The sequence below is a fragment of the Xenopus laevis genome, chromosome 4S (assembly GCF_017654675.1).
Source record: "Xenopus laevis strain J_2021 chromosome 4S, Xenopus_laevis_v10.1, whole genome shotgun sequence".
NCBI classification, from domain to species: domain Eukaryota; kingdom Metazoa; phylum Chordata; class Amphibia; order Anura; family Pipidae; genus Xenopus; species Xenopus laevis.
Genome location: NC_054378.1, coordinates 7,068,979 through 7,141,067, shown reverse-complemented (window position 1 = coordinate 7,141,067; position 72,089 = coordinate 7,068,979). Strand labels below are relative to the sequence as shown.

Sequence of the window (72,089 nt, the reverse complement as noted above, 5' to 3'; positions counted from 1 at the left end):
ACTTTAGGTGATTAGGTAATTAGATAACTGTAAGCCAGCTTCCAATGCCATTCTTTAGTGGAGGAAATATTTATATTGGGAAAAGTCCAGAAAGCTGTTGAGAAATTCAATGGGATGGGTCAAGAGACTGAGGTGAACTGTAAAACATTCACAAATGAAAGAGTTTCCTAGAAGTGAGTTATTGAAATCGAATAACAAAGCAAGTAGGTTTTGCCAGGAACTTCACAGAGGTTAAAGTTATCATCATCACCATTGAGCATTAGAATGTCTAGATATCAGAGCCTACAGGCAGTGTCGGACTGGGATGCCAGGGGTCCACCAGAAAACCTCAGTCCATGGGCCCATTCTCTCACTTCACTCAACCTCTATTCTTCAAGTCTCTTTTCTTTATAATCTATTATTCATTATTCTATCTATTTAGCCTCTCTGTTCCCACACGGAAGTAGGTAATGAACATGAAATAGGCCTAATGATTAAAAGCAGGATTGCCCATTGACACTTGGGCCCACCGGGAATTTTCCTGGTATCCCAGTGGGCCAATCCGACACTGCCTACAGGCAAGATATTAGAGCATGAACAGGAGGACGGCACTCCCGTAAAAAAGCAGGTTTTTATTGCTAAGTACTATAGAAATACATAGGCCTTATGCGTTTCGGGAACACGTTCCCTTAACCATTTACCGGAGTGCCGTCCTCCTGTTCGTGTATTATATGATGGGGACTGAGCACCCGGCATTATAGTGGAGCAGCCAAGAGGTGGTGAGTTTGAAGCGGTCCTAATTGGTTTTGTTGTCAAGATATTAGGGCACCTCAAAGTTTTGGGTGCAAGTGTAGGGGACAGTGTTAGACTGGGATAGAAAGTTGCCAGGAAAACTCCAGGTAAACCTCACTCAATCATCCAAGCTAGTATACCAATACCATGGCCATTCTCCATTTCTGTATGGGAGACAGAGGGAAGAATAGACAAGTGCCTATAAAATGGCCCACGTAGTGTCTGTTCATAAACCATGAATGCTGTCGTTAATGTCGTATCCAGTAGAGAAAGGCTGATTCAGCAAGATATCGTTGAGTAACCCAGTATATGCCTGACCCTATTAAATCACTAAACACTTGTGGTTTATTTGTCCCTCTCTTGGCACCTGCCTGTGTCTGTGCTTGGCCCATATTCCTTACATCTTATAGTGACATCTTACCTTCTCATGGCTTTCCATTATTCTTCTTCGTTTATTATGCTCTTGCCTTAGTCTTGTCTTGCCTTATAGGTTTGCCCATCCTGTTCTAGGATCCCTGCCTTTTCCAGTTTTCCTGTATCTGTCAGCCCTGCATACACCTCTCTAGCCGGCTACTTCATTCATTCCACACCCTTTGCAGTTGCCTTGTTCAAATCTCTCTGTGTCTGATTGTCCAGGCTTCCTCCTTGCCAAGTTTTTGTTTAAAAGCAAGAGACTGCCTGTTCGGTGTCTGTCAATCTTGCCAAAATATGCTGCTCAGTGTATTTTCCCCTGCCTGGATCCTGTTCTCAAGTGATAATGGCACCATAGTACAGAACAGTTCCATTACCATTCAACAAAATTTCACCTAAATGGTCTATAGTTTTCTGAAAATCCTTGCAGGTTATGTCTTGTAACTGGCTAAAAATAAATTTTGTTTCCCCATATGTAATATAAGACACAACGTTTGGCCAGGAGCAATAACTTGTAGCAGCCAAAAAAAATTAGTTTTTAAAGGAAAACTAAACCTTAACTAAAAAAGTAGCTAGAAATGTTGCACATTATGTTTTGTGCTTCTGTACCAGCCCAAGGCAACCACAGCCCTTTAGCAGTAAAGATCTGTGTCTCCAAAGATGCCCCAGTAGCTCCCCATCTTCTTTTCTGCTGATTCACTGCACATGCTCTGTGCTGCTGTCACTTACTGATCTTAGGGACCCACTCACAATATACAGTACACATAGAATAGAAATGTCACAATATAATACACATAATTACTACATGGCAGCACAGAAACCAGTGCAATTAGCATCAGAATTGAATAATCAGCAAACCTGTAGCATCAGTTTATATTACAGCCAGGGAAGCTCATTTTCTGCTGGATAATTAGTGACGAGCCCTAAGCTTAGCTTCTCAACAGCCAATCAGAGCCCACTGAGCATGTGAGTGTCACAGACACTTTCCAAGATGGTGACCCCCTGTGACAAGTTTGAAGTCCTGGATCATTGCTGCTATTGACAAGCTCAAACTTTAGCCTCGTGCAATAAGTTCACTATTTAAAATATGGCATTTTTAGCCACATTCAGTTTTTAAAATGTAGTTCTTCTTAAAGCAGGTGACCAGTATTAACCTGTCGACCCATTGAATCTGTAGCATTTTTTTCCTACATAGGCCCTCCTAGGATGCAAGTATCCTCAGTGTATTTTCTTGAGTTCTTACACTGGCAGGTGGTGTTTAGGATGCTAACCCTTCTTCTCTCCTGATTGGAGTCTCTACCATAAACTGGGACTCTAACGTCACACTAGCAAATCCTAGCACTTATGGAGATCATCCTTCTACTAAGGCTCTTCAACACCATCAAACTGGAATAGTGGGGTCCCAAGAGACAGAACTGTATAATGACTCCCCTTTAAAAGAGTAGGGACACCTGACACCCATGTCCAATAAGTAACTTCCAGGAAAGCAATAGCTCCCTCCCACAATCTCAAAGAGACCCAGCCTCATGCTACGCTAGCTTTATTGGGGACTTTCTAAATAGAGGTGGGCAAATACATGTGCCCTACTAAATATATAAAGCCTTGAGCCAGAAGACTAACTAGTCCAAGTTTTCTGAGTTCACACAATCTGGGGACGCCCTCGGTTGTATTGTGAATGAGGCGCCACTTACTTTCTCATCCTTGTTTTCCAAACTGGGCATGTGGAATCTTGTGGGTACTGGATCTGGTTCAAATTGTCTGGGAAGAACAACACCTTGGAGCCACCAGTTAAAATCACAGTGTTCAGAGAGGAGGGAAAGCCGTTCACCTGCAAAACCAGTGCTGTAAATCGGCCATATTCATTCATAGATAAAGAGATAACGAATAAATCTCACCTTTTACATAAAACTGTCTAGTTATTAATCTGTACCCCATAAAGTCTCTTCTAGAAGGGTGGCGGTTTCACTACATGCCCATCCTTTGTTATTAGGGATGCACCGAATACAGGATTCGGTTAGGGATTCAGTCTTTTTCAGCAGGATTCAGATTCGGCTGAATCATTCTGCCCGGCCGAACTGAATCTGAATCCTAATTTGCATATGCAAATTAGGGTTCGGTATTCGGCCGAATCTTTCGCGAAGGATTCAGGGGTTCAGCCGAATCCAAAATAGTGGATTCGGTGCATCCCTATTTGTTATAATCTTTTATTCTGCTGAATATGTAAAGATGTAAAGCCAATGTAGAGGGGTGAAGTCATTCCCAGCACTTAAGTTATTAGACCTACATAAGTATCACTCCTACTCAACCTCTGTGTGCAGCAACTATTTCTTAGTTCTTGTCTGTAATTAGAAAACAGGAGGCATGTGAATTCCTGGTTTTAGTGACTTTAAGTTGAAGGAAACCTCTCTGTAACCTGACTGATTGTTCTGTTTGGTTGCACCCAAAGACCTACACCCAAGAAGCCTATAACTTACTCTCATCTAAAAAGACTGCTCTGCAAGTTGGGTGTATGTATTTGAATTCATGGCTGCAGATGTGCAGATGTTCTCAAACTGGGGTGGGGAGGCAAAGCAGTCCTTCACAGGGCTTTTGACATTTTGGATATTGCTGGAACAATAGCACAGAGACATCAAACGGCTCAATTATTTTTGCTCATGGCCAGAGCTTTGCCAAAAGATAGTGGCACCTAAGGCAATCCCCTGCTTGCCACCAACAAAGCCCAGGTAGTTTGCTTGCTTGTTCATTGCCACTTCTGAGTCGGACTTAGAGAATACAGAGGTGCAAGCCTCCTGACTAGGGTATATCAGAGGGGGAGACATTATATCCCTAGACTCATGCCTCTTCTGTCTAATAGTTCCAACCCCTGCTCTTTTGTGCCAGCCCCTCTCAAGGAAAATTATTTGTGCCCCAAAATGAAGTAGACAAACCGAAAAACCTTTTGGAGCAGGCACTCAATGAAGGCAAACTTCCACCAGGCAAATGGTTCACAGTGAAGAAAATTGATTGGGTCCACAGCCTTAAGGTGGCCATACACGGGACGATAAAAGCTGCCGACAGACCAAGTCGGCAGCTTATTGGCCCGTGTATGTGGTCCTCCGACGGGCTTCCCCGATCGATATCTGTCCGAAATTCGGAAAGATATCGATCGGACGGGACTAAAAATCCCGTCGGATCACGGCCGCATCTGTTCGTTGGTACGGTCCCCCGATCCGACCGCCCATTACCCATCGTTAGGATCTGATTGGATCAGCCCGATATTGCCCACCTCAAGGTGGGCATATCGGGGAGAGATCCGCTCATTTGGCGACATCGCCAAACGAGCGGATCTCTCCGTGTATGGCCACCTTTATGCGTTTTGTGTCATAAACACTCAATTATTCAACCTATGATTAAATGTTTATAACATGAAACGCATAAGGCTGTGGACACAATTAACTTTATTCACTTTGAACTAGGGATGCACTGAATCCAGGATTCGGTTCGGCATTCGCCCTTTTTCAGCAGGATTCGGATTCGGCCGAATCCTTCTGTCTGGCCGAACCGAATCCTAATTTGCATATGCAAATTAGGGGTGGGGAGGGAAATCGCATGACTTTTTGTCACAAAACAAGGAAGTAAAATATGTTTTCCCCTTCCCACCGCTAATTAGCATATGCAAATTAGGATTCAGTTCGGTATTCGGCCGAATCTTTAGCGAAGGATTCAGGGGTTCGGCCGAATCCAAAATAGTGAATTCGGTGCATCCCTACTTTGAACCATTTGCCTGGTGGAAGTTTGCCTTCATTAAGTACCTGCTCCAAAATGTTTTTTTCCGGTTTTTCTGCTCCCCGTACTGAGGGCTCAGGGCGGTGCACCTGGGCCACTTCCTTTTCGTGGTGAGTAATCACTTTACATTTGGAGACCCCAATATCTCAGACGTACCAAAATGCAATACACAGATTATAAAAAATTGTGGCTCAATCACACCCATAAATTAATGAGTTACAAAGTGTGGCTCACCCAGCGCGAAATTGGACTCGGGTGTAAAAATCCCAAGTCTATCACATCCAGGTTCAGCTTCTACACATCAATGGTATATATATTGATTAACGCGATAAATCGACCACACTCACCGATGGCATCTGATGGCTCGGGTGCACTGCCCGGAACCCATAGCTTGGGGAGTAATACCAATGATAATTAGAATGGAAAACGCACTCCAGGAGCCAAGCGGTTCCCTTTAAAACTTGATTTTATTCCAAAATTGCTAAAACAAGGTCCTAACACGTTTCCCATCTAGAGATACGTAATCACAGGCACCTATCTCTAGATGTGAATTACGCATCTCTAGATACGAAACGCGTTAGGACCTTGTTTTAGCAATATTGGAGTAAAATCAAGTTTTATTGGCACCGCTTGGCTTCTGGAGTGCGTGTTCCATTGCAACCCCAAAATAAAGTGTTGCCAATTGCACACGGACAGCTGCTCATGGGCACCAAGGGGATTTGGAGTGCTAAGTACAGGGATCACATGGACTGCAGCCTTCACCAAAAAAGTTGCAACTTGCTCAGGATACAAAACACATTTTGAACGTCACGTCAAATTGAAGCAGTTGTATAAAATTAGCCCCTCCCCCAGCGTTTCAATTTGCACTGGTCTGATAGCAAACGAGCCCTTCTTATTAGGGACTTTATTGGCCCCTAGAGGAAAGCACTGATGTGTAATTCAATTATGTCTGACACCCTCAGACTCAGAGTACAATATCAATGTCTCCACCCACAGTTCCCCCCAGGGGTGAGTACGGGCATATTAATATTGCCCAATATCCACCATGGCACAGTATCCTATAGAATCCTGCGTAGTTACAAAGTTGTGTAAGGTGTGTATGAGTAGCAGCGTGAATAAATCTGGACTAAATGAGGTGTTAGCTTGGGAAAAGCTGCATAAAAAAAACAGTAGTGGAAATCTTTCCTAACTAATATGATTTTACTTGAAGGAATTACTCCAAGTCCGAGCCATTGTCAAATAATGACATTAAATGAGGCGTTAATCTGCCATTAAATTGCTCCTTTATAAATACTGCAATAGGCTCTTTGCAATGAATGATTTACAGGATTATGATGCTCGCTGTACATTCCTGCCTAATGAGCACAACACCACTTTATAAATATGTCATTTAAAGGGGTGGTTCACCTTTAAGTTAATTAACTTTTAGTATGTTATAGAATAGAATTCTATTAAATTCTTCTTCAATATTTAGTTTGAGCTTGGGATCTGGGCAGGGGGGGCGAACTTGGGATCTGGGCAGGGGGAGCGAGCTGCAGGAACCCACATTGGTTCAGAAACACTGGGGATGTGCAGGAGATACGATAGTTTTTTAAATTTCCTGTGTGCAAATCCCCATTTCTCTGGTCCCGATGATGAAAATTTGAGAAAGGGGAGAAAACAGGGGTGATGAATGGCAGTGGGCCTAGGGGTGCATGCTATGCAAATACAGCCCTGGCAGGCAGGGCCCATCTGGTTTTTTCCTGGTGTCCCGCCGGCCCAGTCTAAAACTACTTGTGGTTGAATTACTTAATGTTCCAAGATTTTATACTGAATCAACTAGTGGCCACATGAGGAGAGTTTCAATAGTACTGCCCCCCCCCAAAAAAATCACCTGGATTAAAATTACAGATCAGCTGAGCCCCAGTCATGGCTACATTAAGACTTGTTACTGTCATAGGCCTCATCCCCACCCCGTCATCCTCCAATTGGCAAATGCGTAAGCAACAAAGTACCCAACACACCTCACCAGATTTAGCTAAGTATCCAGTGGCAAGCTTGATAGGGTTTTTTAATTTACAATATAGTCACCCAAGAGCCGCCCCACCCTAAATGGGGGGGGGTCTTCCATCTCTGGGGAGGTGGGTTTTCTTCCTCCATTATGGCTGTGTAGAGACACAGAGTCACCTCTATACGTCACTACACAACCAGCTCTAGAAAACAAGACACATTTAAAGGAGAAACAAACCCTTAAAGTATAAGTAAAAATGAGTCAATGTAAAATTGATGAGGGGGGCTATTCTAAGCACTTTTGTCATTTACATTCATTATTTGTTTTATTTTTCATTCCAAGATATTAAAGGATACATGTGCTGTTAATATGAATGAATTTTGTTACAACAGCGCCACCTGCTGGTCAGTTTTCCACCAGTCTGACCACCAAGTAGTCAAGGAAGTTGTCAGGAGAAAGAAAGAGGCGGCTCTGATGTTCTTCTGCTTAGGGATAAAATAGAAATCTTTCTCACATCTTTCCTAAGCAGAAGAACATCAGAGCAGCCTCTTTCTTTCTCCTGACAACTTCCTTGACTACTTGCTGGTCAGACTGGTGGGAAAATGACGAGCAGGTGGCGCTGTTGTAACAGAATTCATTCATATTAACAGTACATGTATCCCTTAATATCTTGGAATAAAACCAAAATAAATAATGAATGTACATTGCAAACGTTCTTAGAACAGCCCCCTCATCAATTTTACATTCACTTGTTTTAAAGGTTTACTTATCCTTCAATAAAAAAACCCTACCCTACATAGATCCCCCCTCCCCCCCGGGCAAATGCCGCTAACTCTTTATTTACCCATTGGTGCAGATTCTGTCCAGCACAGTTCACGGGCGCCATCTTCAGCAATCTTCTAAATGAGTCCGGCACATGTGCGGAAACTCACGAAACTTGCCGAGGCACCGGTCTCATTTCGAAGATTACTGAAGCGGCTAGATGGCGCCCGTGAACTCCGCTGGACAGAATATGCACCGAGGGGTATAGTCCTGCAGCGAGTTTGGTACCCGCAAAAACCTACGGTACCCTGTGGGTTGCAGATAGAAGTTTCAGGAGCGGGTATAGATGCGGGTCAGTGGTTCTCCAGGTTTGCAGATGGCGGGTCTTCTCAATAGCAAATTTTACTCCTTTTTTTCTGACCTAGCCAACTTCTAATGATGTCACTTCCGGTTAACAATGACAGCACTTCCTGTTTCTTGATGGTCAGCAGGTCGTGGATCGGGTTGCAGATAAGGTACTTGTGGTAGGGTAGCAGGTAAGTATGCGGGTTGTGGGTCACGGGTCGGGTTTAACAAATAGGTTCTGCGCATGACTCTACCTAGGGGTAAGTGAAGACTTAGGGGCATTTGCCTGGAGGGGGGCAGCTAGGGGGGAGGGGGGTCTATGTAGGGTAGGGGGGTAGGGTTTTTTTTTATTAAGGGTTTGTTTCTCCTTTAAGGATGGTTTGGTTTCCCTTGAAACATTCAGAATCCATTTCTTTCAGATAAATAAAAAAAAAAAGAACCCAGCAAACAAATTCAAACTGAAAACCGTTTATTTTAGTTTAAAAAGAAATTTTTGTTTGAAAACTTCTAAAAACCTCTTTGCTACAATGTAATTTCACAGAAATTAGTGTAAACGCTGAGCGGGGCTGGACCTCGGCTCAGGAGATGAGTTTTTGGAGCCAAAGGGAATTCAGTCGTATAAGTCAATATTCTTCCTGATTTGTCGTGGCCGTGCCGAGACCCAATTAAAGGCTGAAATAAATCCCTACAATAAGTGCATTGTTTTCTTTGCAGTGGAAATATTTCATGCTTTCTGCCTTCAGACACGTCGAATGTCTTGTAAAACAAGTCCCCGCCAATCCTGAGCCGTGACACATCCGTGGTGCCGCAGCCCATATAAAGGGAAAGTCGTGCCTTCGAGAAATGATTTCATCTTTCCAAAACTGCAGAGCCTTGTGAGTAGGGTTGCCACCTGCCTGGTATTTTCCTAGCCCTGGGCAATAAAGACTCCAATGTTATTAATAGGGAATAAATATAATAGGCAGGAGAATCTTCCCAGACAGGGTCACAACCTTATTCGAGTAAATGGATACGCGGCAATATCGTGTGTTGGTGTTATAACTAGGGATGCACCAAATCCACTATTTGGGATCCTTCATGAAAGATTCAGCTGAATATCTAAACAAATCCAAATCCTAATTTGCACATGGGAAGGGAAAAAGTGGAAAAAAAAGATTTTTTACTTCCTTGTTTTGTGATAAAAATGCATATGCAAATTAGGATTCGGTTCGGCCGGGCAAGAGGATTAGGCCGAATCTGAATCATGCTGAAAAAGGCTGAATCCCAAACCAAATCCTGGATTCGGCGCATCCCTAGTTATAACTCACTAATCCACTTTGCTTGGGTCTGTTGGGATTCCTAATACATTGCGCCCCCGTGTGGCCATTGCACTTTCTGCAAGTAATAATTCCTGTGGTTCTGTTCATTCCATTCCTGCAATACTTGCCTGCCTTCTGCATGTTGGACAGTGTATTCCTGTAGACAGCTGCATGTACTCGTTGCATTAGAAGGGCATGTTATTGTTATTGCACTGGGTGCAGAATAGTGTTGTGCGGGCCGGCCCGATACCCGCGGGTCAGTCCTCGCACCCCCTATGCCACTTTCAACTGCCGGCTTTATATGCTCGCCCCACCCCTTTTGTGACATCATCGGCAGGGCGGTGCGGGTCTACAAAGGGAAGTTGGAAGTCATGCTCGGGCGCTAGTGATGTAAGGGTCGGGATTTCCCCGATCCGAACCCTCCCTTGGCCCACACAGACTGGTCCGGCGGGACACCAGGAAAAAACCCTGTAGGCCCTGGCCCTTATGGGCCCCTGCCGACCCACACCCGCTCTCCCGATCTGCTGGCCCCCCAAAAAAAATTTGCGCCGCACGCCAGCGTTCTCATTTGCACACAGAGGGCCCTGGAAGGGTCTTATTTCATGTTACTTCCTTCCTGCCGCGGCTGGCGTTAAACTGTGCAGTAGCGCACACGCTCATCAGAGCTGCGGTGCATCGGGGGGGGCGGTGCGTCGGGGGGCATGCGGGCTCTGCAGCAGTGGGGGTTTCGCGGGGTTCAGACCGTCAAATGCAGACTTCCTGCGCCCGCATCCGACTTCCAGGTTCCTTTTATAGATCCGTGCCGACCCACCCCGGCGATGACATCACAAAAGGGGCGGGGCGTCTATGAAAGAAGAACCGGAAGTCTTCATTTGACGGTGGCAGGCGGGGAGAGCAGGAGAAGAGCTCAACCCGCCACCCATGAAGAAGTTTGTGAGGTTGGCCCGAACCCACCCGACCCATGGGTATTGGGCCGGCCCGCACATCACTATCGGACGGGCGTAGGTGGAGGGAGGGCGGATTAGGGTCGGGAAAAAACCGACCCGCACATCACTAGTGCTGAACAATTCATTCCTATGCTCACTATAGTTTGAAAAATTAAAATGCGAAAATGAAAATTTTAAATAAGCTTGATCATACTGAAATGAGAAAATCAATTAAATATACTGCATTCTTCCTGAAATAATCAAGTTTATCTTCACTATTCCTCCCTCAGCATCTGTTTCTCTTCATTCTCTCTTCATGCAGCAGTTGGGTGTCAGATATTCACTGACAGTTAGATCCAATATATCTTATAGGGGGGCTCCTTTCCTAGCAGATGTATTAGAGCTCACTCAAATAACTGATTCCAGTACAAACAAAATCTAACAAAATAACTGCCTTTTGCACAAATTCTGCATGTAGAGAGACATGATGTCTGGTGAGTTTAATAGAGTGAGCTCTAATACATCTTCTAGGCAAAAGGAGCCCCCCTACCCCACCATTGGACCAGTAGGTCATCTCAAAGGCAAAGCAATCAGATATTCTGAAATGTAACTACAGAGGTAGATGCCCAATAGGCTCTGAAGTGAAGCTTCTGTTGACCAATGTTTGCCCACATAGGAGACATTGACCAAATGGCCCAGATTAAGGAGCAGATTTATCAAGAGTCGAATTTCGTTATTTAAAACTTCCATGAACTCGAAAATTCGACCGATTGAAATTTATTTTAAAAAAAATCTAAATTTCCTAAACTCGGGGGAATAGGATCGACCCAAAAGCTCGAATCGAATTCGATTCGAATTTTAAAAACTCGATTCGAGTTTTTTTTCTCCTGAAAAAACTCAAATGTCAGGAAGGCTGACTCCAAATTGATCCCAGGACGACTTCCATAGGCGAAAACAGCAGGTTTAAAGGAGAATTGAACCCTAAACTTAAAAAACCCTACCCCCTCCCTCATCCCCCCAGCCTAAGTGTTACCCCGGGCAAAATGCCCCTAACGTTTTACTTACTCCTCGGTGCAGATTCGGGCATCTGAGTTCACGGTCGCCATCTTCAGCCGCTTCGGTAATCTTCAGAATGAGACTGGCGCTGCGGAAATTTTTTGTGCGTTTTGGCGCATGCGAAACAGAGAATTGCTCTAACTGCGCATGCGCCGACATGGCGGTCTCATTCCAAAAATTTCCAAAGATCAGAACATGGCGCCGTAATCCGATGCCTGAATCTGTACCGAGGGGTAAGTAAAAGATTAGGGATATTTGCCCAGGGTAACACTTGAGGAGGAGGGGGTCTATGGGGGGGTAGGGTTTTTTTTAAGTTTAGGGTTGAATTCTCCTTTAAAGGATAAGTAAACCTTAAAAATAAGTGCATGTAAAATTGATGAGGGGGCTATTCTAAGCACTTTTGCAGTTTACATTCATTATTTTTTCTTTTTAAATTCCAAGATATTAAGGGATACATGTGCTGTTAATATGAATGAATTTTGTTCCAACAGCGCCACCTGCTGGTCATTTTCCCACCAGTCTGACCACCAAGTAGTCAAGGAAGTTGTCAGGAGAAAGAAAGAGGCTGCTCTGATGTTCTTCTGCTTAGGAAAGATGTGAGAAAAAGGTTGGTAATATTGTTCCTAAGCAGAAGAATATCAGAGCAGCCTCTTTCTTTCTCCTGACAACTTCCTTGACTACTTGGTGGTCAGACTGGTGGGAAAATGACCAGCAGGTGGCGCTGTTGTAACAAAATTCATTCATATTAATAGCACATGTAACGTTTAATATTTTGGAATAAAAAGAAAAAAAATAATGAATGTAAATTGCAAAAGTGCTTAGAATAGCCCCCTCTCATCAATTTTACATTCACTTATTTTTAAGGTTTACTTATCCTTTAAGGCGGCGAAAAGTCAAATTTGAGTTCTTAAAGGGCCAGTGTATAATAAATTTCGAAAATTCGAATCGAATTGTAATAATTCCCTAGTCAAATTAGACCCCTTTGGCCATAAAAAAAAAAAAACTCGAAAATTCTAATTTTCACCTTGATAAATCTGCCCCTAATTGGTTGACTGTGTGATGGCCACACCAATGGGCTGAGTGAACGGTCCATACAGAGGGATGGTCGGGATAAAATCTGTAACTTATGACGCTGTATCTTTGTGTCTCACCCTAAAGGCGGAGGATACATTTCTTAATTCTATTCTTGCTTCCCACCCGTAGGCCAACTGAAATCTGATTGGATTTAATCCAGTGCTCAGCAGCAAGTTACTTCCCAAGAAGAATTATCAGCCACCGACCACAACATGGAGGATTCATCTCCTTCGGAGCGTGACAGCCGTCTCAGAGCCCCGCCAGAGTAGTCCGTACCGTGAACTGAGCTCCGTTGTCGGTGGCTGCGTCAACATAATCCGCCTTCCCGTCGCAACAAACACAAACCAAGAGAAGAGTCCAAACTCTGCAAAACACTAGGTGAGTGTTAGTCCTTAACTGCGCTCTCCTGGCTTTGTGTGTTCCACATGCCTCGCTTGGAGTGGTAGTAGTGGAAGAAGTTCCGCAGACGCAAACGCTCCACTTCCAGACCGTTTTGGAGAACCCTGAGAAAAACACAAAATGCGTGAGAATTGGGACAGTCAGTGTAATTGTCATTATCAACAACCAGATGCACAGCAGATTATATTGTATTGCAGGAAAAACATACCATTATAAAGGTAGACACCCAACCTAAACTTAATTTTGGTTCCCCAACTCACAGGTTAAAGATTTCCTTTTGTAGTGGACTGGTAAATTAGTCTCCCAGTGTTATTTAGCAGGCAGCCCCCTGGTGTTATAGACGCCTCACTGGGTCCTAAAATACTGTTATTAGGAGGACCTGTTTCCTTATCCTGCTTAGAGGAGAACTAAACCCTAAAAATGTATATGGCTAAAAATGGCATATTTTATATAGTGAACTTATTGCACGAGGCTAAAGTTTGAGCTTGTCAATAGCAGCAATGATCCAGGACTTCAGACTTGTCACAGGGGGTCACCATCTTGGAAAGTGTCTGTGACACTCACATGCTCAGTGGGCTCTGATTGGCTGTTGAGAAGCTAAGCTTAGGGCTCGTCACTAATTATCCAGCAGAAAATGACCTTCCCTGGCTGTAATATAAGCTGATGCTACAGGTTTGCTGATTATTAAATTCTGATGCTAATTGCACTGGTTTCTGTGCTGCCATGTAGTAATTATGTGTATTAATTACTAATCAGCCTTATATTGTGACATTTCTATTCTATGTGTACTGTATATTGTGAGTGGGTCCCTAAGCTCAGTAAGTGACAGCAGCACAGAGCATGTGCAGTGAATCAGCAGAAAAGAAGATGGGGAGCTACTGGGGCATCTTTGGAGACACAGATCTTTACTGCTAAAGCGCTGTGGTTGCATTGGGCTCATACAGAAGCCCAAAACATAATGTACAAAATTTCTAGCTACTTCTTTATTTAACATTTCCTTGTCCTTTAAAGCTATGCCCCCTGCGGTTCAACCAGTGTCCAGTAGATGACCCTGTGCTAAAGTATAAAGTCCTAGGCAGCCATGTGCTCAGGGTCCATTTTGTGTTAGTCCTGGCCTGAGCAGGCAGGAAGGGTGAAGTGGAACCTAGACAGGTCAGGTCTAGTAAGATAGGCTACTCTCCTTAAGAGGTCACTCTAGGAGTGACAAATAGTGAGGCTATTTAGCCAAGCAGCTTGAGGCTCCTCATAGGTGTTGAGTGGGATTATGATCCCGTGTACTATTTGCCCAGGAGTAGGGACTAAGTGTACAGACCGAGGGATGTAGCTGGGGTACCGCTTCGCTGCTGTACATGTTCTCTTTCCTGCGGGGACTGATACTGACTAGTGATGCGTATTCGCAGCGAATATCCACGTTGTGTCAAAAAATATTGGTCACACGTCTGAAAAGTTGGTTGCATTAAAATCGCCGCGCGTCAACACTATTCGGACGCCAATTAACTTTAATGCCAGCGTCAAAATTGACACAAGTGACTTTTCTGACGTGCGTCTAAAATTGACACGGGCGTCAATTTTCGAATTTCATGAAATTCGTATCCTTTGTTGCTGTATGATCCTGCTTGCTCTCTATGTACACTCCTGCATGGATTACTCCACAATAAATATATTCTCTGGTTAAAGGGGTTGTTCACCTTAGAGATAACTTTTAACAAGATGTAGAAAGTGATATTCTGAGACCATTTGCAATTATTTTTTTATTATTTAAGGTTTTTGAGTTATTTAGCTTTTTATTCAGCAGCTCTTCATTTTGCATCTAAGCAATCTGGTAGCTAGGGTCCAAATTACCCTAGCAACCATGCATTGATTTGTATAAGAGACTGGAATATAAATAAGAGAGGTTTGAATAGAAAGATGACTAATAAAAATTTGCCATAACAATACATTTGTAGCATTAGGGCAGAGACACATGTGGAGATTCAGGTAGATTAGTCGCCTCTTCTTCGGGCGACTAATCTCCCCGAAAAACGAAGTTCACCGAGTGCCATCCCGCCTGCGATTTACATTCTAGCTGGCGTGAAAGCAGTTTGGGGAGATTAGTTGCCCCAAAAAGAGGCGGTTTGTCGCCAACCGACTAAATCTCCCCAAATCTCCACGTGTGTCTCTGCCCTTAGAGAGCATTTGCTGTTTAGAAGGGGTCAGCGACGCCCATTTGAAAGCTGGAGAGAGTCAGAAAGAAAAGGCAAATAACTATAAAACTATAAAAATTAAATAATGAAGACCAACTGAAAAGTTGCTTAGAATTGACAATTCTATAACATTACCTTAAAGGTGAACTACCTTTTTAAATTATAAGAACCACTGGCGCCCAATTATTGTACCCTGCACCAAGTTACAGTTATACTACACCCTGCATCCATACTGAATAATTAAGGTCTCATCCGGAGCACGGCATTGGGGATGAAGCTCATAGTAGGGAACGGTGCACTCGATTTACTATAGCGCTACACACTGACAGATCCCAGTAGTAACATGATCAGTAAATGAATGTCCTGCTTTGTACAAAGATCCCCAATATGGACACAATGGGGCTTTATTTATTAACACTGGGCAAATTTGCCCATGGGTTATTACCTATAGCAACCAATCAGAATGCTGCATTCATTGTTCTTCTTGCAGTTGGCTTTAAAAAGCTAATCACTGATTGGTTGCTATAGGTAACAGCCCATGGGCAAATTTGCCCAGTGTTGATAAATGAGCTCCGGTTGTGAAAGGATGATCTGTAATTTGGTCCCTTACCTGTCAAGCAGCTCCCAGTCCTCTCCTCCCCAGCGATCTTTGAATTCCTCTGTATTCATACCTCCGATTCGATCAAAATCCGATTTGTAGATTCCAAAAAGACCAAATCCATTCACCTCCCAGTACCCTGCAGCGGCATGAAAGAAAGGAACAAAATAGCTGAGAGACAGACGGTAATAATCTGCGATTTATGGTTTACAGGTTGTAGACTTTTATTTATTTCAATGGTCTTTTTCTTCTCTCTGCTCAATTTAATAGGCAGTCTGGTTGCTAGAGCTTGCTTAACCTAGCAACCTATATTTGTAGATGAGGGTTATTGGTCCTAGCAAGCAGTTAACGCTTCAAATAGTGATGGGTGAAGAAATTCGCTGCGAATTTCCGTGTTTCACTGCCGGCAAATACATTTGCGAATCTCCTGTGAAAATTCGCCGGCGTCAATTTCCAATTTTTTCATGAAACTGTTCAAATTGCTTGATTTTTTCCTGAAAACGTTCAAATTGCACGATTTTGTTGTGAAAATGGTCGAATTTCTCGTTTTTTTTGTGAAAACGTTCGAATTGCTCTTTTTTAGGGAAAACGTTCGAATTGCTCGATTTTTTAGTGAAAACGTTGAATTGCTTGATTTTTTAGTGAAAATGTTCTAATTGCACTATTTTTTAGGGAAAACATTCGAATTGCTTGATTTTTTAGTGAAAACGTTGAATTGCTCGTTTTCTTAGTGAAAAGGTTTGAATTGCTTGATTTTAGTGAAAACGTTGGCATTGCTTGATTTTTTCGTGAACTTTCCGATTTCACTATTTTTTTCATCCATCACTAGTTTCAAATTAGAGGGACCCCTAAAAATAAAAATCGTCATAACTTCGAGGGAGCTCACACCTAGACAGGGTTCAGTAAGTACTAACACCACCCCCCAACCCTTAAAAGGGTGGTTCGACTTTACGTTAACTTTTAGTATGTCATAGAATGGCTAATTATAAGCAACTTTTCAATTGGTCTTTATTATTTATTTTCTATAGTGTTTTATTTATTTGCCTTCTTCTTCTGACTCTTTCCAGCTTTCCAATGGGGGTCACTGACCCCATCTATTAAAACAAATGCTCTGTAAGGCTACAAATGTATTATTATTGCTACTTTGATTACGCATCTTTCTATTCAGGCCTCTACTATTCATATTCCAGCGAAGGAAATCTGGCGTAAAAGGTAGCGTTCAGAATCATTTGCGCGTTAGTGAATTTGCGTAGTTACGTCCGCTGCGCAAATTGGCCAGGCGTAAGGGTGCGAAGTAACACTAGCGAATTTACGCCAGCGTTCGTTAGTGAATCGGCGAATTAACGAAAATGCGCTACGCTAGCGTTAGGCGCTTCGGCGTTTAGTGAATTTGCCCCTATGAGAATGATGATCTTACCTCGGGGGTTGTGAGGAGAGCTTCCACAACTCAGTCTCATTACTATAGGTGCAAAGGCCAGCCGTCCCTCTACACAATGTTTCCTCACACTGTCCAACACAGAGAGCGGGAAGTGTATGTGCAGGTCGCACAGGAATACGATGCTGTGATTGTCCTGATGAAAAAAAATATAAAAAGAAGGATATTCTCTTTTTCTCATGTAACACTTTCTATTCTCCTACTAGCAAACAACAGTTCTGTCTTGCTTTATGGCAGATATTCTATGCAGTTATAACCAGGCCTGCTAATGAAATATACAGACTGAGAATCAGCCCCAGCGCTAGCATTAGCCTCCTGTCCACTCCCACAGCTATTGGGCAGATTTCACCAAAGAAACACAAGAGCTTGCATTCTCAATACGAAATCAGCCTGCAGGCAGAACAGGAGGCTAATACCAGCGTAGAGGCTGGCTAAAGGAGAACTAAAGCCTAACTAAAGAAGTAGGTAGAAATGTTGTACATGATGTTTTGTGCTTCTGTACCAGCCCAAGGCAACCACAGCCCTTTAGCAGTAAAGATCTGTGTCTCCAAAGATGCCCCAGTAGCTCCCCATCTTCTTTTCTGCTGATTCACTGCACATGCTCTGTGCTGCTGTCACTTACTGAGCTAAGGGACCCACTCACAATATACAGTACACATAGAATAGAATTGTCACAATATAAGGCTGATTAGTAATTAATACAGATAATTACTACATGGCAGCACAGAAACCAGTGCAATTAGCATCAGAATTTAATAATCAGCAAACCTGTAGCATCAGCTTATATTACAGCCAGGGAAGCTCATTTTCTGCTGGATAATTAGTGACGAGCCCTAAGCTTAGCTTCTCAACAGCCAATCAGAGCCCACTGAGCATGTGAGTGTCACAGACACTTTCCAAGATGGTGACCCCCTGTGACAAGTTTGAAGTCCTGGATCATTGCTGCTATTGACAAGCTCAAACTTTAGCCTCGTGCAATAAGTTCACTATAGAAAATAAAGCATTTTTAGCCATGTTAATTTTTGGGGTCTAGTTCTCCTTTAAAGACATTTTTCCAATGGATGCCATGTAGACTGTTATGTGATAGACTTACCTGTATCGTATCAACACCTGCCTGCAGCCCAGCTGAACGCTCAAAGTTTCCGCTTCTCTTCAGATACTTGTAACTAGAAATCATAACATTTAAAAGGAAAAGGGTCAACAATCCACTCATTTAACCCCCTACAAAGTCCTAATCAATGAGATGAGTGGTCTCAGGCCTAACCAGGCCCGGATTTGTGGCGAGGCCACATAGGCCCGGGCCTAGGGCGGCAAAAAATAGGGGCGGCATGCCGCCCAGCCGCATTGTGGGGACGTGACTAATCTCCCCGAATCTGCCCATGTGCCCTGACCCTTCGAGACATTAGAAGTGGTTCTTCATGGCTGCATTTCCTTGCTGTGTATTGTGTCTCAGGCCGTGAGTAAGGTCCATTGACGTAAGCAGGTGGTACCTGGGGAATCAATTCAATTCATTATTGGACAGTTGTCCAAGGATGAACATTCCCTTTAAAGGAATTGTTCAGTATAGAAATAAAACTGGGTAAATAAATATACTGTGCAAAATAAAAAATGTTTCTTATATAGTTAGTTAGCCAAAAATATAATGTATAAAGGCTGGAGTGACTGGATGTGTAACATAATAGCCAGAACACTACTTCCTGCTTTGCAGCTCTTTTGCTTTCCACTGATTGGTTACCAGGCAGTAACCAATCAGTGAGTTGAAGGGAGGCACATGGGTTATAACCGTTGCTTTTGAATCTGAGCTGAATGCTGAGGATCAATTGTAAACTCACTGAACAGTTATGTCCAGGGTTGCCAGGTTGGTGGGTTTTCCAGCCAAATTGGGCTACTAATTTAAAGCCCAGGCTGGTTTTGAAAGTACAAATTAGCCAAGGTACAGATTTGGTTTGTACTTTGGAAATCAGCCAAAGTTTTTTCTCCCAATGCATGTTGGGTAATGTAGTTTTTGTTTAACAATTTGCCGACTGCCAAGTTGAAAGTAAGACTACAATACCCAGCATGCAATGGGACTGACTTGTGTAGAAGTCAGGAGTTACCAGATTCTGTACCCCAGTCTCCCGTCTCTCTTAAGCATTCTCACATTTTCCAGTGACTTACCTCAAATTCAGACAATTTTGGGGCTAAAATCTGCTGGCCACCAAAATATCTTGAAGTTGACCTGTTTTACCAATATTTATTGAAATTGTAAATGTATTAGGCCTTCTGGGGCCCCTATACCTCCTGGGCCCCCCTGGTGAAGGGCTTCATGGAAACATGAGCAAATCAGTGAATATTTGAAAAAGGCGTATTTTCACATTCATTTATTTTTTTAGACTTTTTTTTGAACTGCCTCTTGGCTAGTTTTGTGGCTGGTTTTAAAAATTAGACCTGGCAACCCTGGTTATGTCCCATGTGGCCCCCCTTATAGTCACTGACTAACTCCGAGTTAGAGAGCTGAAAAGCAGGAAGTAGTTTTCTGGCTATTATGTTACACATCCAGTCACTCCAGCCTTTATACATTACATTTTTGCCTAACTAACTATATTACATACATTTTTTATTTTGCACAGCCTATTTACCCGGTTTTTATTTTTTACACTGAACAATTCCTTTAAAACATACATTATGATTCTCTCTGCTCTCACCTACTGATTGCTTATTCATTGCCGGCTTTATACGGCGGGTCTCCATTTCCTAAATAACTCCCAGCATGCTTATGGCTTACCGGTTCTAGACTCTTTATTTAGAGAACAGGGAAGAAGCTGCTTTATTACTATAATGCAAAGGCTTTGGTGCCATTGAGAATTGCCTCACAAAACAGACTGAAAGGAGCAAATGGAATCAAAGGCGACTTCTCGAGCACAAAAGCAGTGTGATCATCAAAGCCTGAGCCATCCCATGCCATTTATCTATTCCTGTAGATATATTTATAATGTATTATTCACATAAAAAAATAAAAAAGGCACAATAAAGACTTCACTTCTTTCTCTGCAGGGAAAATGAACACTTTGTGTAAGTCATACAAAGACGGAGTGCCCTTGGGATCTGTTTTCTGTGCCTGGGGATCCAATCAGTGGTGCAACTAGAATACAGCAGACCCCATAACTGATAGTCTTGGGGTTTGCTTGTATGCTTCCAGTTCTGCAATGCAAGTGAGTAAACACAGAGGTGCTAGTGGGGGGATCACTACATGGGTGCAAAGTTGCTGCTGCTGCCCCTTCCCCAAAGTTGGGCCTGTAATTTTTTTCTGCCCAGGGGCCCGGCCTCCAAACATTATCCAATAAGTATATATATATAGGTCACTTTTCATTCCCCTAAATGCACTGTGTTATTGTGTGTGCGAAATGACGTTAACATAAGGGATAAGTAAAACTTAAAGGGATGCTGTCATTTTTTTTTTTTTTTTTCAAAACGCATCAGTTAATAGTGCTGCTCCAGCAGAATTCTGCACTGAAATCCATTTCTCAAAAGAGCAAACAGATTTTTTTATATTTAATTTTAAAATCTGTAGCTAGACTTATTGTGAGTTTCCGAGCTGCCCCCAGTCATGTGACTTGTGCTCTAATAAACTTCAGTCACTCTTTTCTGCTGTACTGCAAATTGGAGTGATTTCACCCCTCCCTTTCCCCTCCCCCCCAGCAGTCTAACAACAGAACAATGGGAAGGTAACCAGATAACAGCTCCCTAACACAAGATAACAACTGAGAACACAAGAGAACCGCAGTCAATAGTAAAATCCAGGCAGGTCCGGACTGAGAATTAAAATAGGCCCAGGCATTTCAGGTACACAGAGGCCTAATCAGCCCACATAGAGGCCCAAACAGCTCCCACCAGCCCACTAAATACTGACTTTCTATGGGACCTTATAGCAGCCCCTCTGGCATTTGCCAGAACCCACAGATTGCCAGTCCGGGCCTGAATCCAGGTCCCACTGAGACACATTCAGTTACATTGAGTAGGAGAAACAACAGCCTGCCAGAAAGCAGTTCCACCCTAAAGTGCTGGCTCTTTCTGAAATCACATGACCAGGCAAAATGACCTGAGATGCACCTACACACCAATATTACAACTTAAAAAAAATACACTTGCTGGTTCAGGAATGACATTTTATATTGTAGAGTGAATTATTTGCAGTGTCATTTAGAAATAAAAAATACATCATAAAAATCATGACAGAATCCCTTTAAAGAAAAGGTGAATTTAAAATTGATGAGTGGGCTATTCTAAGCATTTTTGTAATTATTATTTTTTTTTTAATTCCAAAATATTAAAGGATACGTGTGCTGTTAATATGAACTCATTATGTTACAACAGCGCCACCTGCTGGTCAGTTTCCCACCAGTCTGACCAGCAAGTAGTCAAGGAAGTTGTCAGGAGAAAGAAAGAGGCTGCTCTGATGTTCTTCTGCTTAGGAAAAGTTTGAGAAAGGTTTTCTATTTTTTTTCCTAAGCAGAAGAACATCAGAGCAGCCTCTTTTTTGCTGCTATAGGTTACTACGCCTGAGCCTTATATTACATGACCCCATGGCCATTAAATTCTACTTTGACTGCTTTTAATCATGTAGGGCTATAACAACCCCTATAACGGCACAGGTTATGGTTTCTTCTTTTCCACCACTTATTTATACACAGGGTGAAGGCTGTCACACAAATATACAGCCTATTTACCTTGGTAGCTTAGCAATGCGCAGAGCCCTCTCTACATCCATATCTTCGCTGTCATAATCCACCAGAATGAGATTGAATTGATCATCCTGAGTGTTTGTGTACAAGAACTCCAGGTCTGAGATGAGTTGCTGGACCCAACGGGCCTGATTCTTTACTGAACAAAAGGACAAAAAAAAAAAAATGAAAAGGGTAAGAGAAGGGCAGAATGAAAGGGAAAACAGCGGGACAAAAATACACTGAAATAGGAAGCAGAAACGAAAGAGAAGGAAAACAACTATCCCTGTTCTAATCAGCATCGCTCTACATGGAAACTCCCGCTGAGTTAAATTGGTCCTTCCATTTGGTGGCACCGAGGCTGAACTTTCAGGCTTTCAAACAAAATGTCCTTAGAGGACAGATTGCAAAATAGAGCTGCACTCACAACAAATACCTTTTTAATGTTCTTTCTTCTGGTTTCTTTTTACTGGGTGTAGAATAGACCTCCGACTGCCAGTATAAGCCTACGTTTACACACTGGGCCTCCCAGGACCCACCAGAACAAAAGGGCCGACTCTCAAAACAATTAGAAGCAGACACGAATAAATGTAACGGGCGTCAGAAGACCCAATAGGGACAAGTTTGAAGTCCTGGATCATTGCTGCTATTGACAAGCTGAAACTTTAGGCTGGTGCAATAAATTCACTATATAAAATATGGTATTTTTAGCCATATTAATATTTAGGCTTTAGTTCTCCTTTAAGACAATAGTTAAAGCTGGCTTTACTAAGCTATATGGCTGTACACTTTGGTTAATATAGGCCAGGGGTCCCCAACCTTTTTTTCCCCATGAACTAGATTTAAATATAAAAAAAGTTGAGGAGCAACACAAGCATGAAAAAAAAGTTCCTAGGGGGTGCCCAATAAGGGCTGTAATTGGTTATTTGGTAGCCCCTATGTGGACTGGTAGACTACAGGTGGGTCTGTTTGGCAGTATACATGGTCTTTACACAACTAAAACTTGCCTCCAAGTCAGAAATCCAAAAAACAACACTTGCTTTGAGGCCACTGGGAGCAAAGGGCTTGGTGAGCAACATGTTGGGGATCACTGATAAAGGCTTTTCTGCCCAAGGATGACACATATTTGGGCTTAGTCTTGACAAAATAGCATTTGCTCATGTTGGATCTCTGTTTTTTTCATAACTTTCGATCAGGGTGGATATCACCTGTGCCCGGTACTACTACATGAGCCCAACCTAAAAGCTCCAATTTCACCTTCAGTGTCTTTTTCATCCACTGGCCTGACTTACCTGGCACTACGAAATGCACAGTTGCCCGAGGATCCCAGTTGAGACTCACAGGCCGGCACAGGATTGGTTTACTGTATAAGGGAAGCTGAGGGCTGGGAGAGATTTCTGGGGTCTCTGCTGGTGGGCTTTCATCGCTGTCTCCTCCAGTTCCACGATGCAGTAGCAGGTACACATACTCCGCCAATCTCACTTTCCTGCTGCTGCGCTCCAGAAGCTCCAGCTCGATAAAGTAACGGTTTCCTCTGGCAGAGTCCCTCCTCTTCTCCACATTGATTATACGCAGTAAAGTGTATATACTGGCAAGATAAGAGACTCAGTTATCAGAGTGGGGCAGAATTCAAGGGTTAAAGACATTAAAGAAAAATATATTAATGCTGGATAGATAGATAGATAGATAGATAGATAGATAGATAGATAGATAGATAGATAGATAGATAGATTGATAGATTGATAGATTGATAGATAGATAGAAAGATGATAGATAGATAGATAGATAGATAGAAAGATGATAGATGATGGATGATGGATGATAGATAGATAGATAGATGATAGATAGATAGATAGATAGATAGATAGATAGATAGATAGATAGATAGATAGATAGATGATAGATGATAGAAAGAAATAGATAGATTAGATAGATAGATGATAGATAGACTAAAAGATGATAGAGAGAGAGAGACAGACAGACAGAGATAGATATAAGATAGATAGATGATAGATAGATAGATAGATAGATGATAGAAAGAAATAGATAGATTAGATAGATAGATGATAGATAGACTAAAAGATGATAGAGAGAGAGAGACAGACAGACAGACAGATAGATATAAGATAGATAGATATAGATAGATTAGATAGATAGATGATAGATAGACTAAAAGATGATAGAGAGAGAGAGAGAGACAGACAGACAGATAGATATATGATAGATAGATAGATAGAGAGAGAGAGAGAGAGAGAGAGAGAGAGAGAGAGAGAGAGAGAGAGAGAGAGAGAGAGAGATATAAAGAGATAGATAGACAGACAGACAGACATATATTGCTTTCAAGGACCAATACTTTGTACTTGTTACACAAGCAACTCTGATATCTATTTTCCATGTGTGGTTTCCATTATTTTACATGATATCAGTTCATGTAATGAAAGAAGTCCACTTACCCACCATTCTTCTCATTGAGTTTCTCCATATACTGTGCCACCAAGTCAACAGTTTCTGCCTCTGACAGCTGTAAGTTCCCGCTCACGTTGCAGCGAAGGTCATTCCAGTCTGACCGCAGCATCTCAAAGTCGACAGTGCCCACGCTGAACGTGCGTTGCCAGTTGATCGCATCCTCTGGCCAGCGTTGCCGAGGCTCCTCTTCCTCATAGCTGTAATCCTGCTCCTGAACTTCTGCAGGAGCTTCCGAAGACATACCAAGAGACGGAGGGCCATTAGGTAGACTAGAAGAGGTTGGAACTGGAACTCCAGGCCTTTCAGTCTGTCCCTCCCAGTTGAAAAGCCCTAGTTCTGAAGTATCAGGTAGACTCCAAGCCTTAGACCTTCTGCCCCCATGGGAAGTTTTGGAAGTATGGGGGGCATGCGGGTGGGCATTAGGACTAGGAGAGCGGCGGGGTTTAGGTTGATGCAGCAGCATACCAGGTAAGAGTCGGTTTTGGGACTTTCTTACTTTAGATAGCAGGCGTGTCACATACACCTTCTCTGGCTTGTGCTTATTTTTTACTCGTAAAGTGTCCTTCAAGTTTTGTTTAGGCATTGCCTCACTGGTAACAGATTCTAAGCGTCCTTCTTCAGTGGGCCTGACTTCTGACAGTTCTGGCTTTTCCGAGAACTCTGCTTTTGGACCAACCATTAGGGAATCTAACTTTCGAGTTCTGTTTCTAAACTCTGACTTTTTGCCTCTTTTTCTTACATCAGACATTCGTCCATTCTTTGACTTACCAGTTATCATGCTTTCTCTGGTTAAAACTTCTGGCTCTTTTATCCGTCTCAAGTCTAACGTCCCATCTGTGGGACTTTGCTGAGGTCTTTTAATTTGTCCCTCCACTGTGGGTATTAAAGTCCTCTTTTTGTGGACAATTTTAGGATTTTCCCTTGATGCCCACTTCAAGCTCCTACCATGTATTTGAACTGCTGTGCTGGCATTTATTCTATAGGCAAGTCCAGGAGGTTCACTAATGGGGATATGAGTGTCCTCCGTATGGTCAGTATTAGGTGGCATGGGGTCTCCAGGGAATTCTTCTTTTATCTTATGATTTATTTTACTCCCAGCAAACAGTGCTTCCTCCTCATCGTCATCTTCCTCCATGAAATCTAAAGGAGGAAGGAGGCAAAATGAAATTAAAAAGATAATTGTACGAAAGATAAATACGCTGTTGCTCAGAGAAAGGGGAGAAATGGAAAGAGAATTTTGGGATTAATATTCACACCAAACTGAAGAAACTCACCTGTCAGTTCCTATGACCAGGACACAAGGTTTACACACCTTTGTTTAAAATAGTTTTCAATGATAAAGGCATGGTGGTTAGGGGCCCGCATGTGGTCCGCTCCAGATTGCTTTTCTATCCTTCTCTGACTTTTAACTGCATGTGGTCCCAGCCTCTGAGAATATTTTATATCACCTGAATCCCAGACATGTGTCAATTTATATAGAATGGAAGGCAGTGGGAAAACGCTAATTGTGCCTGTTTGTTGCAGTTTGTGTTTTCCTGCAATTAAAGGACATGTAAAGCCTATATTTTCCTACCATGTATATAAGTTTGGCATATCTTTCCCACCCAAGCCATATCATTTGTACTGCATCTACCCCTTCCATTTGCTAGCGCCAAAACATTTTCCTAAAACAAATAGCAGCTTTCACCAGGCAGCCATTTTTTCTCTGACACATCATCAGTAACATTGACATGTGCAAACAGGACATGTATGCTGTAAAGTTCATGCAATGCAGAATGCAGGTTGCACAGGAACAACATTTGATAAAATGTTCTGCTGGGGTTGAGCAGTGTAATGGTAAAGCTGAGCTCAGGGGAGGTGGTTAGGAGAGCAGAGTTTCTATGGGAACCAACAATGCTATCTCTTCATTGGCTGTTAGCCTGGAGGGTGTGGTTTATTAATCTGAGCTGAGAACAACTGAGCATGTTCATAAATCAACAGCCAAAGCAAATTCCTGAGGGAGGGGGCAGAGTGGATTAGAGGAGGGGAACGATTTCTAAGTGATTAAGGGGATGCTGCAGCCTTACTGGTAACCTTTTAACAACCAGAGTGGCAGTTATCTAGAAATTTCAAAGAGGCTGTTCACTGATTACATTTGTGTGTGTGTGGGGGTGGGTGAGAGGGGGTTATATGTCCTTTAAGCCAGATTTCTGCAAGTAATAGGTTTTACGAGCAGCAACCCTAATTTTATCTTGTCATTTTCAGGTGTGTCCCCGTGTGCCATCTTCCTAAGGCTAGGGCCAGACTAGAAAAATGTTGGCCTGTGTTTCTCTGCTGCTGCTGTCCTGACCTTGTGCCTGCACCCAGAAGCATTGTCTCCATCCAGGCACAGGCAGAGACAAACTCTTATGTTTTTTGTGCTGATACCTGCCGCGTTTTGCCTGCACTCGGGAATACACAATGCTTCTGGGTGCAGGTACATCCATCATGACAGCAGCAGCAGATCCACCTAGTCTGGCCCTTTCCTAAATGTTAATTATTCTTTTGAGTTACTTTATTTTATTTGAGTTTGACATGCCTCGGGTAGCACTTCCAAACAGTGATAAAACCCAATGAGCCAAAATGAATTTGCCAGCCCTGTATTGGCCAAATGGTGCAACTGTCACTTTGGCTGGTCCATTAGATAAGCATGAAAGTCTCTTTGTAGGACAATTCTTTTACAAAGGTGTGGAATGCTATTGATGCCTATGAGAGTATCAAAAGGTTAGCTCTCTGCAGACGGTCGTGCTTGAATAACAGGGTGTGATTAGAACTTGGATTCTTCTGGACTGGAAATGGGCATATGGACATTACAAGGATTCAGTAAAAGGTTGGACTCAATTATTTGCCAGTGACTGCTGCCATTACAAGGTTTTGTCTATGCAGAAATGAATATGGAAGAGAAATGGCATACAAGTTAACTGATGCAAACAGCCCAATGCAGCTTCATTTGGCACCTAAAGCTGTACTCAGCTGCTACTGATATTACATCGTATGGCAATTGAATCCCATAAATATTATAAATTGCCAATCCTTTCCTGGGTGTTTTTTGGAAGCTCTTTTTTTATTTTTTTTTGCTTTTTATGTTGCTTTTGCTGTGCAGCCCATCAAGATAAAGAGGCGCAGAAAAAATTGTTTCTACCCATTGTAAGGCAGCACTCCATCTGATCAAGTCAATGTGATCCGCAGAGCATGAAATTGAAAAAATTGGATGTGCTAAAACAAATCAGTTACATTCGGTGCCGCGAACATATTCAGGCACATTCAGGGAGATGGACACCATTAATTCATCATGTTCCACTGCGTTCGTCAGAGCGGATTTATGGACTACATGGAAAGTTGGCGAGAAAAAATGAACGAGATTCAAAATAGTATAGACTGTCTGCATCTCCAGCATGAAGGAGCATTTTCCTGATGTGTACAGTTTTTATAAGAACCCTGACTGTATGCAGTGAAATTCTCCCTTCATTTACTGCTGTGGATAGGAATTGTCAGACGGTCCCTAACTGCTCTGCAGGGAAACAATCATACTTATGAACAGCAGGGGGAGCCCCGCCTTACTTCCCAGCCATGCAGAACTCAAGCAGCTTTGTTTGTTACCCTGTAGAGCAGTCGGCGACTGTGTAGAGATTTGCATTGGATTTTATTTTTGCCTTTACATCCCCTTTACTGTTTCCAACTCCAGCTGCAGGGACAGAGATCATGGAGCCAGATTTAAACAGATATACGGGATTATATTTGGAGGATTATTTTGCTGCAGCCACTGGTTCTGCAGAGTTGAAAAAAAAATTGTATTAAACAAAACAAAAACGATAAAATCCACATTAGATTACATGACAACACAGGACCCAGTGAAGTCTGTATATTCTGATTATTAATCAGTCTTGCTGTATCAGCTTCTGGTAGATATTATTTGACTTGTGCTGTCTGATAATTTATGACGATCCCTAAGCAGCCCAGACCACACTGAGCATGTGCACAGTCTTGGTCTTGCAAAGATGTATAACAAAATTACAAGATGGTGAGCCCCTGTGGCCAACTTTGAAAGCATAAATCATTTGTTTGATTAGGCTTGTGGTGCAGTAAGTTCATGTTTAGTATACAAAATACAGCATTTCTAGCCTTATTCTATTTTACACTTTACTTCCCCTTTAAATGGAACCAACAACAAAAGGTTTAGAGTCCTACACAACCCAGACATTAGGAAAGGAGATCAGTTTCAGGCATATGTATTAACATTTTCCCTATATAGCAATGGATCCCGAAATGCATAGAATTTTTTTTTTTTATCATAATTCAAAAATATTTTTTTTTTAGTAAAATGTAAATGTATACTGTGATATTTATTATTTGTTTACTTCCTGGCATTTTTATAGCGCTGACACATCACCACAGCACTTTTATATATTATTAAAATGCATTAAACTGTCATATCCTTCTCTTCGTCTGTGGTTGCTGGCAGATGACTATTATGCACTTGGTTTGTATATAGCTTCCATCAGTCCCAAACTGACGACAGGCAAATTCAGCAGGAGAACAGATGGTCGCACATACAGCTCTGCATCCCATAGATCCTATCGATGTAGTGGGTGGGGATGCAGGAAGTAGGCAGAGAAATGAGAAAAGATCCCCTCCCTTTGGGGATCTATATATATATATATATATATATATATATATATATATATATATATATATATATATATATATATATATATATATATTAAAGCACTGCATATCTTGACAGCGCTATATAAATAAATGATGATGATGATGATATATATATATATATATAAAATAATAATCCTTATTGGAGGCAAAACCAGTCTATTGGGTGTATTTAATGTTTATATGATTTTCTAGTGGACTTAAGATAGGAAGATCCAAATTACAGAAAGACCCGTTATCCGGAAAGCCCCAGCTCCCGAGCATTCTGGATAATAGGTCCCATACCTGTATATATATATATATATATATTTTTTTTTTTTTTTTTAACCCAGACATATCTGATTATTGAAAAAAAAAAACAACGACAATCTGTTCCCTAAACTTGAACAAACCATTTCCCTCCATGAGCCCAACTACCCCTTAGAATCAACCCTGATCCCAAATATGATCACTTTACAATAGGGCCAAGTGAGGTTGCAGAACACTGTGAGCCTAAGTGGAGTTGGGAAATGGTTCATACGAATCAGAGATATTAACGTACCCCGCTGGCCTGTGTAATACCCTAAGTGGGCACATGGCAGTAAAAACTACTTTAAAGGAAAATCTTAAAACAATTTAAAGGTACAGTAACACCAAAAGTGTTTTAAAGTAATGAAAATATCATGTAGTGTTGCCCTGCACTAGTACTTTCTGCTTCAGAAACACTACTATGGTTTATATAAACTAGCTGCTGTGTAGCAATGGCGGTAATTGAAAAAGTCTATATGGCACAAGTTAAATATTGGATAACAGATAACACCATTATGTTCTACAGAGCTTATCTGCTATCTGCCCCATTGATACACAGCAGCTTATTTATATAAACATTAGTAGTGTTTCTGAAGCAAACACAGCAGTTTTACCAGTGCAGGGCAAAACTCCATTATATTTTTAGTACTTTAAAACTCTTTCATTTTTTCAGGTTACTGTTCCTTTAACAACCTGTGTAAAGAATCCTCTGATCCTGTGGAATCAGATCTCAGTGGGAGTTGAGCCGTTCCTGACTTGCTACCAGACTTGCTAGAAGGGAACGGGACCGGAGAGATTTCTTGTACTTACGCTGGCGATTGAAGAACAGGAATGGTACTTGAGGAGACTCTTCATCGTCCATCTTCATGTACTTGTAAAAGCCAAACCTATTAAAGAAAGCAGAGAGATTTAGTTTTCCCCTTTAAAAAGACAGTAAAAAATGGGGCAAGCAAAGATTGGGTTTATGTTTTAGTGGGGTGGGTGGAAAACAGACGCCCAAGGCAAACGGAAGGAAAGAAGCAAGAAGTAGGGTCAACTTACTTTTCTAAGTATATGGGGGACTCTCGATAGAAGCATTTGTTTTCTGTTTCCATGTGAGTGAGGCGGGTGAAATCATTCGGGTATACAAAGGTGAGGTACACCTAGGACAGGAAAACAAAAATAAAACCAAAATGTGTATGAAATTCTTAAAGCAATTGTTCAGTATAAAAATAAAAACTGGGTAAATAAAAAATGTTTTTAATATAGTTAGTTAGCCAAAAATGTAATGTATAAAGGCTGGAGTGACTGGATGTGTAACATAATAGCCAGAACACTACTTCCTGCTTTGCAGCTCTCTTGCTTTCCACTGATTGGTTACCAGGCAGTAACCAATCAGAGACTTGAGGGGGGGCACATGAGTGATAACTGTTGCTTTTGAATGTGAGCTGAATGCTGAGGATCAATTGCAAACTCACTGAACAGTTATGTCCCATGTGGCCCCTCTTATTGTCACTGACTAACTCAGAGTTAGAGAGCTGAAAAGCAGGAAGTAGTGTTCTGGCTATTATGTTACACATCCAGTCACTCCAGCCTTTATACATTACATGTTTGGCTAACTAACTATATTAGATACATTTTTTATTAAAAAAAAAAGTACTTGTATGCAAAGAATTAAAACTTACAAACTGCAGGCCCTGGTATCGTGCTATTGGGAAATCCTTTACTACGTATGTAGGGTTATATGCGCAGGGGACCAGAACGTTCTCCACTCTCGATTGTTCAATCAGCGGTGCTGAGGAATAAATGACAAGCTATTGGGTTAATGCATGGTACAGACATAAAGTAAATATTATATTAACCCTGTCCAAAATGTGCATTTTGCAGCTGCCTTCTTCTAAGTAAATGACCCCTCATATGTATTAGGCAACACAGTTTATTGACAATAGATTAGCCGCAATAGTACAAGCTATAACACTATACTTATTCTGCAGAATGCTTTACCATACCTGAGTAAACAGCTCTAGAAGCTCTCTGTTTGTTTAGGATAGCAGCTGCCATATTAGCTTGGTGTGACATCACTTCCTGCCTGAGTCTCTCCCTGCTCACTCATAGCTCTGGGCTCAGATTACAGCAGGGAGGTGAAAAGGGGGAGAGGAACAAACTGAGCATGCTCAAGCCCTAGCCCTGGAGGTTTAAGCTGAAAACAAGAAGTCTGATACAGAAGCCCATGAGTACACAATAGAAGGAAAGAAATGTGCTGTTTCTTTTGACAGGGGACTCAGAGCAGCATTACTTTGAGGGTTTACTGGTGTATTTATATAGACCTTTCTGATAAAGCTTACTTAGTTTTAGCCTTTCCTTCTCCTTTAATTCCATATGTATCTGTATTAAGATATGGGAATCCCTACTCTTTAAAATGCTCACTCATAAAAAAATCATCCCGGGGGTCCTCCATCAGCATGTCGGCAGCAGGCTGCTCTTTGTCCATTCCCCAGCGGTGGCTGGTGCGGCTGGAAAGAGTGCGTGGGATGTGAGCCACCTCGTTCATTCTGTGAGCCGTCTCATCTGAAAAAAAGCAGAGGCCAACTGATATTCATTAACATGTTCTCCAGCTCCGCTGCTGCAGCACAACATCAATACTAGGGGTCGAACCTGTGTACAGGGATAAGTAGGCTGAATCCACAATCTCAAACTTCATGCCTGGAAGGGACAAACGCCACTGGGGAAATAGAGTAAGAATCAGCATGTTAGATGGGAATGGATGAAGGAGTACTAAATCCTAACTAAAGAAGTAGCTAGAAATGTTGTACATGATGTTTTGTGCTTCTGTACCAGCCCAAGGCAACCACAACCCTTTAGCAGTAAAGATCTGTGTCTCCAAAGATGCCCCAGTAGCTCCCCATCTTCTTTTCTGCTGATTCACTGCACATGCTCTGTGCTGATGTCACTTACTGAGCTTAGGGACCCGCTCACAATATACAGTACACATAGAATAGAAATGTCACAATATAAGGCTGATTAGTAATTAATACACATAATTACTACATGGCAGCACAGAAACCAGTGCAATTAGCATCAGAATTGAATAATCAGCAAACCTGTAGCATCAGCTTATATTACAGCCAGGGAAGCTCATTTTCTGCTGGATAATTAGTGACGAGCCCTAAGCTTAGCTTCTCAACAGCCAATCAGAGCCCACTGAGCATGTGAGTGTCACAGACACTTTCCAAGATGGTGACCCCCTGTGACAAGTTTGAAGTCCCGGATCATTGCTGCTATTCTGTTATAAAGCAGTTTCCAAGGATAGAAGCAACGATATTACTACCAAGTAATACACTTATGGGGTTATGTAATAAAAGGCACTAAGTTTGCCTAGGTACAGTAGCCTATAGCAAGGTAGCATTTACTGGTCAGCTGTTTAAAAGCAAACATCCTATTGGTTGTTATTGGTTACTTAGTGCCTTATATTACACATGGTGGCCATACATGGGCAGATTTAAGCTGGTCTTTTAGACAGATTCAGAATCTTATCTGCCTATGTATGTGTTCCACAACTGATCTCTCGACAACAATAGGCCAGATTTCGATTGGGCAGGTTTGATTCTGCCCTCGATCGAGGACCACATTGGCTAGTTGATGAGGTATCCCCTCTGCGCCCATTCCCAACGTTGTTATCCAATCATTTGGCCCTAGGTCTGAATGATTGAATTAGCCCAATATTGCCCTGCCTTTGGTGGAAATATCGGGAGAAAGATCGGCTCCTTTGGCGACCTCTCCTGGAACCTTTAAATAAATGTCAAATAGAGCGGGATAAGGGGGTGGACAGTTATTTGCTCTGTTGTTGAAACTACGGCTATACAAGAATATTTTCAAATGCAGGAATGGGATCCATTATCCGGAAACCCATTATCCAGAAAGCTCTGTCTTATGGAAAGGCCGTCTCCATTTTATCTAAATAATCTGAATTTTTAAAAATGATTTCCTTTTTCTGTGTAATAATAAAACAGTAACTTGTACTTGATCCCAACTAAGATATAATTAATCCTTATTGGAAGCAAAACCAGCCTGTTGGATTTATTTAATGTTTAAATGATTATCTAGTAGACTTAAGGTATGAAGATCCAAATTAGAGAAAACCCCAGGTCCCGAGCATTCTGGATAACCGGTCCCATACCTGTAAACTTGCTATGTGCTAAGGAGAGGCCTCTTGAAAGGTGTGACCTCCAAAGGCGACATGAACAAAAAAAGTACAGACAACCCCCTCCCTTGCTTTAAAGGAGAATTTAAATCTAGAATATAAGGACCGCACACCCAATTATAAAAAGGCAAAAATGTATTTCATCAAAAAAACACACTTACATATTAGCTTTGGCCCAATAGTGGCCCTACGCGTTTCGACCACATAAGTGGTCTTCATCAGAGGCAAAATCCATAAGTTACAGAAAAAGAAAGGCAGCCTTTTTTATTCTTTTTCTGTAACTTTTATTTCTTTTTCTGTTACTTATGGACTTTTCCCCTGATGAAGACCACTTATGTGGTCGAAACGCGTAGGGCCACTATTGGGCCAAACCTAATATGTGTGTTTTTTTGATGTAAGTGTTTGCCTTTTTATTATTGGGTGTGGAATCCTTATATTCTATATTTGATCTGTGTTTAAGGAGGCTACATTTGGGCAGTCACCATGGGATGAGCAACCCCAAAATTAATATAGGGTGTGCGCCTTCTAAATTGTATTTTTTCTTAAAGGAGAATTCAATCTGTAATAAAAAAAAAAAAACCCAAACCCCCTACCCTGGGTAGACCCCCCTCCCTCCTCCCCCCAGTCTACCTGCCCTCCCCCGGGCAAATGCCCCTAATTTTTTACTCACCCCTCTGTGCAGATTCTGGCCTCGGAGTTCACGGCAGCCATCTTCTTTCTTCTGTCTTTTTCGTAAGTTTCGGCGCATGCGCAGTTGGAGTAAATTTCCGGTCCTGAACCACTGTGCATGCGCCGAAAGTCACGAAAATTTCCGAAAATGTTTCGGAAATTATCGTGACTTTCGGCGCATGCGCAGTGGTTCAGGTTCGGAAATTTACTCCAAATGCACATGCTCCAAAAAAGACCGAAGAAAGAAGATGGAGCCTGTGAACGCCAAGGCAGAATCTGCACGGAGGGGTGAGTAAAAAATTAGGGGCATTTGCCCGGGGGGGGCAGGTAGGCTGGGGGGAGGGAGGGGGTCTACCCAGGGTAGGGGGAGGGTTTTTTTTTTTATTACAGGTTGAATTCTCCTTTAAATCCTATTCCTCTGTCTAAAAGGAGCTGGGGTGTATAAAGACTATTTGCATGCTCACCGCTACTTCCACATGATCAGAACCATGATCGTCCTGCTTGTGAAGAAGCTCAAAATAATAACGCCGAGAGCTCATTAACCTATGAGAGAAGAGACAAAATTCTGTAACGCATGGCGACCAATCAGAGACAAGCTGGAACTGGTCAAGTGCAATTAGAAGAACAAAAGCAAACGCCTAATTGGTTTCTGCACCATAGAGAGCTGCTACGGATTCATTTGCAAGCACAACATAACTCAATTTAATTTACATGAACATATACAATACCATCTGTGCTCATCATTATTCGTCAATGGCAAATTAGCATTTGTTTTGAAGTACCAGTCCGTTCCAGAACACCCATATGGTCATTATACAGTGAATACCGTACCCCCTATTGTAAATCATAAGGATATTATAAGTCACCGAGGAGTTCCATGACCATATAAAAGCACAAGGCTGAAGGTGTTTTTATACAGGTCATGGCTTCTAATATCCTCATATTTTGCAAAAGGGGGTACTTTATTTATTATAAGTTTCAGTGAGTCATGTGACAAATGACATCACTAAGCTCCGATTATAACCGATGACATCACTAAGCACCGTTTATAAGGATTTAATTTACAGGATATGTATGGCTATTGTGCATTATAAAGGAATATCTGCCTGTAGCCTACATATAAATGCACAGAATTATAAAGACACTTAACTCTTTGTGACCCAATTTATCTAGCAAAACGTTATGTATCTTTATTTGTTGTTTCCACATGTGAACAGCTTTATACAAACAGACCCGCACTCTAAGGCAAACATATGTATATTAGGTACAATCCTCTCAATGTTCATCAGTGTGAGTCACATAATCAGGCTAAGAGGATTTAAAAATGACACTTAGCGATGAGTGCATTTATTCGACAGCCATGGATTTGCAGCGAAATTCCAAATTTCAGCCATGTGCAAATTTTTTCTCGACTCTTAAATTGGCACGAAAAAACGGCAATAAGAAAAAACACCCATTGAAAATCTCCCCGAGGCAACTTCGGGCGACTTCGGAAATCAAAGCTCCGTGACTGCATTGGCGCTTTGTCATTATAGCAGGCAGGGGAAGGCAGTTTGGGGAGATCGTCGCCCCGCAGACGAGGCGATTAGGCGACTAAATCTCCCAGAATCTGCTTGTGTGCTTAAACCCTAATGCATTAGGACAAAAAAAGTCGCCATAAGAAAAAAACACCCATTGACTTAAATGCATTAGGACAAAAAAGTTTCCTTTAGAAAAATCGCCCATTGACTTTAAGGGTAAGGTCACACCTGGAGATTAGGGGAGATTTAGTCGCCCGTGACTAATCGCCTCTTCTTTGGGGCGACTAATCTCCCCAAACTGCTTCCCCGTGGCTTCCGTCTGCTTCAATGAACAAAATGCCTGCGCCAATGCACTCGCTGCACTTCGGTTTCTTTGGGCGACTTCGGAAATCGAAGTGCATTGGCACAGGCGTTTTTTCATTGAAGCAGACGGAAGCTTTGGGGAAGCAGTTTGGGGAGATTAGTGACCCCAAAGAAGAGGCGATTGGTCGCCGGGCGACTAAATCACCCCGAATTTCCAGGTGTGCCCTGAACCTAATGCATTTGGAGAAAAAAAGTCACCATAAGAAAAAACGCCCATTGACTTTAAGGGTAAGGGCACACGGGCATATTCGGGGAGATTAGTCGCCCCGGCAACAAATCTCCTCTTCTTCGGGGCGACAAACTCCCAAATGCATCAAAAATCACCAGCGGGATGGCACGATGCGCTTCATTTTCCGCGATTCATGAGGCAACTTCGGGCGACTTCGGAAAATGAAGAGCCGCGAGTGCCATTCCGCTGTCGATTTTTCTTAATAGCCGGTGGGAAGGTAGTTTGGGGAGCTTGTGACCCCGAAGAAGAGGCAATTTGTTGCCGGGGCGACTAATCTCCCCAAATCTGCCCCTGTGCCCTTACCCTAATGCATTTGGACAAAAAAACTCGAATTCATGGGAGTTTAGGAAAGTTTTTAAAAACGGTCATGAATTTCGAAATTCGACCTTTGATAAATGTGCCTCCCCAAGTTAATAAAAAGGTGAACAACCCCTTGAAGCAGGGGCAGAAGGGGGTAGAAAGGACTAATGACGTATATTTCAGAGACACAATGGTATAAAATGGTTATGAACTTATTTTCTCCAGGTGTCTTTGTTTCCCTAAGATGAGCAGCTGTTTTGAATTCTATGTATATAATATTGCTTTCCAAAAAGAGAATTACACCCATTATTTGAGTATCATTAAAATGCAACAGCCTGGCGAAATCTCAGTTCATTAAATGGCACATTTCATGTTTATTTCATGTTCATTTCATGTTCATTTCATGTTCATTTCATGTTTATTTCATGTTGCCCTTATGATATTACAGTACAAGGCACAGGTGCAGCTAATGCGTGGATGGAGTTAATCCCAGGATAATGCAGAGAGTAGTGATGGGCGAATTTGCGCCGTTTCGAAATTCACGAAACGGCGAAAAATTCGTGAAACAGCACCGGTGTCTCGTTTTTGTCGCCGGCGTCCGTTTTGGCGAAAAAAAACTTTTTGACGCCAGCGAATTCGCGCCTGGCGAATAAATTCGCCCATCACTAGCAGAGAGGTGCAGTCAGATTCAGGATAAAAACGAACAAAAACGATCGCTCTTACCGGATTGGCTTGGACACTTGAGAACTGAACTTTGTGAATTCCCCTGGAGCCGTCCACTCTGAGCCACTCTGAAATACACATGGGAAACAAGAAAACATTTCCAGCTTAAATCATCAGACCTGCAGTAGTTTTCTCCTGATTGGCTACACTCATGGGCCTAATGGACAGCTACATGTAGGTAGGTAATAACCCCCTAGGTGTAGAATATGCTCTCTCTGCACAATTACAGTCTTGCTCATTTTGGACATTTCAGGGTGGATTGTCCACTCAAAAACTCTGATTTTTGCACGAAACGCAGCGCAGATCAGGATATCTTCAGGACTTCTCCCATTGTCTTATACACAACCTCAGCAGGTCTGAGATGCCGGATTTTCGGATTCTGAATTTTCCATCCTCAGGGTATAATAAATCCCAAAAAAATTCAAATTTTTTTTTCACAAAAAATTCAGTTCAGTTTTTAGCTTCCGGACTTTAATAAATAACCCCCTAGGTATAGCATATGCTCTCTCTGCAGAATTACAGTCTTGTTCATTCTGGACGTTTCAGACTGATTTTCGGCTCGAAAACCCATATTTTATTGGATTTTCGCATGAAACCCAGCGCAGATCAGGATTTCTTCGGGTCTTCTCCCGTTGATTTATTTACAACCTCAGCAGGTCTGAGATGACGGATTTTTCTGATTCTGAATTTTTCCATCCTTAGGGTATAACAAATCCCGAAAAATCTGACGTTTTTTTTTTTTTCGCAAAAAATTTGGATTTTATAATAATAAAAAAAAACTCAATTTTTTTTGTCATTCGGACTTTAATAAATAACCTCCTAGGTGTAGAATATGCTCTCTCTGCAGATTAAGGGGGTTAAGTTCAAATTTATCTCAATATTTTCTGCTACAAACTCCATCAAATCCGCTCAGGTTTTTTACACTTATTTATTTTTCCATTTTCCCGAAAATCAGATTTTCACGATTTTTTTTCATCAGATTTTCACGATTTTTATAGAATTTTCACCCAAAACTCTGAAAGCTTCTGGGCATTACACGAAACCCATCGCAGATCAGGATATTTTCGGGACTTCTCCCATTGACTTATATACAACCTCGACAGGTCTGAGGTGCCGGATTTTCTGATTCTGACTTTTCAGACTTTTCAGACTTTTTCAGATTTTAATAAATTCCGAAAAATTTGTGATTTTTTTAAAAGTCTGATTTTATAAAAAAAAACAAAAAACAAATCACACATTTTTTTGTGATTTTTGAATTCAAAGTTTAGTACATAACCCCCTTACAGTCTTGCTCATTCTTGCAATTTCAGGTGGATTTTTGAGGGGTTTTTTTCACAAAAAATTCTATAGTAAAAAAACCTCAATTTTTTCATTAATAAATAACCCCCTTTGAGTTTTTTTTCACTAAAATAACGATTTTATAGTAAAACAACTCTTATTTTTAGAGTTTTTTATTAATAAATAACCCTCCAGGTGTAGAATATGCTCTCTCTGCGGATTTACAGTCTTGCTCATTCTGGACATTTTGGGGCAGATTTTTGAGTTTTTTTTCACTAAAATAAGGATTTTATAGTAAAACAACTCTGATTTTTAGAGTTTTTTATTAATAAATAACCCCCTTGGTGTAGACTATGCTCTCTCTGCAGATTTACAGTCTTGCTCGTTCTGGACATGTCTGATATCGTTTCAGATACAGTCCAGGAATTCAGTGAGCCTTCTCCATTTATCTGTACTGTTGGTCCAGGCCCTATTCTGTTGACTTGTACCTGGTTATTTTAGGGTAGTTCTGTTTATATAGTGGCCTCCAAAAGGTGCTCTTGGAAGAAGCCGTATACCCCTATAAGTAGCCACCTCTATTCTCTCAACTTACCCTTCCTACATAAGCTATAAGCTGGGCACTGGATGGGCTCTCCTCACTGCTGAGCCAGAACTCAGAATTATCCTCTGATGCCACTGCAAACTGGAAGTCACCTGATTGTGAAATAAGTCCAAGAATAAGAATAAAGCAGAAAAATAACCATAGCAAAAAAAAAAAAAAAAACTATAATGCAGACCGTGAAACGGATTTATATTTTTTTTCTTAGGCAGCAATCTGGTTGTTAAGGTCTAGTTTACCCTAGCAACCAGGAAGTGGTTTAAATGAGAGAGTGGAAAATGAACAGCAGAGTGCCTAAATATTTTAAAAAAATAACATTAAAATTGTAGCCTCACAAATGACAAGAAAACAAGTTTGATGGCTGCCGGGGGTCAGTGACCCCAATTTGAAAGTTGACACAAATCATTTTAGAGTTTGTACTCTATTATGTACAGGAGCAAACTCACCATCTTTGTAAGGGTGTATATAACCAAACAGCCTCAGCCCGTAGTTCTTCCATTTGGGTGACACCGCAAGCTTGGTGACGGTGGTTCGAGTCTGTGGATGCCAAAAAGTATAAGTATTGAAGCAAGAGCCAGTTGAGTGTTTGGGGCAGGACTAAAAGGTGACACTCACATGAGGGTACAAGGGGAAATGCAGGTTAGTCTTTAAGTGCATCACGGATCCCCCACACCAGTCCTCAAACACATGGAGGTTCACTTTGCCTTTATTCTGTTTGGAGAGAAAGAGAGAAAAAGGGTGGAAGGAGTGGGTGGGTTCCACAAAAGATGGGGGACAACAAAAAAATCATGGTCAGAGTTGGGGAAGAGGGTTGACATAAATACAAAGTGTAAGTAAAATTAAAGCTTATTATCAGTAACTTTATATCTCCAGTATATTTGTCCTTTACATATACTGCGTATACAGATCTGAAGGGAATATCCACTTCTTTACACACTTGCCTATTGCCCAGATGAACATGTCAGAATCTCAAAGGAGAACTAGGAGCTGCCATAGAAATGAATGAAAACAAAGCTACATCCAAGAATTCACTATGGCTGGGGCTAGACGAGAAACCTTCAGCTAATGGAAACGATTCAGTCCTACAGCTGGAAACAGTCAACAGCCTGGAGTTCTGCTATGACTGGGAATTCGGAGAGGTGCCATTTTTTATTCCTTTTTATAATCAGAGAAGCACTTGCTGTAACTGTGATACGCCTCAATGTGAGTGAGTAAAAGATGTTTCACAGACAGGGTTTCATCAGCAACAGTCCCAGCACCCTGAATTTGTGGTCCCGGTGGGCAAGCAAGGGAGGGGTCCACGTAGTGTTGCCACCCAGCCTAGCCGGTAAAACACCTGCGAAGGCCGGGGCTGGTATTACAAATTTACCGGCAATGTAGCTGCCGGTAAATATGTAATACCCTTAAAAAGACCCCTCGGTCTGCCCCCAATCCCCTGTAAGAACTTAGCTTTTGTGACTTTTGTGGCGTCTTGAAATGTTGGTGCCGTGGCCACGCCCTTTTATGACACGGCACCGCCCCTTTTGATGTCACACCCGCCCCCCACCAGGCCAGTAAAACAATTCGGAAAAGGTGGCAACCCTAGGTGTACGCTTGCTGGAGAGGTGCATGTGCTGTAGAGGAGGGAGGCATGTTGGGATGGGCTAGTCTTGGCCGCCCTGAAGCCTTGGCCCAGAACTGGTGTGCACTACACAAATGATCAATTAGAATATAAGTAGATTTTGTTAGGACAAAAAGTTTAATTTCATGTTTTTTTTGTCCAATCGTAGCTCCCATGATACATCCCCCCAAATCAGTTTGCTGAAAACTGAAAACAAACCCTGCAACTTAAGAGTGTAACTTGTGGGACTCCAATTGGCAGAGGTACATTCAGCATTGGGCTGAGCCGGCGGTACACCAAAAAAATCCAATGGTCCCCGTCGACCCAGGCCGGCTCCTTTGGAACTGTGACAGGGTTGCCAGGTCTATATTTTCAACATCAGCCAAAGTCAGCTACAAAACCAGCCAAAAGGCACTTCAAAAGTAGAACAAAAATAACCATAAAGTGCAGAGAATTGCCGGGGTGGAACTTACAGCTGACAAAGAAGATGGTGGGCTAGCATTACCTAACTTCCAACTATAATATCTGGCTTCCCAAATTTACTACTTACATTGGTGGTACCATCCTGACCCATATAATCCTAATGTGGTTTTGCAAGACAATATAGTAGGGTCGCTAGAAGTCGCTAGAAGGCCTAAAAAATCGAACCTATCGTAAATGCTCTAATGTAGGGGATATCCCAGACACCACACCTCTTAGAGAGCTTGGCGTCAAGGGGTGAAATATCTGAAAAAAGAACCAATTCGCCTGACGTCCTCTGTGGGTTAATACAAACGTACCACACTTCCGTAATTTGGAGGATTTTTTCTATTGGCCACAAAGGGGCATTTAATACTTGGGTGATAAACAATTTTGTTTCATACCCTGAACTCAAAGCCAAATGCTCTCCTGGGAGTTTACCCCTGTTTAGATATTTTCAAATTGGCCCAATTTGGAACACTCTCCCCAACGTTGAACACACTGGCACTAGAAGACTCCCTTTCAATAGAACAACCTACAGATCCGGTGTCCAAATTATCCCATAACCTTTTAGCCAGTATCTCTCCCCCATTCCATACAGCCCGAAATAAATGGCAGTTACAAATACTTACCCAGGAGGACTGGGAGGAAGACACAGAAAAAATATACTCTAATACCAATGAAAGACAGGCTGATTCAGTATAGCGTTTTCCACCAACTTTATACAACCCCGGTAAAACTTATGGCTATGGGGAAGAGAGACAATGATATATGCCCTAGAGGTAAAACTCCTGCGGCCAACTTTATACATCTGCTCTGGGCCTGTCCAGTATTACATACCTACTGGTCTCAGGAATGAAAACCAACCACGCAAGACTTCTATCAGGTACTATCTCCTACGGTATGTCTATTGGGGTAGTAGATCAATTAGTACCTACTAACCATACAAGGATGGGATTTAGGGCGTTAATGTGTTACGAAAAGAAAAATATTATTATGCACTGGATGGGGTTCAAACCCCCCACGAGAGAATCCTGGATAAATTTAGTCAATGCCGTAATACCTCTGATTAAGCACCTGAAGCTAGAAGTTTGCCCTTTAAAGATATGGAGCCCGTGGTGGGACTCGGGCGCCGGTAATTAAACAAGATGTGACATGATGAGAACTGAGGGATGTATAAGTTCTTTACTAGCCTGTAAATTGGGTATAATGACTTTGACGCAATGTAAATTAAAAATTGTTTAATATTTATAAATAGAGAAAAACCTTTTAAAAGAAAGTTGCCAAAAAATAGCAAAATTTGTACAGTGAAAAAAAAGTCTAAATAAAATAAATGAATACTGTATACAAGATAATATGCCTTTTTCAAAATATCCCATGAAGCAAAATGGGACCGATTCAAACTACGGGGGGAGCAGGAGGTATAGGTGCCCCATAATACAATATAATATAATTTCAATAAATTCAATAAATATTGGTAAAACAGGTCAACCTCTAGACATTTTGGTGGCCAGCAGATTTTTGCCCCAAAATTGTCTGAAACTGAGAAAAGTCACCGAAAAACGCGAGAATCTTTAAGAGTGACGGGAGACGGGAGTACATATCCCAAAATGTGGCCTAAATCCGTATCCGTGGCTAGTTTGTACTTTCAGGGCAGAGACACACACAGCGATTCGGGGAGATTAGTCGCCCGGCGACAAATCTCCTCTTCTTCGGGCGACAAATCTCCCTGAACTGCCTCCCCAGCCTTCCCGCAGGCTAGAACGTAAATCGCCGGCGGGAAGGCACTTTACCTTTAACCTCCTCCTTGTGGGCACAGTCAGGGATAGGGTGTGTGCCTACAGTTCAGGGTTGCCAGGTTGGCAGTTTTCCAGCCAAATTGGGCAACTAATTTAAAGCCAAGATGGTTTTTGAGGGCAGAGACAAACACTGCGATTCGGGGAAGATTAGTCGCCGCCGACAAATCTCCTCTTCTTCGGGCGACTAATCTCCCTGAACTGCCTCCCCTGCCTTCCCGCAGGCTAGAACGTAAATCGCCGGCGGGAAGGCACTTGAATCGCTTCGTTTTCCAAAGTTGCCTGAACTTTCCTCATGAGAAAACAAAACATTTCGTGTGCCATCCCGCCATCGATTTACATTCTAGCCTGCGGGAAGGCAGGGGAGGCAGTTCAGGGAGATTAGTCGCACCGAAGAAGAAGAGATTTGTTGCCAGACGACTAGTCTCCCCGAATCGCTGTGTGAGTCTCTGCCTCAAAAACCACCTGGGCTTTAAATTAGTTGCCCTATTTGGCTGGAAAACTTCCAACCCTGAACTGTAGGCACACACCCTACCCCTGACTGTGTTCTCAAGGAGAAGGTTAAAGGTACACGATAGAAGGGGGATGAGGAATGGTGTTGGGTAGGATGCTTGGGACCCCTGACACTGGGCACATTACCCACTGGCCATAAACCTCATTGGTAACTTTTAATATCCTTAAATTTCCCAACAGGGGATACATTTATTCCCCATATTATTATATAGCCCAACATATTCTCATATACTCACAGGATGAAAACGCTGAAAAGGGAATGTTCTCTAAACATAGAAAGCTGTGCCCTACTACTTTATCTTCTATTTTAGGAAAACGAAATGGAAGGAAAACCCACGGGAAGGGAAGAGACAAAGAAGAGATAATTGCATTACCAGTATCTGCCCGTCTGCAGTTTTTGCTTTACATTTCACTACTCCATCGAGTAACATAAAGAAAAGCACTAACCTTCTCATCCCAGGGCAGAGGGATGTCTGTAAGGTTAAGTTGTCTCTCGCTGGGGTTCCATTGGCGCCCTCTCTTCCAAGCCAGAGCATCGTACTGCAGAGTTATTGGATATGAGCATAAGAAACGATAACCTGTCCTGTCTTTCATGCAATATAAATCTAGGTCTTACCGTTGGAGCTTCCTCACTAGAGTCTCCAGCCTGAGAATGAGCAAGGGAAGCCTGGGCCTGTCCTGTTTTACGGGCATGGTCTGTGCTCTCCACTCTCTCGCCATCTACATGGAAAAATGACAGCAGTCTTTTATTCATCATTATAGGGACACTAAACCTAGCTGTAAAGATGCCCCACTGTGTCCCTAGTTTTTTTTTTTTTTAGAGCAATTGGGAAAAACCTTAATAACACTTGGAAAACAATTAAAGAAACAGTAACCGAAAAATAAAAGTGTTTAAAATAGGATGCAGTGATGCTCTGCACTGGTAAGGGCCCAGCGACAAATCTCCTCTTCTTGGGGGCGACTAATCTCCCCGAACTGCCTCCCGCCGGCTAGACTCTAAATCGCCCGTGGGGTGGCACTCGGATTGCTTCGTTTTCTGAAGTCGCCCGAAGTTGCCTCATGAGAAAGTCATCTCGCCGGCGATTTAGATTCTAGCCAGCGGGAGGCAGTTTCAAGAGATTAGTCGCCCTGAAGAAGAGGCGATTTATCACCGGGCAACTAAATCTCCCCGAATCTGAGCGTGTGTCTCTGCCCTAAAACCAGCGCCGTTCCTGTGTATATTGCCGCCTGAGGCAGCTCCAGTAATGCAATTGCGCTCTCTCGCCCTAGTAAAGCTGTATATCAGGTTTAAAAAATGGAAATTCTGCTCTTAAAAGGCACCAGGAGTGGCTTTTTGCCGCCCCTGGAAACCTATCTGGCGATGCCGCCTGAGGCGAGCGCTTCAGCTCGCCTCATTGGCGGATCGCCCCTGCTAAAACTTTTGCTTCAGAAACACTACTATAGTTTATATAACTAAGCTGCTTTGTAGCAATGGGGGCAGCCATTCAAACGAGAAAAGGCTCAGGTAGCAGATAAGCTCTGTAGAACATAATGGTGTTATCTGGTATCCACTATTTATCCTGTGCCATATAGACTTTTTTCAATTTCTTCCATTGCTATACAGCAGCTTGTTTATATGAACTATAGTAGTGTTTCTGAAGCAAACACATAAGTTTTACCAGTGCAGGGCAACACTACATGATATTTTCATAACTTTAAAACACTTACATTTTTTGGTGTTACTGTTCGTTTAACCAATGAGAGTTCTATTTATTAAAACCATTATTATAAATGCAAGAAAATTCACCAATGAGAATACTGAATGCCAGCCCTCTTGCAGTTGTCTTACATACAAGATTGTGCATCATTTTAGCTTCAATATAATACACTGCAATCAGAGTTGCATGGATCAGGTGGGATTCTCATTGGATGATTATTTTGCATTCTTATGAGCTGCGGGCCATTGATAGTTGGGGAAGAGCAATAAAACATGAAGAATATAACACTGCTGTGCTAAACTACAGCTCCCATCATGCCTAACCTTGATAATGAGTTGACGTATGCTGTGATTTGTAGTCCAGCTGCAAGTGAGTAAAGTATGGGTGAGCAGTGCAGAACAGTAGGGTTTAGTGTTCCTTTAATGAAGCAAAATAGCTTGACTCCTATATATATATATATATATATATATATATATATATATATATATATATATATATATATATATATAGATATAGATATATATATATATATATATATATATATATATATATATATATATATATATATATATATATATATATATTGCCCCACTGCTTCCCAAGAGATAACATAGATTGCACCTATTGGACACACAAGACCCTTGCCTGCATTATGTCCATCATTGTCTATGAGTAGTACTTTAATAATCATTTCAGGTCAGTATTAAAGGGGTTGTTCGACCTTCAGATTAACGTTTAGCATTTTATAAATTGGCAAATTCTAAGCAACTTTTCAATTGGTCTTCATTTTTTTAATAGCTATTGAGTTATTCACCTTCTTCTTCTGGATCTTTGCAGCTTTAAAATGAGGTTCATCTAAAAAAAACAAATGCTCTGTAAGGGCAGAGACACACGTTCAGATTCGGGGAGGTTAGTCACCCAGCGACAAATCTCCTCTTCTTCGGGCGACTAATCTCCCCGAACTACCTAGAATGTAAATCTCCGGCGGGGCGGCAATCGGTGCGATCCGTATTCTGCAGTCGCCCGAAGTTGCGACTTCAGAAAATGAAGCCGGCTGAGTGCCATCCCTCTGGTTATTTTGATTCTAGCCAGCAGGGGGCAGTTTGGGGAGATTAGTCGTCTGAAGAAGTGGAGATTTGTCGCCATCTCCCTGAATCTTCGCGTGTGCCCTTACCCTTAGGCTACAAATGTATTGTTACTGCTACTTTTTATTTCTCGTCTTTCTATTCTGACTCTCTCCTATTCATATTTCAGTCTCTTATTCAAATCAATCCATGGCTGCCAAGGTATTTTGGACCCTAGCAACCAGATTGCTGACATTGCAGACTGGAGAGCTGCTGAATAAAAAGCTAAAGAACTAAAAAAAAAAAACCAAACACAAATAATAAAAAATGAAAACTAATTGCAAATTGTCTCAGAATATCCCTCTCTACATCATACTAAAAGTAGGTGAACGACCCCTTTAATCATTGGGACCTATGCAGCACCCCATGCTTTGTATGACTGGGCATGAAACACATTTTTGTGCAGGATATTGTCCTGATTTGTTCTTTTTAACAATGAAAAATCAAAATGCGTTTTTCTGCATTTCCCTGTAGTAGTAGTTTGGCATGAACCTGTGAAACAGCAAATAGAATCGCCGCGTTCTTATGTTCTGTGCCAATCACACGGCATGCACGCCACATGAACTGCCGTAGGGATAACAATGAGAAATTGCACTAAAAAAAGATGGGATATGGGCAGTGAACTGTTAACGGATCAGCAGGTAGGTGGTTAATGAAGCAGTATAAACACAAGCACGGGCTGTCTCATTCTGGCATTCTGTGAGAGTGTGAGCGTGCCCAGACTAAATAGAGACCGCTCTGAATGGGAGCCTTTCATGCCGTGTCTCTCCACTCCCGGCAGTGGAAACAGCAAATCCTATAACCAGTGAATGTTCCCAAACTTTCCCAAAAAAACTTAATTCTCAGTGAACCTTGTAGATGGAGATCCAGCAGCCTTGTGAGCAGTTTCTACTCTCAAACGACAGCCAAAGCCAATCCAATATGGTATAAATGTAACAAGGTGCTGTACTATGTTATATCTCACTGCAGGAGAGCGTTACACAAGGTCTAGTTTAGAAAAACCAGCACTGGCCAACAGGCACTTCAAAAGTAGCCCAAAAATAGCACAATATGTGCAGTGAAAAAAGGCTAAAAAAATAAATATATATATATATGAAAATATGCCTTTTTCAAAATTTTCCATGAAGCAAAATGGGACAGATTCTTCCGTCACCAGGGACGGAACCACAGAGGGGGGCCCAGGAGGTATAAGGGTCCCATAAGGTACTAACACATATACAATTTCAATTAGGGATGCACCGAATTTGCACCACTATTTTGGATTCGGCCGAACCCCCGAATCCTTTGTGAAAGATTTGGCCGAATACAGAACCGAAATCTAATTTGCATATGCAAATTAGGGGTGGGAAGGGGAAAAAATGTACTTCCTTGTTTTGTGCAAATTAGGATTCGGATTCGGTTCGGCCAAGCAGATGGATTCGGCTGAATCCGAATCCTGCTGAAAAAGGCCGAATCCCAAACCGAATCCTGGATTCGGTGCATCCCTAATTTCAGATTTTTGCCCCAAAATTGTCTGAAATTGAGGAAAGTCACCAGAAAATGTGAGAATGCTTAAGAGGGACGGGAGACTGGGGTACAGAGCCCAAAATATGGTAACCCCCGACTTCTACACAAGTCAGTCCCATTGGATGCTGGGTATTGTAGTCTTACATTAAACATGGCAGCTGGCAAATTGTTAAACAAAAACTACATTACCCAACATGCATTGGGAGACACAGGCGTGGCATATTAGTAATATCCCAATGCATGTTGGGTAATGTAGTTTTTGTTTAACAATTAGGGCAAGAAAAAACTTTGTCTGGTTTCCAAAGGACAAACCAGACAAATGCCCAAAAAGTAGCCCAAATCAGTACCTTGGCTAGATTGTACTTTCGAAACCCGCCTAGGTTTTAAATTAGTAGCCCAATTTGGCAACCTGGCAACCTTACAAGCCTCTAAAAAACTGCATCTTGATGTCAGGCCTAGAAGAAGAAAAAGCCCCTAGAAGTGAAAGCCCCATCCCAAAAGGGCTCAAATTTAAAACCAAACTAATATACAGGTATAGGATCCGTTATCCACAAAAAAACATTATCCAGAAAGCTCAGAATTATGGAAAGGCCATCTCCCATAGACTCCATTTTATTCAAATAATCCAAATATTTTACAATGATTTCCTTTGTCTCTGTAATAATAACTTTATAACTTAAGATATAATTAATCCTTATTGGAAGCAAAACCAGCCTATTGGGTTTATTTAATGTTTACATGACTTTTTAGTAGACTTAAGGTATGAAGATCCAAATTACGGAAAGATCCATTATCTGGAAAACCCCAGATCTTGAGCATTCTGGATAACAGCTGCCATCTGTACAAATAAAGATACAGCACAATAGTTGCTTTGAGCCCCACTATCAAAACGCCTGCTTCAACTAATGAGAACGACAAGTGCTGCAGTTTGCCCCAAAATCTGAGATTACGGCCTGAAAAATGTGCCAGTGTGCATTTAAAGGAGAACTAAACCCTATCAATGAATGTGGCTAAAAATGGCATATTTTATATAGTGAACTTATTGCACGAGGCTAAAGTTTCAGCTTGTCAATAGCAGCAATGATCCAGGACTTCAAACTTGTCACAGGGGGTCACCATCTTGGAAAGTGTCTGTGACACTCACATGCTCAGTGGGCTCTGATTGGCTGTTGAGAAGCTAAGCTTAGGGCTCGTCACTAATTATCCAGCAGAAAATGAGCTTCCCTGGCTGTAATATAAGCTGATGCTACAGGTTTGCTGATTATTCAATTCTGATGCTAATTGCACTGGTTTCTGTGCTGCCATGTAGTAATTATGTGTATTAATTACTAATCAGCCTTATATTGTGACATTTCTATTCTATGTGTACTGTATATTGTGAGTGGCTCCCTAAGCTCAGTAAGTGACAGCAGCACAGAGCATGTGCAGTGAATCAGCAGAAAAGAAGATGGGGAGCTACTGGGGCATCTTTGGAGACACAGATCTTTACTGCTAAAGGGCTGTGGTTGCCTTGGGCTGGTACAGAAGCACAAAACGTAATGTACAACATTTACACTTCTTTAGTTAGGCTTTAGTTCTCCTTTAATAGCACATGCATGGTGACTCATGGCACTGCCCCCAGTCATGGCAGAGCAAATCATCCTCTAACAGGCATTCTGGTCTCGGCTAAAAATCACTGCATTTAAAATGCTCCAAATGCCATAGTTCTCAGCTTATTATACTGCTTTCATCTGCAAGGTAGATAAATTAATTATTAGGCGAAATTCCCCTTTAACCCGTACATTTTAAAGCAGCATTTTTATTCATAGCCAGTTACCATCAGGCTGAAGCTGAAGACGTGGCAGCGGAGCGGTTTCGGGAGATACTTTTCTGACCTGCAAGTGAAGGTGGGGGGTATTTGGAGTATTTAGCACTGGGGGCAGCACTTTGTCCAATGTTCCAATACACACTAGTGAGAAACTAACAGAGATACAGCCCATGTACATCGCATAAATACAAGCCCTTAACAGAGACGTTGCTCAGCACTAAACCAACACTGTGCCCTATGGCTTTAAATGACACGTTCACTATTACCGACTGCCAAAAAAACGAAAACCAAAGCCGACAGTTGCAGGCTCTACTAGGCTCACTGCCATTTAGCTTTAAATCAGTGTGTCTAACATCAGCTAACAAGGGAATATAGCTCCAAAACATCGATTTTTTATCTTTTTTTGCAAGAAACCGGATTCCATTAACCAATAAGGCTGTGTCACCAGCAGCAGCTTCACCCAGAGCCGCTGAGACTTAAAGTGGCAGGGGGAAGGGCAAACACAGATGAGCTCAGGAGCTCACACCCTTCTGTTAATTAGGGGTCCCAAGGCCCTCACCTCCTCCTCACAGTTCTGAGTGCCAGCTGGAATATCCATGCCTGACTCACAGAGCAGGGTGGGGAAGGAAGGGTAAGGCAGGGCAGGGAACCTCTAAAGTAACATAGATCTAATCACTTAAATGTTCTTCTCTTTTAACCCTATCTCCTCCACTGATCAGTCTAACAAATATACAGCTCACAACCTCTTAAGGTGGCCATGCGCGGGCAGATTAAAGCTGCCAATATCGGTCAGTCCACACGAGCAGATTCAGGGAGATTGCCTCACGAGGAAACTTCGGGCGACTTCAGAAAACAAAGTGCCGCGTGTGTGTTAGAGCAGGCGACTTTTCATTATAGGGGACAGGAAGACACGCAAAGGCAGTTAAGGGAGATTGTCGCCCAGAAGAAGATGCGATTAAATCTCCCCAAATCTGCTTGTGTGGACTGACCCTTAGACCAATTCGGCAGCTTATTTGCCCATTAGTGATGTGCCTGTCGGGTTTTTCCCGATCCGCACCCGACCCTAACCCGCCCTCCCTCAGCCCGAGCCCGCCAGCATCCCACTTCCTGGTTCCTTTTATAGACCCGCGCCGCCCACCGATGACTCTCGGGGCGAGCAGGCGCAAAGCCGCATTTGAAGGTGGCAGGGTGGGGAGAACATGAGAAGAGCTCAACCGGCTCAGTGATCCCAATGTTATTAATAGGGAATAAAGATAAATATATAGGAAGGTCAGTGATCCCAATGTTATTAATAGGGAATAAAGATAAATATATAGGAAGGTCAGTGATCCCAATGTTATTAATAGGGAATAAAGATAAATATATAGGAAGGTCAGTGATCCCAATGTTATTAATAGGGAATAAAGATAAATATATAGGAAGGTCAGTGATCCCAATGTTATTAATAGGGAATAAAGATAAATATATAGGAAGGTCAGTAATATGATCCCAATGTTATTAATAGGGAATAAAGATAAATATTTAGGAAAGTCAGTGATCCCAATGTTATTAATAGGGAATAAAGATAAATATTTAGGAAGGTCAGTGATATGATCCCAATGTTATTAATAGGGAAAAAAGATAAATATATAGGAAGGCCGGTATTTTTTTCCAGAAAAGGTGTCAACCCTAGTCCCATGGGTATCGGGCCGGCCCACACATCACTACTGCCCGTGTGTGTGGGCTTCCGACGGGTCCCCCCCGACTGATATGAGACTCAAAATCAGCCTGATATTGATCGGGCGATGGAGGACCGCATCGGCTAGTTGATGTGGCCAACGATCCAGCGCCGCCCATTCTCTTCGTTGTAAAGCGATAGTTCGGATTTACCCGATATCGCCCTGCCTTTGGTGGGCTTTCAGGGAAGGATCCACTCGTTTGGCAACCTCAGCTAACGAGGATCTTATCGTGTATGGCCACCTTTAGGCTAAGGACCTACAATGCTGTTGATCTGCTTTTTTTTCCACGTGTAGTAGAGTCCTGCGCGGAACCGATTTATGAGACCCAGACTTGAACCCGCGGCCTGCGACCTGAACAGCCACCCGCATATTTACCCACTACCCAACCCTGACCTGCAACTGCCTTATCCGCAACCTGATCCGCAACCTGCCGACCACCATTACACAGGAAGTGCTGTTGCTGTAAACCGGAAGTGACATCATCCAAAGTGGGTGGGGACAGAAAAAGGTTTTGTAAAATATAGACAATATTACATAAGATAAGAAATTTAGATGAGACCCACAACCAAGAGTCCTGCAACAGGTCGGGTACCCGCGGGTTATGGAATGAGGGGAGGAATTTCAAGTGAGGGTATGCTCGCGGGTCTGAGGGTCGCGGGACGGGTTGCGGGTCTCATCTAAATTTCTTATCTTATGTAATATTGTCTATATCTTACTCCTTTAAAAGTTTTACAAAACGTGTTTCTGTCCCGCCCACTTTTGATGACGTCACTTCCGGTTTGCAGCTCCATCACTTCCTGTTTGATGGTGGTCGGCGGGTTCTGGGACGGATAGCAGATCAAAGTTGGTAAATATGCGGGTTGTGGTTCAGATGGGTCACGGGTTCGGGTCCGGCTCTTGGTTCCACGCAGGACTCTGCCGCAACCCAACCCGCAGCCCAACCGGCAGACCTGCAACTCGCATCTATAACAGCACCTGAAAATCCTACCCTCATCCCGCAGGGTACCTGATTTTTTTCGGGTAACCGACCCGCTGCAGGACTCTAACGTGTAGTCTGTGAACAAGTGGAGAAAGGCAACTCTGCTCCCATCCTATACAATCCTTGCCCAGTGATATTTTCAAATCGGCCTAATTTTCTCCAAATAATTTACCATCATTGTGATCTTATTGTTTGTCCTTCAGCTTGATATCAAGCACCTCAAGGTGGGCATATCGGGGGGAGATATGCAACCTCAAGAAACAGGCGGAAATTTACATGACCAGCAGATTCTGCTACATTATTTCAGGAGTTAGAACCAGCAGTGCTTAGAATATCATATGCTGCTTTGTATTGCAATTCCTTTTACAAAATATTATTAAAAACATTTAAAAACTGTAGTTAAGGTATCACTGAAAGTTGCTTAGAATGCTTTTTTATCCAAGAAAGTTGTTGGGTGTGGACTCCTTTCATGTTGTTATAGTAGGAAAGCATCTGATGCATTTGTATGATTTCCGCATATGTTGGACGCAAACCAATGGCAATGGGAGATTAACCAGTTTGCGGGAAAATCCTGCAGAGCATTTCACCATGACGTAGCCTCATATGCAGGATGTGACCTACAGAGCCCTTATTGTTCTTCACAGCAGGAGAGGGGGGTGTAAATATTCTGCCCTTCACAACAACACAAGATTTTAACATAGAATCGAAGGAGTGGGATTGTCACCAACACGCAGGTGTCATTTTATAACTAGACAATTTACTGTGACCCTCACATACAGTTAAAATGTGTATACCGCTCACAGGTCTCTTACACGGGTGTTAACTCTTGCATAGACAGCACAGGAATACTAGGAGTTAACAGAGCCCTATTCCTTAAGGTGGCCATAGATGTAAAGATCCGCTCGTTTGGCGATGTCGACAAACTAGCGGATATCTCCCCGACATGCCCACATTGAATTGGGCGATATCGGAATGATCATAATGCATCCGATACGGGCAGTCGGATCGCAGGACCGCATACACGCACAGATGCTGCCACAATCCGACGGGATTTATTAACCTGCCCGATTTTCGGCCAGATATCGATCAAGGAAGCCCGTCGGATTGCCCTACACACGGGCCAATAAGCTGCCAACTCGGGCTGTCTGCAGCTTTTATCAGCCCGTGTATGGGGGGTCTTTAGGGTGGCCACACAATAAAAGCCCCTCGTTTGCTGAGGTTGCAAACAAGCGTATCTTTCCCGAATATGCACACCAACAGCAGCACAATATCAGTTAATCCGAACGTTCAGCCCTAAGGCCGAACGATCGGATTACAACGAAGAGATCGATATTTGGCCTAATATTAATAGGGGAGACCCATCGGAAGCAGCACACATGCTCTGTGCTGCTGTCACTTACTGAGCTTAGGGAGCCACTCACAATATACAGTACACATAGAATAGAAATGTCACAATATAAGGCTGATTAGTAATTAATACACATAATTACTACATGGCAGCACAGAAACCAGTGCAATTAGCATCAGAATTGAATAATCAGCAAACCTGTAGCATCAGCTTATATTACAGCCAGGGAAGCTCATTTTCTGCTGGATAATTAGTGACGAGCCCTAAGCTTAGCTTCTCAACAGCCAATCAGAGCCCACTGAGCATGTGAGTGTCACAGACACTTTCCAAGATGGTGACCCCCTGTGACAAGTTTGAAGTCCTGGATCATTGCTGCTATTGACAAGCTGAAACTTTAGCCTCGTGCAATAAGTTCACTATAGAAAATATGGCATTTTAACTATATTCATTTTTAAGGTTTAGTTCTCCTTTAAGTCACCCATCACCCTGACTTGACCCTCTTCATTCCTGAATCCAGCCACCACTGGGTCGCCTTTCCCTACTCTCAAACCCATGGGAAAGAGCAGCTGGAGCTTGCCTCCTACTAAACAGTACAGGGATAGGATCCCTTATCCGGAAACCCAATATCCAGAAAGCTCCGAATTAGGGAATGGCTGTCTCCCATAGACTCCATTTTATCCAAATAATCCAAATTTTTTAAAAATTATTTCCTTTTTCTCTGTAATAATAAAACAGTCGCTTGTACTTGATCCCAACTAAGATATAATTAATCCTTATTGGAAGGAAAAACAGCCTATCGGGTTTATTTCATGTTTAAATGAATTTCTAGTAGACTTAAGGCACGAAGACCCAAATTACGGAAAGATCCGTTATCTGGAAACCCCCAGGTCCCGAGCATTCTGGATAACAGGTCCCATACCTGTCCCTACACATTAGGAAACCCAGAGGAATTGTGTCTAGAAAAGAGATTATGTGTAACCCTACAGATGCTGTTATGTAACAACTCCCAGCACCTGTCAGTTGTTAGAGATTATAAAACTTGTAGTTCAACACAAGCCAGGGGGCTTCCGGTCTGGACACATGGTATAAAGTAGTAGAGAGAACGGTTATCATATAGAGTAATCTCTTACCTCTGCTGTAGATGAAGGGCAGTCGCAGTGATTTTCCCTGCCTCGCAAGGCTGATGTGCAGGTATGTGACCCAGACGGCTGAGGTAAGTAACACCAGCAGCAGCAACAGCTTAAACTGCCTGCGGATCTTCTTCACTGGCAACCACGGCATCCTGCTGGCACCATCACAGGGCACCACAGAGGGGCCAGTGGAATGGCTCCCTCACACCCTGCCCGTCCACATCCAAGCAGTGAGACAATCTAGCAATAAGAGACAGGGCTGTTATTAAAGGGATACTGACATTTTTTAAAAACACATCAGTTAATAGTGCTGCTCCAGCAGAATTCTGCACTGAAATCCATTTCTCAAAAGAGCAAACTAATTTTTTTTTACATTTCATTTTGAAATCTGACATGGGGCTAGACATATTGTTTCCCAGCTGCCTCCAGTCATGTGACTTGTGCTCTGATAAACTTCAGTCACTCTTTACTGTTATACTGCTAAAAGGAACAGTAACCACAGTTTTTTTAAAAAAAAATGTTAACATACATGGTAAAAAAAAACACAACACTAGAAGTGGCCATACACGGAGAGATCTCCGATCTCTCTCCGATATGCCCACCTCAATATCGGGCTGATCCGATCGTGGGCCCTAGGGCCCAACGAACGGATCCTAATGAATGGGAACGGGCGGTCAGATCGCAGGATCGCATCAACGAACAGATGCGGCCGCGATCCGACAGGATTTTTAGTCCCATCCGATCGAGATCTGGCCAGCTTTCGGCCAGATTTCGATCGGGGAAGCCCGTCGGGGGCCCCCATACACGGGCCAATAAGCTGCCAGCTTTTATCGGCCCGTGTATGGCCACTTTAAGACAAATTAAACTTTCAAATAGTAAAGTCTTTATTAACAAATAACTTACTGAAACTCCACTTGCGCTCCTTTTTTTTTTAGAAAAGGCGACACGGCTATGATGATCCATCGTGCGGCACTCGATTTCTCCTCCCTGGCTATCTCCTATAAGGAAGGAGAAATCGAACACTGCATGATGGATCGCTCGACCGCTTTCCAAAGAGCAGCGCAAGCGGAGTTTCGGTAAGTTTCTCCTCCAGCAGGTTAAAGGAACAATAACATCAACAAATTAAACAATTTAAACAAATTCCTAAGAATACATCAGAAAAAAAACATGAAGACAAATTAAACTTTCAAATCGCAAAGTCTTAATTAAGAAATAACTTACCGAAAATCCACTTGCGCTCCTCTTCAGAAAAGGCGATGATCCATCGTGCATCAGTTGATTTCTCCTCCCTGGCTATCTCCTGTAATGAAGGAGAAATTGAACGCCGTACGATGGATCGCCCGATCGCTTTCCGAAGAGGAGCGCAAGCGGACTTTGCGATTTGAAAGTTTAATTTGTCTTTGTGCTTCTTTTTTTTCTATGTATTCTAACGAACTTTTAAAAACTATTTTTTGATGTTACTGGTCCTTTAACAACAGAACAACGGGAAGGTAACCAGATAGCAGCTCCCTAACAAAAGATAACAGCTGCCTGGTAGATCTAAAGCTGGCCATATATGTAAAGATTTTTAAAAGATCTTTTCGTTATCGCTAGACCAAGCTTATCTTGAAACGAACGTTTAAATGTACAATGTGTCCATCAACTAAAAAGACTATTTCAAGCGATGGTTGAAGCCAGGAAAACTGAGGGTAGCTGCTTGCTGTGACCGCTGAAAATTTTCTAACCTTACCAATCAATTTTCTAGCCGATGTCGGATGAAAAATCGTTAGATGCACGTTCGTTTCATTCCCACTAATCTCACGATAATTTGACGGATTGGAAATCGGTCGTTCATCAAAGAAAAATCTTTGCGTCTATGGGGACCTTAAAGGAATACTGTCATGGCAAAAAAACATTTTTTCAAAATGAATCAGTTAATAGTGCTGCTCCAGCAGAATTCTGCACTGAAATCCATTTCTCAAAAGAGCAAACAGATTTTTTTATATTCAATTTTGAAATCTGACATGGGGCTAGACATATTGTCAATTTCCCAGCTGCCCAAAGTCATGTGACTTGTGCTCTGATAAACTTCATTCACTCTTTACTGCTGTACTGCAAGTTGGAGTGATATCACCCCCTCCCTTCCCGCCCCAGCAGCCAAACAAAAGAACAATGGGAAGGTAATCAGATAGCAGCTCCCTAACACAAGATAACAGCTGCCTGGTAGATCTAAGAACAACACTCAATAGTAAAAACCCATGTCTCACTGAGACACATTCAGTTACATTGAGTAGGAAAAACAGCAGCCGGCCAGAAAGCATTTCTCTCCTAAAGTGCAGGCACAAGTCACATGACCAGGGTCAGCTGGGAAATTGACAAAATGTCTAGCCCCATGTCAGATTTCAAAATTGAATTAAAAAAAATCTGTTTGCTCTTTTGAGAAATGGATTTCAGTGCAGAATTCTGCTGGAGTAGCACTATTAACTGATGCGTTTTGAAAAAAAACATGTTTTCCGATGACAGGATCCCTTTAAGAACAGCACTCAATAGTAAAATCCAAGTCCCACTGAGACACATTCAGTTACATTGAGTAGGAGAAACAACAGCCTGCCAGAAAGTAGTTCCATACTAAAGTGCTGGCTCTTTCTGAAATCACATGACCAGGCAAAATGACCTGAGATGCACCTACACACCAATATTACAACTAAACTGGCTCAGGAATGGAATTTTAGATGCTAGCATGAATTATTTGCAGTGTAATTTAGAAAATCATAAAAATCATGACAGAATCCCTACCAAGCTGCTGTCAGTATTACTTTCCTATACTGGGGCGCTAAATTCCATGAAACTATTCACAAGGGTCCGGCTGTTCCTGCAAAGCACGAGCCTGTACACATTCCTTACCAAAGAGATTTCTTTTTCATCTTCCACAAGGAACTAGGATTTCGCCCTTCAACCAAAAACATCCCATTCTATAAATCCTGTTTATGTTCTATACAGCTGCCATGTATAAGTCCCTGCAATACAAGCTTGTACAGTGTGATCTAAGGATGCACTGCTGTGTGTGCAACACCTACTCACCACAAAGCCGGTCAGTGTGCAACACACACACACACACTCTGGCATTCAGCTCAGACAGCTCAGGGTCCTGCTACACGAGACGAGAGGGGGGGTGGAAACATTAACACGAGCTTCAGCCTGGGGAAGCTCAGAAGATCCCCCCCCTCCCCATCAACATGGTAGTGCTCGTGTGTGTTCATGCAACAACCACCAGCATCCTCAAAAAGCCAAAAATCTACAGTGAGGATGATGATGGAGCTGTATAATGCATTTAAAGGGGAACTCCACCCAATACATTTATTTAAGCATAAGAATAATAATCTAATTCTAAGCAGATTTCCATTATGCAATTGTTAAATATTATCAATTTAAAGTTATTTCCACGTGTAATTACCATTGAAAGCAGGACCTGTCACTTACAATTCCCTCCTCTCGTTTCCCAGGCTACACATACTATTGTAACATTGTATTCAGAGTCCGGACTCTAATTCCCACAGTGCCTTGCTTGTTCTGGAAAGAAGAAGCATAAAAAGCATGCAATGCATTGTGGGAACTGAAGTCCTGGCTGGAGGAGGGTTGATTCTGTAATCAGCAGGGTTGCCAGGTTGGTGGTTTTCCAGCCAAATTGGGCTTGGTTTTGAAAGTACAAATTAGTCAAGGTATGAATTTGGGCTACTTTTTGGGCCTTTGGCTGGTTTGTACTTTGGAAACCAGCCATAGTTTTTCCTTGCCCTGATGTGCAAAGCCTGCATCTCCCAAAGCATTTTGGGTAATGTAGTTTTTGTTTAAAAAGGTGGTTCACCTTTGAGTTAAATAATCTATTCTAGAGCAGTGATCCCCAACCAGTAGCTCATGAGCAACATGTTACTCTCCAATCCATTGGATGTTCCTCCCAGTGGCCTCAAAGCAGGTGATTATTTTTGAATTCCAAGCTTGGAGGCAAGTTTTGGTTGCATAAAACCAGATGAACTGCCAAACAGAGTCTCAATGTAGGTTGACAATCCACATAGGGGCTGGCCAATCACAGCCCTTATTTGGCACCCCAGGAACAATTTTCATGCTTGTGTTGCTCCCCAACTCATTTTACTTCTGAATGTTGCTCACAGGTTCCCCTGATCTAGAGAGTGATGTTCTGAGACAATTTGCAATTGGTTTTCATTTGTTATTATTTGTGGTTATTTAGCTGTTTATTGAGCAGCTCTTCGATTTGCATTATAAACAATCTGGTTGCTAGGGTCCAAATGACTCTAGCAACCACACATTGATTTGAATAATAGACTGGAATATGAATAGGAGAGGGTCTTGCTAGAAAGTTGAGCAATAAAATGTTTCGGGGGTAGAACCCTTTTTCAAGTGTGAGCGATACAATTAAAAGTCAGCATAAGCAGGTCTAGAGGTTGACCTATTATACCAATATTTATTAGGGCTCTTACAGACGAGCGTTTTTACCTGCACTCCCATGCGTTGTGCTTTCTTCTGTTCAGCCGCAGGGGAGCGCAGGAGTAGACTAAATTATTGTCAATCACACGGACGCATGTAAGCGCAGAATGCAGGTAAAATGCAACATGCTGCGTCCCAATCTGCGTTTGATGCTTAAATGCGTCTGTGTGAGTACAGCCCCATTGACAATAATTTAGTGCGTCTACTCCTGCGCTCCCCTGCGGCTGAACGGAGCACCCCTGTGCAGGGGTGCGCAGGTAAAAACGCTCGTCTGTAAGAGCCCTAAAAATTGTATGTGTATTGGGGCCTTATGGGGCCCCTATTCCTCCTGGGCCCCCCTCTGTAGTTTTAATTTTATAAAGGTGTATTTTAACATAAATTCATTTATTTTTTTAGAATTTTTTTCACTACTGTTGAAGTTCCTCTTGGCTAGTTGTGGGCTGGTTTTGAGAATTAGACCTGAAAACCAATTATGCAAACTGAGACAGCCATATCAAAGGACAGATGGAAACTGCTTTCAATGGTAATTAGGTTCCCAAATAACACCATGGCCCAAGGCATCGAGACAACCCACTGAGACACTGTCAAGACACCACTGTTTCTTTTGGGCAGGCCAAGAGGTAATATGTGATCCCTAAGCGCAGAGACACACGGTTAGTTTAGGCTAAAAATCTCTTCTTCTTCGGGGCGACTAATCTCCCGGAACTGCCTTCCCGTTGGCTAGAATGTAAATAACCAGCGGGATGGTACTCAAGGAGAGCTTTGTTCTCCGAAGTCACCCTTAGTTGCCTCACGAGGAAACTTTGAGCGACTTCAGAAAACAAAGCGATCCGAGTGCCATCCCATCGGCGATTTACATTCTAGCCCATGGGAAGGCAGTTTGGGGAGATTAGTCGCCCTGAAGAAGAGGAGATTTGTCACCGGGCTGGTGTTTACAAAGTGTCCTTTGGCAAAGTCACTGCCTGTGTTGCAAGTTTTATTCCTGCCTCACCCATTAAGCCTCAGGCATAAGAAAACATTAGGCCACAAGCTCACTGAATACAATGTACACCTACGTGCAATTAAAGCAATTGGGCTAGACATGAGTAATTATACTAATAAAAGAATATACTAATAAGAATCCTTATAAATACCAGTCAAGTAGACAGTGTTGGAGATGCCGAACTGCTTGCTCCAAGGAAGCAGAATATTTATGGCCACTTATGGTGTAATGTTAAAGTAGTCTATGGAACTGTAACTCCCACATCTCGTATAGAGGTCCGTGCAAAATTTAGTACAGTCTCCCAAGCCTTATCAACCCGATTAACTATATCCCCAAAAAACACAGTTTCTTATTCTATATCCACAGTCCTCCTGTATGGCTTATGTCTTGCACCTCCTGCAACCCCAGTAGGCATACCTTTGCTTAGTCATGTGTTGTTATACGTGCACTAAAAGTTTATATAATTTGGGCTCATTCCCAGAAATGTCCATTCACTGGTTTCATAGTCCAACACTAGTGCATTTGTTGTCCATTCTTTACTGTATGATCAAAAAAAAGTGCACATTATAAGGTGAATATATACAGAGGGAATTAAATATTCACCCTCCAGTGCAGAGACATGAGGGCAGATTTACTAAAGGGCGAAGTGGCCATTGCTAGCGAACATTCGACCAGAAATCCCATCCGCAGATACATCGCCAATGTAGTAACAGGCATTAAAGGGATACTGTCATGGAAATTTTTTTTCAAAATGAATCAGTTAATAGTGCTGCTCCAGCAGAATTCTGCACTGAAATCCATTTCTCAAAAGAGCAAACAGATTTTTTTAATTCAATTCTGAAATCTAACATGGGGCTAGACATATTGTCAGTTTCCCAGCTGCCCCCAGTCATGTGACTTGTGCTCTGATAAACTTCAATCACTCTTTACTGCTGTACTGCAAGTTGGAGTGATATCACCCCCTCCCTTTTTCCCCCCAGCAGCCAAACAAAAGAACAATGGGAAGGTAACCAGATAGCAGCTCCCTAACACAAGATAACAGCTGCCTGGTAGATCTAAGAACAACACTCAATAGTAAAAACCCATGTCCCACTGAGACACATTCAGTTACATTGAGTAGGAAAAACAGCAGCCTGCCAGAAAGCATTTCTCTCCTAAAGTGAAGGCACAAGTCACATGACTGGGGGCAGCTGGGAAATTGACAAAATGTCTAGCCCCATGTCAGATTTTAAAATTGAATATAAAAAAATCTGTTTGCCAATTTTAAGTGCGATTTTACATAACGTTAACCCCTTTCGCCTGAGTTTCCTTCGCCAGCTTGGACCTGGCAAACTGATAGGATGAGGCTACATCCTCCTCAATGTCAGTGTCATCATATCCTGTATGCCGAAAAGTCATAACAATTTTATAAAACGCTCAAGTTTTTTCATATTTTAATGCGGGAGTGTCTTTAAAAAATGTATTTTAACTTTTTTTTTTTACCATTTGAGGGGTATGCCACATTTTGTTTTAGGGTGGGCTCATGTCTAGGGCATTAGAGGATCTCTTATGTCTTTATTTTGCTTCCTTGTAATAATAAGTGGCCACTTCAAGCATTTGCACCAACATCTCTAATAAAGACATGTATAGGTGATAAAAGGCTAGGGACAGCTCCAACTTTGTTAATATTAATTTATGTAAGAAAAACCGTCAAAAATAAAATATTAGAAACCAACTGGAAAAAAAGTCTTTATTTGTGGTATACGACTGAAAATTATTATGAAAGTTATTTGGAAGGTGAATGACCCCTTTAACTTGGGAGAAAAAGAAACACATTATTTAAGATAGTTTTCCCCCACTCATCACACACACCAGTATTGTTAGAAACCACACGGAAACCACTTCCTCCCAAACTCACACATTATTGTGTCTGCAAGTCATCAGACTGGAAAGTCTCCAGGGCAGGACCCAACCTCCTCTGACCCACCAATGTGCAGAATATTCTCTTCAGCTCCAAATTATTCACTGCACGTGCTCTTGTTATCAGCAATTGTTCTCTTGGCTGCGCTATAAGTGTACTCACAGAAAGTTAAAGGGGAAGTAAAGCCACCAATATGTTAACGGTTCCTTTTGAAAAAACCCCAATGGGGGAAAAAAGAGGAAGCTTGTGAAGAGGAAGGGGTGGCAAAATATAATGGTGTGTGTTAGCTTAAAGGGATGGTTCACCTTTAAGTCAACTTTTATTATGTTATAGAATGGCTAATTCTAAGCAACTTTTCAATTTCTTTTCATTATTTTTTTATATTTTTCTAATTATTTGCCTTCTTCTTCTGACTCTTTCCAGCTTTTAAATGGGGGTCACTGACCCCATCTAAAAAACAAATGATCTATAAGGCTACAAATGTATTGTTATTGCCACGTGTTATTCCTCATCGTTCTATTTAGCCCACCTACTATTCCTATTCCTAAAGCAATGCGTGGTTGCTAGGGTCATTTGGACCGATGGCTGAAATTGCAAACCGGAGAGCTGCTTAATTAAAAAATAAATAACTCAAAAAACAAACATAATAAAAAATGAAAAGCAATTGCCAATTGTCTCATAATATCACTCTCTACATCATCCTAAAAGTCAACACAAAGGTGAACCACCCCTTTAAACTGAATTTTGTGAATATCATCAGCATCAGTTAAATTGCCTACAGCAATCAATCAAGTCTTTGCAATGTCCTGGGCCTATTGGTGAACTCGCCAGTCAGGCAACTGTCACTCCAAAGCTCTAAAGCTCTAGAAGTGACGATTGCATGATCCACAAATGTGGCATTTGGGTCCAGGCCATGTGCCATTACCCTAATAGGAAAGTAGTGGTGAAAAGAAAGTTGAGAATCACAACAGGTCTATCCCCACTTCAGTACAAGTGAAGAGCAATTAAAAGCAATCAGTGGGATTTCCACTATCGTTGATGTAAGGCAATTTTTGTTTTGTCATTAACCCACAAACTAGAGTCCTGCGCGGGTCCATTCTTTGGGACCCGAACCCGACCCGTACCCGCAACCTGCAATCTGCAACCCAGACCAGCAACCCGCATTCTTACCCGCTTGGACCCGCTACCCGACCCTACCCGCAAGTACCTTATCCGCAAACCCGGACCCGCGACCCGCTGACCATCAAGAATCAGGAAGTGCTGTCATTGTAAACCGGAAGTGACATCATCGGAAGTAGACGAGATCATAAAAAAAAGGAGTAAAAGAGGAAGTGCTGTCATTGTAGACCATAAGTGATGTCATCGGAAGTAGACGGGACCAGAAGAAAGGAGTGAATATTGATATTGAGAAGACCCGCGGCCCAACCCGCAGAACCGCCAACCCGCGGGTATACCCGCACCTGGAACCTCTAAACGCAACCCGCAGGGTACCGCAGGTACCCGACCCTCTGCAGGACTCTACCACAAACAATTCACACAAGTGATAAAATGTACTATGTGCCATTGCCCTTAATCTTAATGTGAAACCAGCTCATACTACAGGAGCAGTTAACTATTCCAACTTCATAAACGTACAGTACCGCAACTGTCAGCTTTACTCTACCACTTGAGCTGGCAAAAGGATTCTGTTTGTTGTAGCTATGCAACATCTGGCATGCCAAACATTCCTGTTCTTGTATATGTAACCGTCCCCAACATCCCACTGTATTCAGACCAGCAATCCTTCTTATAATAGAAAACCCACCAAACCACTGCTAAAGTATAGCCTTGGATAAAAGTGCCACTTCTTGTTTTCAGAAACTGCCTTTATTTATCAACCTTGTTGTAACACAAACTGCCCCAAGATGTAAACAGTGTTTTTATTGTAAATACAGGGTGGTTCAACTTGATGGACTTTTGTCTTTTTTCAACCCAATCTAACTATGTAAAAAGAATCATACGACAAGACACATTGTGCCGCTATGAACGCTGCATGTTGCCATTCAAACACAAATGCAGGGGAGATACATGCACGTCGCAACGTACTGCATTGCATTTTACCAAAAGGAAACTCATTTACATCCACATTGGTGCGCAGGGCACACGTTGCAGTTGATGGGGGTATATTTATCAAAGAGTGAAGTTAGAGGTCACCACAGTCCTCTAGAGTAAAATTCCACACTCTCCATTCATTTCTATGGGATTTTGAAAGGAGTATGTATCAAGGGATGAACTTTCACTTTCACCAATTAATAAATATTCTTTTAAAAAAGTGGCGGAGAGTGGCGGAATTTTACTCTAGTGGACTGTGGTGATCTCTAACTTCACTCTTTGATAAATATACCCCTAAGCATGCTCCCCCTGTCCCCCTCCGCATGTATTGTGGCTAAAAAATATTCCTCTTTAAATTGCTGCCCCTACATTGTCCCTGACAACCAGCTAGCATTTTGCCTCTCAGGTAAGAACCAGGTGGAATAGAAATTTAAAACACACACACAAAAAGGCCTTTTGCAGCCTCAGAATATCACAGTCTTAAGGTGGCCATATACGGGCCGATAAAAGCTGCCGACAGACCGTGTCGGCAGCTTATTGGCCCGTGTATGGGGTCCCCCGACGGGCTTCACCGATCGAGATCTGGCCGAAAGTCGGCCAGATTTCGATCGGATGGGACGAAAAATCCCGTCGGATCATGGCCGCATCTATTAGTTGATGCGGTCCCGTGATCCGACCGCCCGTTGCTATTCGTTAGGATCCAATCGTTGGGCCCTAGGGCCCACGATCGGATCAGCCCGATATTGCCCACCTCAAGGTGGGCATAGGGAGAGATCCGCTCGTTTGGCGACTTCGCCAAACGAGCGGATCTCTCAGTTTATGGCCACCTTTAAAGTCTTCAAAGATAAATGTCCCCTTTAATGACATATTGTTGCACTTTACTGAGGGGGAACATATTATTCAAGCAAATAAACGACAGCGAGTTAAGACTTGCTCTCTATACAAATAGACAACCTCAACCATTCAAAACACCAAAGAAACATGGCTCATACTAGTTACTAAATTGCGGTGCCATTGAATAGGAACACACCTCTGAAATAAACTGCAATACAAAAACCAGCTGAATCAGAAAATCACCAAGGACAGGGAGAAAAGGGCTTAACTATATTATAGGGCCAATCATCGCAGAGGTCCCCTAAACATCAGATTACGTTTTGATAGGTGTCCTTCAATAAAGGTTAAGGCACACAAGGATTAGACTTGTTAGTGGTTTGGGGTGTGTGAAATAGCACTCGCCCCTTTATAGTTATGGTGATCAATTCCTAGGACCTGGCTGATACTTGTACAAGTCAACTGCTTGCCAAAGTTTACTGCCTTATTTTTGAGTTACATTCGCATGGCCTAATACTGCACTGACAAGCTCCATGGAAGTCTATGGAGGGGCAATTCTATGAGTTTTAGCATCACACGAGCAGCAAAATGTGTCAGTGCTCATAAGATTTCTGCAGAATTTGTCTGATTACTGATATGGGCATTTATTGAGTTCCCCCTAATGTATCTGAGGGTCATGGACTGTACTGCAGAGTCACTGTACTACACTCTCGGCAACACTGTCAGAAAGTAACAGCATAACAGACTGCTTGAGATTGCTTGCAGCACTTATATACTCTCTAGAGACACAGCACTTTCCCACACATACACTGAGACAGCTCTGTACCAGAGACAAATTACTAGTTACTCGGCTGCTAGAGACATACCCTGCCTACAGCCAGTCTCTCAGGCACTAGCAATCATTCTCTCACCACTCTCACAATGCCACACACATCATCTTTTCCATGAGATACATTATAACTGAGCAATTAATGGCAATAAATAGATTTTTACAGTTACCAGCCTTCCGACTGTTCCACCTTCTACAGCCATTCCCCCACCAGCATTGCCATTGGCAGGTTGAAGGTCCCCACTGCATGTGATATATACACAAAGCCTGAAAAGTGCCGAGCTTCTCACCCCTCTCACTGGCTGTCTCTTGAGTGCTGTCTCTTGTCTATCCCTGGATCTCCTCTTCCAAGACTCTCCTCCTCATCGGGTTTTCCGTGTCACATTATGTCCTTCGCAAAGAAAACACAAAACGTTTAACTACGGAGGGTCTGTGCTTTTCAACAGGTGCCTTGTTTTTCTTGCTGATTCTTCTCTTTGATTGACTGTCTCTCCTGATCACAGTTGTCTCTTCTTTGTCCCCATGCTGTATCTCTGCCTCTATATGCCTGCCAGCAGTCTTTTTCTTCAGCACTCACCAAGGGTGCCACATATCCTCTCCTTCCACCCTGCTCCCAATGCTCTCTTTCCCACAGATGTCTCTCTCTGCCCTCTCTTTCTCTCTCTCTGTCTCCTTCTGAGCATCAACGCTGTGGTGCAACCAAGCTTCATCCAGGACCGTTCTAAACAATGACTGGCTTAAACCAATCAGTGTGTCCCTTCCAGGAAGGCAGCCAATCAGCTGGCCCCATGAAAAAGGACTACACTGTAGCAGCCACTTTCCAAGGCAACATCACTCTTCTAAATGAAATGTAGCTGTGAAAGCTTTCTGAAAACAGACGGTATTGACATGCCTCATGCTACATACATAGCATTCCCTCTGGAGCCCTCCTTTAAGGAATATGGGCGGAGACATGCAAACTACTCCTTTATGTCCCTGAGGCCAACTGTGCAGCCATAACCACAGCACCTAATGTAATAAACACTCGCCGTAGGGTAACTCAGAGCCTGCACCCGAACACCAGAAATAAATTCTATCAACCTGCTCTTCTCCTGCTTTAATTCAACTACAGTTCCCAGCATCCCCTGACAGCCCAAGCCCCTGAGACATGACAAGTTAGATAAATCATGAAGGACATCTCACATCCAGCTCCTTCCTCCCTCTCACAGAAGGGCTCCCTTGTGAGCTGGATGCTATTTCTGGACCTTCTCCTCCCACATTCTTCCTCTCACTGGATTTTCTCACATAAGATCCTGGGTAAAGCCATACACCATAGTCATGGGTCTATCACAGGTGCTCACCTTCCCCCCCAGTTCCTTTTCATGTTTGAATGTCTCTTTATTCCTGTCATGGCTGTCTCTGCATCCCAAGCTGTCTTCTTGCACCTCTCAGGACTGCTGCTCACTCTGCTTTCTCCACCCTGGCTGTCTCTTTCTTTCTTTCTTTCCTTCCCTGTCTCTTTTCAAGCATCAATGTGGTGCAGCCAAGCTCTCCTACATTAGCAGAGCACAGTTTAGAGGTTGGCTGCACTGCACTGATGCGTGAAAGGGGATATATATATATATATTTATATATAAAGAGAAAGAACATGAGACATGAGCCAGGGTGGGGAAAGCAGGGGGAGGTGAAGCAGAGTGAGCAGCAGCCCTAGTGATTAATCCAATCAGGGCATCAGGGCAGGAATAGAATACAAAGCACGTTTTGTGACAAAGCAAATCTGAAGAGATGGAGAGACTGGGATGATGAGGAGAAACATAAACAAACAGCTACATATCCCGAGAGACTCCCAGTGAGGCAGGGGAAGGGCCTTGCTAGGAGTTAAAGCGGGACAAGAGTTTGTTAGTTGTAGGGCCTGCCACCAGTGGTGTAACTACCGGGGGAGCAGGGGGTGCGTTTGGACCAGGGCCCGTACCCCCTCAGGGCCCCCCGGCGCGCCGCTGATTCCGGTTGGATTCTGGGTGTACGGAGAGGGGCATGTCCCGTACCAGGGCCCCCCCCTCTAGTTACGTTGCTGCCTGCCAACAGCTAGCCATAGGCATGTTAATACACCGACCAGGGTTGCCAAGTCTAATTTTTAAAACCAGCTAAAATCAGCTAAAAATCTGTTAATTCCTGACTTCTACACAAGTCAGTCCCATTGCATGCTGGGTATTGTAGTCTTACATTAAACAGTCAGCAAATTGTTAAACAAAAACAACATTACCCAACATGCATTGGGAGACACAGGCTTGGCATATTAGGGCAACAAAAAACTTTGGCTGGTTTCCAAAGTACAAACTGGCCAATGGCCCAAAAAGTAGCCCAAATCTGTATCTTGGCTAGTTTGTACTTTCAAAACCTGCCTGGGCTTTAAATTAGTAGCTGGAAACCCGCCAACCCGGCAACCCTGACACCAACACCCCCAGTGTGTCCTGCAACAGCTCTGAGCATACCACAGCTCTACATAGGTGGGTCGTACTGTTGGGGTAAGTAAAATTGTCTCTTTTTCAACCATTGTCACACTTCTTTAATTGAAGAATTGTATTAATATTTGTGTTATCTTCCATTATATGTTTTGTATTACATATTGATGATGTGTTTTTTTTTCATCCCCCGCCCTGCTAGATGGTCTGTCCTTCAAGGTGTGGGCAAGTTGGCTTGGAGAGTGACATCGGGGGCAGACTAACTTGTTGTCCCACTCCCCAATTGGCTGTTTTTCTGGTAGTGACACTTTGACTGTAGTAAGCAGTTAGTGTTTGATGTGGTCCGGTGTCAAGCTTAGTTGCACTGTAGCACTGATGAGATAGGAAGAAAGACGTCTGGGAGGGTAAGAATGGGTAGCTGGTGGGGAGGCTGCAAACAGGGGTGAGGAAATGCGGCAAGGGGATATTCAGTCTTTAACAGGGTTGACAGGGAACCAATGGAATTGTTGTCTTTGAATGGGAGGTAATGCAATAAAGGGTGCAAAGTTTGTTACTGGTCTAGTTACCCATAGCAACCAATCAGCAGGTAGCATTTCATCGAATGATGATGATTGGCTGCTATGGGTTACTAGAACTGGGCAAATTGTGTGCCTTTTATTACATTAACCAGTAGCCCTATAGGACATATACAGACACTTATACAACAAAGCAGATACATCCAGTGCTACTCCTGGGCTTCACCGTGGCTATCTATACAAAATATTGGATCGGACTCCAATTTTTAATGGCAGTCATAACCTACGTGCTGCTCGCCGTTATACACTTTTGGTCCGGGTGCCTCCTGCCCCGGACCCCTCATTTAAACCTTGGAGCCAGTACAATCCACCCGATCTCCCCACACACAGGACATGTCTCTAGGTAAATACAAAACGAGTCTTACCCCAACGCCGTTTTGACCCGGGTGCCACTGCCCCGAGTCCGTCACTAAGAAGTCTGTTTAGGCAGCGCACTCTGGAACCACTTTGAAGAACCACACACTTCCAGATTACGGGTAGAGGTTGACAATCTTTATTTTAACATCTGATTTACAACAATCTGACGCGTTACGCACTTCCTCAGAGACCCTATAAGACATATACCCTGACTGGTAAGTACATCTGAGCCGCACCCCATATCAGATTGTTACCTGATATGACTGATGCATTGTGTTGTTGTTCTTCAGTTGTTCATTAGGTTCCTATTTGGGAACAAATAATTTTGCAGTCAAATTGTGGCAATGCAAGAGACTAGGTGGCCATACATAGGGGCAAATTCACTAAGATCCGAAGTTGCGCTCAGGGAGGCGAACGGTAGCGAATTTGCGCTAGCGTTAATTTGTCAAGCAAAGCGAAGTTACGCTAGCGATGCCTAATTTGCATACGGCGCCAAGTTAAAGTTGAATGGACGTATATGTAGCAGCAAATACATTACACTACACAAGCCTGGGAAACCTTCATAAAATAAAATAGAGTTGTTATTTTGCCCTACACATGTGCCCACTGTATAGTTTATGTGCCATATGTTAGGAAATGTAGGGGGGAAGGAGGGTACCCCCAAAAAAATTTACGATCTTTTTCAGCCTATCACCCTTAAAAAAGGAAAAAACGCCTGCGTTTTTTGGGACAGATTTTTGAAGCAATCCCTATCTACTCTATTGCACTTCGCTTGGTCTGAGGTGGCGAAGGCAAGTCTGGCGCAAGAGGTAACGTTCAGTAAAATGCGCAAGTTAGTGAATTAGCGTAGTTACATTGACCCTTCGCCATAGCGCAACTTCGTCTGGCGTAAGGGTGCGAAGTAGCACTAGAGTAGGTCCACTTCGCTAGCGAATTTACGCCAGCACCTGTTAGTAAATCGGCGAAGTAACGAAATGACGCTGGCGAATTTTCGCTAACGTTAGGCGCTTCGCGCTATCTGCCCCATAGAGAGATCCGCTCATTTGGCAAGGTCACTAAACTAGAAAATCTCTTGCCGATGTGTCCACCTTGATGCGTTCCTCGATCTGATGAGATTTTTTAAACCTGAATGACATCTGACCGACTTTCAGCCAAATATCAATCGGGGAAGCGCTTCGAGGGGCCCCATACACTGCCCATTTAAGCTGCCAACTCAATCTGTTGGCAGCTTATTTTGGCATGTGTATAGGGACCTTAAATAAGCACTCAAATCATAAATCTCACATTAACTGGGCACCTGAGTTCCTTCCCCCCCCCTCCGTTTGGGAACAATGGCCTACAGTTTTAATACAACCTGTTTCCACCCTATCTGCTCCACTTGTTTTTCCTTCAAAATGCATGCGCTAAATAAATAATCTGATATATAAAATCAACTAAAACCCAATTTTTAATATTGGAATATGAGTTCAATAATCTAAATTCTCAGGGGGAAATGTAATAAAAGTCTCAAAGAGAACAAATTTGAGCATAAAAATTAGCATGTTGCAATGTAATATTCATCATTAGGCTTTTTTGCATTGTGAATCTTAATTGCGCATTGTGAACCTTTAAGACCTGCTTAAAGGTGGCGTTAACTTTTGGAGTAAAAGATAAGAAGTTTTATTACATACATTGCGCACTATAGCAAACTATTGCAATCGCTATCCTACTGTCGTGTGAGCTATGGTTCCGCAAAAAAAACGGGCACCCTGCGGAATGAGGGGAGCATTTTCAGGTGCGGGTATAGATGCGGGTCTGCGGGTAGCAGGTTGGATTGCGGGTCCCATCTAAATTACTTATTTTATGTAATATTGTCTATATTTTACTCCTTTTAAAGTTTTACAAAACATGTTTCTGTCCCACCCACTTCCGGTTTGCAGCAACATCACTTCCTGTTTGATGGCGGTTGGCAGGTTGCGGGTCGGGTTGCGGATAAGGCAGTTGCGGGTCCGGGTCGGGTAGCGGATCAAAATGGGTAAATATGCGAGTTGAGGTTCGGGTCGCGGGCTGCGGGTTCGGGTCCGGTCCAGGTCTTAGAAATTGGTTCTGCGCAGGAATCTAGTGTGAGCACAAATTGTCCGCAAAGGCAAAATTGTAAACATATATTCACATTGTGAACGAATTGCAAATGATTTTTCCTTTAGCGACCAATATTACATTCCCCCCTAAATGTCCTATTCATTATTCATCATTCATTAGGGGAGTAAAAAGTTAGAAAGAACTCAAGGAAACTAGGCTGCACTTCTACAACTTGAGACAATGATGCCCAACTGATGGCCATTCAGATGGTTTTGAACAAAAATCTTAGTTTACTGAGTCTACTAATGTACATGCAAAAGCCGAAGAACAGTAATGGAATGTAACAGACCACAGCTTTGTTTAGAACAAATATAGGATCTATTATCCAGAAAGATTGGGGCCTGGAATTTTCCAAATAAGAGATCTATCTGTAATTTGTTAAATTTAAATCTGCTAAATAGTGATGGGCGAATTCGCCGCCAGCGAATAAATTCGAGAAACGCCCGCGAAAATTTGAGGCAAAAATTCGCCGGCGTCCAGAAATTTGCCGTTTCGTGAATTTTGCGCGAGATTTGCTAATTTTTCGGCGAAACGGCGCAAATTCGCCCATCACTACTGCTAAACATCATTTAAACCTTTAATAAACCTCAGCCATTCCTATACATTTGCAAACAAAAAGAACTCAGCAGTTGTAATGTTTTTACACAGTGCTAAATCCATGCAAGCATTTGTTTTCATTAGTCTATTGCGGATTAAAGGTAAGTGTTATGGGTTACTGGGTTAGTAGCAGAGCTCTGCCATCTATGTGTTTTTACAGAGGCCCCAGATGCAAGTGCGAGTGCAGGGGTCCCCAACCTTT

General features: G+C 42.5%; 1 protein-coding gene across 4 annotated transcripts; it reads right to left on the bottom strand.

Moving 5' to 3' along the window:
* Positions 1-12,533: 12,533 nt before the first annotated feature.
* Positions 12,534-66,996, bottom strand: b4galnt4.S (beta-1,4-N-acetyl-galactosaminyl transferase 4 S homeolog). 4 transcript variants are annotated; one of them, XM_041560886.1, is made up of 22 exons: positions 66,090-66,996; positions 55,909-55,987; positions 54,688-54,927; positions 43,995-44,098; positions 43,826-43,918; positions 39,626-39,721; positions 39,457-39,547; positions 39,005-39,105; positions 37,135-37,202; positions 34,464-34,542; positions 31,785-31,851; positions 31,557-31,697; positions 30,815-30,924; positions 30,192-30,292; positions 29,961-30,037; positions 24,167-25,319; positions 23,006-23,301; positions 21,720-21,873; positions 18,107-18,179; positions 16,996-17,149; positions 15,591-15,717; positions 12,534-12,901 (listed from the first exon to the last, which is right to left on the bottom strand). In XM_041560886.1, exons 3-22 carry the CDS (start codon positions 54,836-54,838, stop codon positions 12,784-12,786), a joined length of 3,354 nt encoding a protein of 1,117 aa, XP_041416820.1. In that variant the 5' UTR covers positions 54,839-54,927; positions 55,909-55,987; positions 66,090-66,996; the 3' UTR covers positions 12,534-12,783. The 4 variants fall into 4 exon arrangements, with proteins under 4 accessions (XP_041416820.1, XP_018115607.1, XP_018115606.1 ...); XM_018260118.2 differs by lacking the exon at positions 55,909-55,987; XM_018260117.2 differs by lacking the exons at positions 55,909-55,987; positions 66,090-66,996 and adding an exon at positions 58,121-58,243.
* Positions 66,997-72,089: the final 5,093 nt, after the last annotated feature.

Excerpts from the sequence above, each read along its gene's own strand:
- b4galnt4.S (XM_041560886.1), bottom strand. The coding sequence starts at position 54,838 with ATGCCGTGGTTGCCAGTGAAGAAGATCCGCAGGCAGTTTAAGCTGTTG. Across the intron at positions 31,698-31,784 it reads CTACTTATCCCTGTACACAG|ATGAGACGGCTCACAGAATG; the intron begins GTTCGACCCCTA and ends GCTTTTTTTCAG. Across the intron at positions 30,925-31,556 it reads CCGGGATGATTTTTTTATGA|CACCGCTGATTGAACAATCG; the intron begins GTGAGCATTTTA and ends TTTATTCCTCAG.